At 42.5% G+C, this 61,387-nt stretch overlaps 1 protein-coding gene across 1 annotated transcript; it reads left to right on the top strand.

Moving 5' to 3' along the window:
* Positions 1 to 1,224: 1,224 nt before the first annotated feature.
* On the top strand, positions 1,225 to 37,290 carry TPCN2 (two pore segment channel 2). The gene is made up of 25 exons (XM_035117140.2): positions 1,225 to 1,422; positions 6,506 to 6,567; positions 6,994 to 7,070; positions 10,596 to 10,773; positions 11,110 to 11,226; positions 14,660 to 14,766; positions 17,087 to 17,159; positions 18,649 to 18,748; positions 19,476 to 19,541; positions 20,264 to 20,328; positions 21,008 to 21,105; positions 21,201 to 21,282; positions 21,377 to 21,463; positions 23,523 to 23,642; positions 24,347 to 24,406; positions 24,495 to 24,623; positions 25,228 to 25,277; positions 25,977 to 26,076; positions 26,193 to 26,264; positions 27,816 to 27,889; positions 28,407 to 28,491; positions 28,632 to 28,714; positions 30,339 to 30,420; positions 31,645 to 31,730; positions 32,464 to 37,290. The coding sequence occupies exons 1-25, from the start codon at positions 1,239 to 1,241 to the stop codon at positions 32,540 to 32,542; spliced, it is 2,316 nt and encodes a 771-aa protein (XP_034973031.2). The 5' UTR covers positions 1,225 to 1,238; the 3' UTR covers positions 32,543 to 37,290.
* The last annotated feature ends 24,097 nt before the right edge of the window (positions 37,291 to 61,387 follow it).

The following is a 61,387-nucleotide window of genomic DNA, read 5'->3' as shown; positions in this document are numbered from 1 at the left end:
GAAGAACCCTCCCAGAGCTACCATCTCCAGCACCCCTAAACCAACAAGTTCTCAGGGGTCTTCGGGGAAGGCATGTGCTTGAAATGCCTGCTCAGAGACACAACTATATTTAATGAGCACATAATAACTCATCTCTATTCACTCCCATTTAGTATACAGTTGCTCCTAGCAGCGCAATCCTATGCATGCTTGCTCAGAGTAGTAGATCTATTCTAGAGTGTTCAATGGGGCTTACTTACTCCCAAGAAAGCGCTTCTAGAACTGCAATCCCAGACACATGCACAAAGGGGTAAGTCCCATTGAACACAGTGGGATTTAATACTGCAGACACGTTTGGGATGGCGCTACTGTTAACGCGTGGCTGGGGCAGTACATCGCTGCGGCAATGATAGCTACCCTATTGAATTAAGTCGGGCGACGGATGAGTGGGTGGGGACCTGCATAGAATGGAGCAGATGCTTATCTGGAGGTTAACACACCCCGTTGAATTAAAAGCGAATCTGCTTTCTGCCCTGAGTCACACGACGACAGTTCCTCTGAGCATGAACAGAAAGCACCTCCCAGCACAGCCCGCCTGGAAGCATGATCTGGGAAATAGCACCCGCGTTTTAACGCAGCCCTGGGCTCCGGAGCTCCTCTGTTTGAATCACAGAATAGAACGGTAGAGTTGGAAGGTACAGCGAGGGTCATCCAGTCCATCCCCCTGCAACGCGGGGATCTTTTTTTGCCCAACGTGGGGCTTGAACCCGCAACCCTGAGATTAAGAGCCATATGCTCTATCGACCGAAGACCCTATTCTTCTGCGGATCAGGGAAGCTCCCGCGGGTCTGGCCCTTTAGTCCCCCTCTCAGCAAAACCAGAATCGCACGGGAGTTCGACGGCCGCGCAGAAGAAGAGCGCCCGCGGCTGAGCAGCGCCGCGAAAGGGGCGAACCGCGCGAACTCCATAGCTGCCAAGTTTTCGCTTTTCTCGCGAGGAAGCCTATTCAGCATAAGGGAAAATCCCTGTAAAAAAGGGATAACTTGGCAGCTATGGCGAACTCCCCCCCCCCCGCGGAGGAAGCTCCGCCCTGCCTCTGACTATTAGGCGTCATAGCTGGAGCCGTGTGGGGCAAGCGGCTCCTCCCACCGCGCGGCGCGGACGGAGCGCCCCGGGCTCAGCGCGAGAGTCCCGCCCCCTCGGCTTGCCCTGCAGCCTCCGCCTCCTCCAGCTTCGTTCGGGAGCCGCTTCCGCTCGCCATGGAGGACTCGGAGGAGGCAGGCAACCCCGAAAGAGAGCCTCTGCTGGCGACGCCGCCGACGGCGGCTCCCAGCGGCTCCCGAGGGCTACGTCGCCTCTACTCGGGCGGGGACGGTGCTGCCCCGGGCGACAGAGGAAACGGCGGCGGCTCCGAGGCCTCCTGGTCTTCCCCGGGCGGGAACGGTGAGCCCACGGGGGCGTCGGTGGGGAATCGGGGCTACCAGTCGACTGCTGGATCCTGAAGCCAGGGACACGGGCCGGGCCGGGCTGGTGGGGCAAGAGCGAGTCCACTGCAGGGCTCAAGTTCTGACCCTGGAGGTGCCAGGGCTTGAGCCAAGCCTCGGAGTTGCATCCTGGGGTGCCCAAGAGCTGTCCCTTCATCCTCACCTGCACCGGGCTGGTTGGAAGGGGTTAGCGGGTGGTCAGGCGCCTGCAGCACTAGCCTATGCATGCTTGGGCTCTCTCTCTCTCTCTCTCTCTCTCTCTCTCTCTCTCTCTCTCTCTCTCTCTCTCTCTCTCTCTCTCTCTCTCTCTCTCTCTCTCTCTCCCTCCCTCCCTCTCCCTCTCTCTCTCTCTCTCTCTCTCTCTCTCTCTCTCCCTCTCTCATTTTTATTAAATTTTCTGTTTTACCATTAAAATACTCATTTAAACATCCTTCAAATATCAATGACTTTCCTTCTTCTCTTTCCATGGCTCATTTTGCATATCACAAATGCCTGCATATTTTACAAAAACTAAAGCATTCCATATTCCATTATCACATCCATCTCTGCATGCTTTCTCTCAATAGGGTTTCCTCTCCCAGGTAAGTACCGGTAGGTGTGGGATTGCGTAGCTTTCACAACGGAGTAGTTTGTTCCTGCTCACAGAGCCCTTGCACTGAAAAGGGGCACCCTTGGTCAGTAAGGCCTGCATGGGTTGAGGGAAGCAGTTCTAAAGTGCCCCTGAACATGTGCAGACAGGAGGACTCAAGGTCCACTACCAGCACTTCAGAGATCTCTTGAGGCATCTCTTTTCAGAGCAGCAAATGCAACTTTCTCAGGATTATAAATTAATCGCTGTTACAGGCTTTTGCCCCACCGTTTGGTGTGACATAACCTTAGCCTCCTGTTTATGACAGTCCCTGCTGGGTAGGTGTGGCAGTGTTCCTTCTGTTTTACTTGTTTTACTGTTTTACTCTGTTTTTCTTAAATATTGTTGGGTAGACTGCAGTTGCGAGAAAGAGCAGAGAGAGAGAAAATTACATTTACAGCATGTAGGACAGGCATCCCCAAACTGCAGCCCTCCAGATGTTTTGGCCTACAACGCCCATGATCCCTAGCTAAGAGGACCAGTGGTCAGGGATGATGGTAATTGTAGTCCAAAACACCTGGAGGGCTGAAGTTTGGGGATGCCTGATGTAGGACAATGCCTATAAAGACTGTACTTTAGATAGTACAATGAAACATCAACATTGGTTGCATACTTCTTGTGCCTTGTGTCAACTTCTGTGATGGAAGTGGTACAGCAGATCTGCTAATCGATTGTCTGCACTTCTAGATTACAGAGCCAATTACTAATCCATCCATATTAAATCATACAAACGATTCCATGGCCTAGAATGTTGCAGGTCCAGTGCCACATCCCCAGGGATGCTGGGCTGTGAAGTGATACTCTCCCAATAAATACAGAACAGTAACTCCACAGTTCACATAACAGTAGGAAAGCAATCATTTTTCATAGCACATGTTTACATATTGTTTCAGCAAGGATTCCATGCACTCCCATCAGTCATTTGCATTTGCAATAGCGAAGTCTAGCTCAGATGTTTGTGCCTTTCCCCTGAATTATTTGAACTCTATAAAGAACTATAGATGCACAGTGCTATGATAAATGTCAGCGTAGTGACTGGCACCATTTACATCCAAGCTTTTAACTGAGACGATTCATCTGTGTTGGTGATTAGTCATTCAGTTCCACATCTTGAGAAGTCACTCTCCCTACAATCTCCAGGGCACACCCAAGTTCCACCCACAATAACATTTGGAAATCATTTGTTCATACTTTCCTGGACAATGTGAATACTTGGCTTAAAAGAAGGGCACAGCATTTTTAGAACAGGGCAGTTGCATTTGAAGCATCTAAGAACATATAGAGAGCCCTTGCTGGATCATGCCAAAGGTCCATTTAGTCTAGCATCAGTGGCCAACCAAATGCCTATGGGAAATCCGCTAGAAGGGCATGAGTGCAGCAGCACTCTTCCTATACGCCAGGGGTGCCCAGCTTCCAAGAGACTACGATCTACTCACAGTTAAAAACTGGCAGTGATCTACCTCCTTTTGGGGGGTTCAGGTCAAAGTTGTTGAGTTTTTTTTAGGAAGGAAAGCCCTGTTTGGGGGGGTTCATGTAAAAGTTGTTGAACTTCTTTAGGGGAGAGGAAAGCGACATTGAGCTCTTTTTTTTTTTAGCAAGGAAAGCCCTGTTTTGGGTGGTTCAGGTCATTTTAGGGGTGCAGGGCAAAGATGTTGAGCTTTTTTTAGGGAAGCCAAAGTTTTTTAGCTTCTTTGGGGAGAGCCACTGATCTACCGGTGATCTACCACAGACGTCCAGTGATCTACCGGTAGATCATGATCTACCTGTTGGACATGCCTGCCCAGTGACTGGTATTCAGAGGCATACAGGGTTCGAAATTAGCAGGGTGCCAGGCGCGTTTTGCACCTAAAGATTCTCCATTTGGAGCACCTCAAAAAGCCTGGGTGCCATTTTTTGCACCTGGCTGACACCCAAGGATTACTGAAATATACATACTTTGAAGTTTCAAAGTTATGTTAAGGATAGACAATATGTTAAGGAGTTTAACAATAAAGAGTAGAGTGTTTTGAAAACTGAAGTATAGTACCAATATTTTTTATTGTGAACATCAAATTAAACATCTATTAACAATTTCTGTTAAAAATGTAGTATTAACAATGTGTCACTTATGTGAATGGCATGTTATCAAAGTAATAAATTAAAAGTGTTGCCAACCCTCCCCCTCCCCCAATGATGAATAGACATTCTGTTTTGGCGCCCACAACCCAGGTCCCAGGAGCCATTTGGCTCCTAGCTTTTCTATCCCAGTTTCTAACACTGGAGACATACCACCTTTGACACTGAAGGTACATCATCACTGTGTTCAGTCCAGATGCACCATTTCTTCTAATGTGGAGCTTTGGGTGGTGGTGGGAGTAGTTCTGCAAGTTTGCAGCAGAAGATTGCATGAAACTGATTGACTGATGGCCATAGTCTAGCCCCTAATTTCCCCTTCTCCATCTTCAGAGCAATTTTGCACTTAAAAACATTTTCTTTAAAAAAATATTAATTGGGCAATGAATGAATAAATTAACATGCAAATTGTGCTTTTAAAAATGTTGGGCAGCCTGTGCAAAGCAGCATAGGGACAAGACCCATCATGGCAGCATTAGCATTTGTTTCCTGGTATATACAGCTGTCACTTCAGTTGCAAAACTGGAAGGAAGGGAAGCTCGCTGGGTATGTGAGCTGGGCAGCCTGCTGTGAGCTTTGCAGTATGTTCCAAAAGTTTATCTCCTGCAGACAAGGAGCTAGAACATGGGAAGTCAGTGCGCCCTGCAGATCTGGATCACAACTTCCATTATCCCTAACCATTGACCATTGGTGATGCAAGTTGCAGTCCAGAACATCTGAAGGGTACCATCTTGGCTATGGGATGGAGGTTCCTTCTCCGGAGCTATTCCAGCTTTAGAAGGGCAATGCATAAATATACACTTGTCTCTTGAGTGCTTCTGTTGCATTCCCTGGTGTCCACTTTTAGGATTTGGACCCCAGTCCACCAAGAACTTCTTCACAAGCCTCATTACAATGGATGGGAGTGATGCAAGAGCATAGCTGTTCTCTTAACATGCATGTCTGCTTCTAGAGCTTCTTATCCCATACAGCCCAAGTATGTGATCTTGCTTGTTGGCTCACTGCCTATTTTGAGTGTAACTTTGTATTCAAAAGGTGGACAGTCTCAGACTTGCTTGTTACAGGAATGGCTTGTTGCTGCTTTCCTGTAATTGCTTTCACCATGCTAATTTGCCAGTACTCCCTCTGCTAATTTACTTGCCTGTATGCCCTTGCTGGAGAAGAGTGAACTAAGGACAGGACTGATTGAGGGGTAATCTGCTACAATCCTCTATTTACAATTGCTGCTGCTGTTTCCTTGAGTTAAACCCTTTCATCCACAAGAGGGAAGCGGTAAACAATGTGAAAATTACCTCATGTGTGAGGCAGTTTTGAAGTAAATCAAGAGTGTCTTAGGTTGCAAGTCTAAGAAGACATATTAGGGAGGAAGCTCTGAGGAGCACAGTGAGAATTACTTTGGAGCAAATATGCAGAGCATTGCGCTGCACGTGAAATTTCTCATTGGGCATGCTTTAGCATGTAGATGTGTTCGCAGCTGGAAATCAAAAAGGAAATAGGTGGGAGCCAGAACATTCTTGTTGCATCCTGTTAACCAGGAAACTGCCCAAAATGACTGAAATCATGATCAAAGGGGTATTTGTGAATGGCCCCTCATATTCCTTCCGGACCACTCAATTAACATTAATTTTTGAAGGTTCAACCATACAAAAATAGCTGAAGATTAGCCAGTAATTCAAAAATACTTTTTTTCTTGATGCCAAAGTTCCTGAAATATGACTCTGCGCCATTTCTAAAGGAAACTAACCAAGCAGGACGATGTTACCAAATTGTCAGGTGGCCATGGTTTAAGAAAAATGGTCTCTTGTGCCGTATTGGAACTCCTGCCAGACCATGATTTGCCCAAAGGCTGAAGGTTCTCCACCTCTGCTTTAAGGGGAACATTACAGATTTCTCCTCAATTGATTTTTGTTTGTTTTTTAGCGCAAACTTGGCACTGGTGGCATCTTCAGTCTTCCTTCCTAAATATACGCAAATTCAGCACAGCAGAGATAAGTACAAGGCTAACACATGAATGTTCATGGCATTACTGCTCTTATATTGGTTTAGAGATAACCTAAAATCCACTGCTTGGACTAATTCACAGGTCCCTTTCTTAATCCTGATGGTAGGCCAGTAGACGGGCTCTCGACTCCCTTTCCTCCTTCCTTCTCCTATTGCATTCACTGAAAAGATGCTTGAGATGTGATGACATCCCAAAAGGCTAAATTAAGCAATACCAACACTTTGTGTGGTATCTTCATGATTTATAAAACTAGCTATTAGCTTTGTTGGGATCACAGAAATGACTGTTGTATCTTTGCAGTTGCCGATGACCAAAATCCCTACTTGAACCAAGCCGTAGTGTTCATTGAAGATGCAATACAGGTAAATGTCTCATCTGCCAGGCTACGGCCAAAGTGGAGATAACTGATTAGTGCCCAGTGAAATAAACTATTGCATAGGACTTGAGTATTCTGTTTTTTATTGGTGAGCTGCCAGTTTATGGCACACAGTTAAATTAATGTTAGGCTCTGTAGTCCGGTCTTACCAGCTGTGCAGTAAGAGACTGCCCTAAATAATTTTAGGGAAGCTTGATTTCTGCGTATTTGTGTTTTCATCTCTTTGGACAACTGGGATTGCATAATTGTTGCTCACGGCACTTGTAAGAGCCATTCCGTGTTGGGAAATCAGCTTGTTTAAAGGTTAGTGGATGTTGCCTTGAATAGTGCTTGCCTGTATAGATTGGCTTGACTTTGAATAACAGAGCAATTGTGATGCCTGAGTGATCTATCTTGCCTTTCATCTCTCTAGTATCGTTCCATAAATCACCGTGTGGATTCTTACTCCTTGTGGCTTTATCGGCGGTATTACTCAGAAGTTTGCCAATGGTGAGAACCGGGCTCTTTTCTCTTGCTCATCTCTGATGCTTAGAGCCTCTGTCACTCTCTGACTCCACAAATCCTTGGTTCCTCTGTCAATGCAAGGCATTTTTATATTTTCCTAACTATCCCTCTTGGGATTTCCTTTCTGGCATCTGCAAGTCAGCAGCTACGTTGGGCACTTTCGTTTTGTAGCCATAACCATGATACCTCTCTCCAGCACTCCCAAGTTGGTAGGCTGGAGAAAGAGACCTTTTGCTAAACAATGTGACATTGCTACAAATATTGCTGGTCATCACAGATATAAAATCGCCCCTGTCCAACCAGGTCCCTGTGGAAAACTCACAAACAGAATGTGAGTGCAGCAGCACTCCACAGCTGCTGCTCCCCACCAACCTTTAGTCGGAGGCCTTATTAGAGTGTTTCAGCCACATTTAAAAATATTTATTTAAAATTATGTTTATAAGTTGAAATGGAATTTGCACTTTTGTCTGCTCTTGTGATAGCATAACACCCCACTGGACGAAAGCAATAGGGTTGCCAGACTCAATAGTGGACAGGACTTCTGTGCCTTTAATTGCCCTGCTCTCTTTTGAGTCTGGAAACCTTAAAGAGAAACCAGCAGACCCTTTGTTTAATTTCCAAGCAAAGGGTCTGCTGGTTTCTCTTTAAGGTTTCCAGAATCAAAAGAGAGCAGGGCAATTAAAGGCACAGAAGTCCTGTCCACTATTGAGTCTGGCAACCCTAGAAAGCAGAGGTATGGGAACCCAGAAATGGTTGAATAGTTAAGAACCCAACTGCACAATCCTATGCATGTCTACTCAGAAATACAACCCACTGAGTTCAAGAGGACTTACTCCTGGGAAAGTATATATAGGATTGCAACCCACTTGTTGAATTCAACATAATGTTAAGCAGAATGTTTTGTTGGCACAATAACCCCCCTCTCCTTCCCTGTTCCCCCAACCCTCCAGAGTAGATTTGGGGATAGTGTGGGGAGGAGGGGGCAATCCCATTATGCTGGTGTTAATCCTGTTTAAGTGAATACCACCTACATTTCTTATTTCTTTCTTTTTCTTTTTTTGGTTATTTATATTTTTTGAAGTTATTTCAATTAAAAGAAATAAAGTGATACAGAAAAAAGAAGGGAAAGTAAGGGGGGGGGAAAGAACAACAGACACATATGAAAATAATAGATAGATATGCAAAAATGCAGTATATTTCCATACATTCTTATATAAATTGGTACTGTATAGTGTTATTATCCTTAATGCTTATGTAAATGTTAATAGCCTACTACATTTTGTATAAAGCCCTTCCAAATATTATCATATTTATCCAAGCAAAGTCCACATCTGTAAGCATTCCGTTCACAGGTTGCGAGTGTTGTCATATCGCCAATTTATTTTTAAAAATAAATCCTTAAGAAAAATTCCCAGGATTACAAAAATATATATGCGGATTTACCCTCTACCCTGTTTTAAGTTGTGATACATTCCATGTTATTAATCATCCTTTATTTCTGCCCTTTCCCCCAAAGTACCCCAGAGTGGCAAACAACAAAACAATTTACATGCTTAGAAACAAGCCAAATATCCTCACAACTAATCATTTGAAAGCTTCCAGAAATGTATTTTTCAGCCACCAAATGTGTGAGTGAACAGGAATGTTTTAAAACCCTACCTAAACATTAATAACGTAGGCCAATGACCCCCCCCCCCCGGCGTTCCATAGGTAATGGGTTGCTGCTGAAAAGAACCTGTCATAGTTCCCAGTTCCCGACTTTGCCAACCTTCATCTCCTAAGCTAGGGAAATGTTACATTTCCAGATTCTTACTATCACAAGCATAGTTGCAAATGGCAGGAATGCCAAAATGTGTCGGTGATAATTTAAATCCTTATGTCTTGAAAATGAGGAATATCATTGAAATATGTGCAGTAACTATAGCAGGTGTGGGAAATCTTTGGCCCTCCAGATGTTGCTACAACTTCCACCAACCGTTGCCATTGGCAGCGCTTGCTGGTGTTGATGGGAATTGTGGTTCAGAAACATTTGGAGGGCCAGAGATTCCCCATGTCTGATCTGTAGTGTTTGCTATTGCAAAAAAGGGCTTGGTTTTATCAACTACATTTTTAATCATCCAATTTTTAATCATCCTGTGACCATTGCAGCAGTGACAATGGTACTACCATTAGGTCATTGTCTTGTTGCGTTGTATATTTGATAAAGGGGAGCCACACTGGGGTGAAGGTGTCCTCCTTTGATTGTCCCTGTGCTAGTTTTAGTTTGTTGGTTAACTTTTCTAGTAGGGTGGTTGCCTATCCCCTCCAACCCCCCCCCCCAGCATACAAATCAATATGGCTAATAAGACCCAACACTCTCCCCTCTAACACATGTAAACAATCCATGCTGCAACCAACCAAACACAACCAACCAAGCTCTGGATCACCCCCTTCCCAATCTCTCGCAATGCCAATAAAAATGAAACCATATATAAATAAAGCACCTACTCAGTTGATGCTGACACAAAAACCCTCCACAAACACTACGCAATAGAATAAAAGTTCATTGTCCCACCCTCTCTCCCTCCCTCCCTCCCTCTCTTCCCTCTTTACCCCAACCGCACAGTGTCTCTGACAATCGTGTCTCATACTGAATGTAAATGAACTGTGAAAAAGATTCTAAAGTAGAGACGCTATACTGTATGTACTTTCTTATGTTCGTTTGTTTTGTAACAGAAAAAAACCTCAAATAAAAACTAATTAAAAAATAGTCATCGTATCAGCTATTCACTCTGTTGTAGATACAGTGCCTTCATCATGTATCAGTCCACACAAAACTTTCACCCTCTTCCAAGGGCAAGCTATCCTTACCAACCTCAGTGTATCTGAAGAAGTGTGCATGCACACGAAAGCTCATACCAAAATATAAACTTAGTTGGTCTTTAAGGTGCTACTGAAGGATTTTTTTTATTTTGCTTACCAACCTAAGATATGCGTTCGCCTAATAGTGTAACGTGAACCAAGCAATTGCAGGTATAACTGGCAGCAATAGCTGGAAAAGAAATAGTGCTGCAGCTGGCTGAATTTTTTGCTCTCCTCGTTGGTATGCCCCTCTAGTCCTCATGTGCACATGTTTAGAGAACAGTTAGCACTACTTTGGATGTGGAGCAAAAGCCTGTCTGAGCTGATCCTGAGAGTTGAAACTATTTTTATTTGTTTTTGGATTTCTGAACTAAAAGCGTGATGCCTGAATGGCTTGGCCGGCTTTAGGTCCAAGGAGACTGGAATGAAGAGCTTGATCTCTTTATGCTGTACTATCACTTTGCAGGGAGGTAACTATTGCACATCATCGTGCTATAAAAGGCTTTCAGTTGTCCATTTAGGCTCAATCCCAGATACCATGCATTTTGACTGCTCCTGATATTAAGCGATTTTATGGCTTTATATTGCACAGTTCCTTTTGGCCAAGTAGCTTTTAGGAGGGTATGTTTTTCATTCAGTAATCACATTGATCTTCCTTTGCTCTTAAAGGATTTTGATTGCCACCATTACACTAATCCTGGCTCTTGCTTTCATCGAAACGCCTTCTTCACTTACTGTCACGTCGGACGTACGATACCGCTTGGAACCCTGGGAGCCTCCATGTGGCTTGACGGAGAGCATTGAACTACTTTGCTTCCTTGTCTTTATAGCGGATGTCTCTGTAAAGGTGAGCGATGACACATTTAATGCCACTTAGAAAATTTCCAGATTCATGAGATGCATTTGAATTGCCCACACTTCCCTATGTGGAATATATGGAATAACCAATGGATTCCAACATGATTCTGGGCTCTATGCTTCAGAAATGGGAAAATTAGGAAATGGTTCTTTTGGAAAAACCTCCCCATCGGTGAAGGCTTCATTTTCATTATGACTGGCCCAGCCATTTTTAGAAAGACTACATCAAGATTAGTCACACTTTAGATTTGTAAAATAAAATCTTTCTGCAAAAGAAAATGTTACAATGACCTAACGACTGTTTAAACATGTATTGCTTCATCAGAGTTACCTAATAGGATGGGAAGAGTTTCGGAAAACCAAGTGGTTGATGGCATATATCCTGGTGCTAATCATCTCCCTTGCAGACTGGACTGCTTCACTGAGTTCTTCCTGTGGTGAGGTAAGGATTATATGTGTGTATGCCACTGAGGCAGGGGCTACAGGGAAGGAGGGTCAGACTGAGCGAGTAGCACTTCGCAGTTGAGCAAGCAAAAAACCCATTTTCACTTTCGCAAAACTTTGAGTTTGTAATCTGAGAGCATCCTCTGCTTATATACTTACAACTTGGAGCAAGCACAGCTCAAAGTCCCACTCTGCTGTGAAGTTGTTGTCATCAGCCTTCTTATCCTGCCCTCCTCCTAACCTCCTCCTCCGCCATGCTATCCTCATGACAACCCTGTGAGGTAGGTTAGGCCCAGAGTCACCCAGTGAACTTCCTCCCTAAGTGGGAGCTTGAATCTGGGCCTCCCTGGTTTCATTTTAACACCCTAGCCTTCATAACATATGGGCATCTCAACTGAAAGTTCAAATCTCCATTCAGTCTTGAAGCACACTGGGTAACTTTGTAATGTTTAACTTTTTAATTTTGTTATATTTAAAATATCTCTATACTGCTTTTCATTGACACGATGCTGGCGCAGTTCACAATATATAAACACAGTACAACAAAATGCACATAATAGCAACACAATGTCATTCAAACCACTGTAAACAATAATACATTATAACCAAGCTGTGAATTACTAGCCAGTAAACCCCACAAGGAGAGGCCATAGCTCAGTGACAGAGTTTCTTCTTTGCATGCAGAAGGTTCCAGGTTGGAACAAGGCATCACTAATAGGCGGTTGACACCCAGTTCAATATATCTATAACAACTGAGCCAGGTATGAGTGTTTGAAGTTTTTGGAGAGTATGTTCGTTTCAGTGGTGTTTCTGCTTGTTGTGTTTTTTAAAATGATTTTGGAAACATCCCTTCTTGTACCAGTACTTTCTTTCTGGAACAGAAATGCTGACTAGAAATAACTCCCACACTGGAAATGAAGATAACCAAATGTTAACGTTATGTAAAGGTATGAGGAACTAAAGAGGAAGAGTTTTGTGCTTTGCTCCATCCGCAGAATTTTGTGCCAAGGTTATTATTTAAACGATTGCAAAAGAGATAAACTTTGCATCTAATGAACTGATCGCTTGGGGAAGGGCTGAGATCCTTCTCTCCATGGCTAGCTGTGTGAGGGTTCAGTATGCCACTGTCAATATCAGTGAAAACAGGTGCAGCTGAAGCAAACCGTCTTTTCCTTCCTCTGTGGGACTTCAAAACATTCTGAAGGATTCTCAGGTTAACCTGTTCTAGCAACAACAGCAACAAAGAGTTTTCTAGTGATTGAGCTAATGTATGAAGTCTTAAGTTGGAAAGTATTTATTTATTGAAAACATTTTTTATGCCACAATTCAGCAGAACTTCCAGGGCAGTTTACAAAAAAAAAAACACAAAAAAACAAAAAAAACCCAAAACCAAGATGCCCCCAAACCAACCCCCCTCTCTGCAGCAATCTGTTAAAAAAGAAAAATACATTAAAACACCTGAAAGAACACAGATGTTTTTTCCATGGCCCTTTCCATGGCACAGTGGTACCTCGGGTTACAAACGCTTCAGGTTACAAACTCCGCTAACCCAGAAATAGTACCTCAAGTTAAGAACTTTGCTTCAGGAAGAGAACAGAAATTATGCTCTGGTGGTGCGGCAGCAGGAGGCCTCATTAGGTTAAGAACATACCTCCGGAACGAATTAAGTTCTTAACCGGAGGTACCACTGTATCTGATGGGGGAATTTCACAAGGAACACCATCACTGAGATTGCCCCAAAATGAGCATTCACCTTGGTTAATAGTTAATGCTTCCCCCCCAGTTAATTTGTTCTTTTTAAAACATGATCTTTATTGGTTTTACAGATTTTACAAATTTCACCATCATAATACATAATACATACCTTATTCCTCTTAACCTTAATACTTTAACTCTAAACAAGTTTGTACTACCCTCCCTCCTGGTTTCTCTATATTTTCTTTATATTTACACATTTGCCATGTTTACATCCTATGTGTACTTAATACTATGGAATAATATTATTCAAAATTTCATTAAATATACATTCTTCAATTGTTGTAATATATTTGTTCAATTTTCTTAAATCCAAAATGAATGATTTTTAATCCATTATGAGGTCTATTTCAGTCCCGCGAGTGTCTTTATTTTTGTATAGTTCTTTTCTATGTATGTTGTAAATTTCATCCAGTCTCTTTGGAATACTTCGTTGCCCTGTTATCTGATTTTTCCAGTCAATTTTGCTATTTCTGCGTACTCGATGAGTTTCCGCTGCCATTCTTCAACTGTGGGTATTTCATATTGCTTCCATTTCTATGCGAGTAGTATTCTCGCCGCGGTAGTAGCATAAAGGAACAGTTTCTAGTCATTCTTTGTTATACCATCTCCAACCAGACCTAGCAAGAATGCTTCTGGTTTTTTGGGGAAAGTGTATCTAACAATCTTTTTTAACTCATTATATATATTTTCCCAGAAGGCTTTAACTTTTTCACATAACCACCACATGTAGAAAAAGTTTCCTTCCTTTGATTCACATTTCCAACAGTTCTTATTTCTCATTCTATACATCTTTGCTAGCCTGGCTGGGGTAAGATACCATCTGTACATCATTTTTTATATATTTTCCTTCAGGGTCACACAAGCGGTAAATTTTAACCCTGTGTTCCATAGCTTTAACCATTTATCATATTCAATACTATAACCTATGTCAATTGCCCACTTTGTCATGACCTCTTTAATTCCTTCATCCTTTGTATGCCACTCCAGCAGAAACTCATAAATTCTAGACAATGTTTTTGTACCTCCTTGTATTACATCAATTTCTATCCTTGATCAACATGTTCGAAGCCATTGGTTTTTTTTTGTCCTTTAAAAGGATATCATTGACTTGGTGGTATTCTAACCATCCTGTTAATTTTGTTTTGAGATCCTCATAAGGCCTAATTTTAATAATATTATTTTCTTCTATCAACAGGTCTCTGTAAGTTAACCAGTCTCCTTTCATATTTTATTTTTTAACTGAAAAGGCTTCTAAGGGTGACAACCATATGGTGTCTTTATCTCAAACCACTCTTTATATCATCCAAGCTTCATACATGTCTTTTTATAACATGGTTCAAAAAGTCCCGATCCACTTTTACTTTCTCATACCCCAGTAAATTTGTTCAAACCTTGTTTTTCTTTCTTTCTTTGTCATCCATTTATACACTGGTAGTCATTACATCATGTGGGTGATCAAATGTTGCCTGTTTGTCTCATTACCAGACTTCCAGTTAAAAAAAGAAAGAAATTATTCCCTTTTGTGCTTGCATTATAATTTGCAGAACTAAACTTTACTGTTCAGCTTGAGCAGCCCATGTGGACATTGCATTAAAAAGCAAACTCATTCTCTGGTTTGGATGCTAGCTTGTTTTGTCATTAACAAGTGCAAAATTTATCCCCTTCAATCTTAGAGTCTGAGAATAAGGCGAATCCTCCGTCCTTTCTTCCTCCTTCAGAACTCTTCAATGATGAAAAAGACACTAAAAAGCATCAAGAGGACATTGCCAGAAATTACAAGGTAATAAGGAGTAATAGAGCAACTATCTTCCAGCCTGCATATAAGAAATCAAGAAATACTGTAGATTTTACTTCCCTATAGTGGCCCAGTTTGTGCACCACAGTTGTTTACCATGACATGTCAATCTGGGATGTTTTACTCCTGCCCGTAGCGGGTGGATAAAACAACCCACGTTTTATGTCTAATTTGTTTTTGGAATGATGATTGTGTTTTGTATGAGCAAAACAAACCATGGTTCCCAATTCAGACATAACACTAAGCCAGGGACCATGTTCATGTCTTCTATTAACTAGTGGGAAGTGAGAAAACAACCCAGATCATTGTGTTCATGGTAAACCTGGGGTGGGGAGCCTGTGGCCCTCCAGATGTTGTTTGACTACACCTCTCATCATCCTTGGCCATAGGCCATGCAACATCTGGAAGGCAGTAAACTGTTAATTATGATAAAAGAATTCCTTCCAGTAGCACCTTAGAGACCAACTAAGTTTGTTATTAGTATGAGCTTTTGTGTGCAATCATGCACACTTCTTCAGATACACTGAAAGAGAAGTCACCAGATGCTTATATATAGTGAGAGGGTGGGGAGGGGTATTACTCAGAAGGGTGGTGGGAATGGGTGATTGGCTGATAGGTGTGGTAAACCTGTTGACGACTGTTAATGACTGCAATTGGTAAGGGGCTGAGATTGCTAAATATAGCTTTATCATGTATAGGTAAAGGTAAAGGGACCCCTGACCATTAGGTCCAGTCGTGACCGACTCTGGGGTTGCGCGCTCATCTCGCATTATTGGCCGAGGGAGCCAGCGTATAGCTTCCAGGTCATGTGGCCAGCATGACAAAGCCGCTTCTGGCAAACCAGAGCAGCACATGGAAACGCCGTTTACCTTCCCGCTGTAGCGGTTCCTATTTATCTACTTGCATTTTGACGTGCTTTCGAACTGCTAGGTTGGCAGGAGCTGGGACCAAGCAATGGGAGCTCACCCCATCACAGGGATTCGAACCGCCGACCTTCTGATCAGCAAGCCCTAGGCTCAGTGGTTTAACCACAGCGCCACCTGGGTCCTTCTTATCATGTAAAATGAGATAAAAATCCAATGTCTATTCAGACCAGGCCTCTCCATGTTTTTAAATTTGGTAATACAGTCATATCTCGGTTTAAGTACGCCTCGGTTTGAGTATCTTCAGTTTAAGTACTCCGCAGACCTGTCTGGAACAGATTAATCCACTTTCCATTACTTTCAATGGGAAAGTTCGCTTCAGGTCAAGTACGCTTCAGGTTAAAGTACGGACTTCCAGAACCAATTACACTCATACCTCGGGTTAAGTACGCTTCAGGTTGAGTACTCCACAGACCCGTCTGGAACAGATTAATCCACTTTCCGTTACTTTCAATGGGAAAGTTCGCTTCAGGTTCAGTACGCTTCAGTTTAAGTACTCCACGGAACGTCTGGAATGGATTAATCCACTTTCCATTACTTTCAATGGGAAAGTACGCTTCAGGTTAAGTACGCTTCAGGTTAAGTACAGACTTCCGGAACCAATTGTGTTTGTAAACCGAGGTATCACTGTAAGTTGCAATTCAGCAACTTCTCTTTCCAGTCTATTTCTGAAATTCTTTTGTAATAAGACAGCTACTTTGAGATCTTGTATAGAATGTCCGGGGAGATTGAAGTCTTCTCCTACTGGTTTCTCTGTCTTGTGATTCCTGATATCGGATTTATGTCCATTTATCCTTTGGCGTAGGGTTTGGCCTGTTTGTCCAATATAGAGAGCTGAAGGGCACTGTTTGGCATTTGATGGCATACACAGTGTTAGAAGATGATCAATTAAATAGTCCTGAAATGGTATGTTCGATGTTGTTGGAGACAGTTAACTATGATTTACCATGAAGTATGACTTGGGTCACCACACTACCATAACTAAGGGTAGAAATTAGGAAATGCCTGAAGGAATGACTGGTTGGGAATCAGTTGGAAGTGGAGAGGAGCCAGGAAAACCATTTTGATGGTAATTTTCTGGCACAACATTTGCAAGTTGAGGGTGAATTTTGGGGTCTTTGGAGTATAGTGGAAACTTGTTGAGAGGGATCTGTCAAGGAAAAGTTCTACATTACCATAGGAAGATGTATGTCAGTGCTATTCTTCCCAGGTTTTGACTAAATTTACAAGAACTTAAATGTCTCAGCCAAAGAAATTATTTCCTGAATAGAGGGCAACTTCTTCTTCTATTTGAATGTTGTGGTCTGACATCTCTCCATTTGCATCCCCCTTACATTTTAATGAAAGAACTAATTTTGGCATTTGTGCTTTCTCCCTAATAGTGTTATGCTGCTTTTAGCTGTTCACCTGTTTCTCTTTACCATGTTTGGCATGCTGCTGTTTGCTCGAACGAAGGTAACTAACTAACGTGAATGATTCATGTAGGGGTTGGTTGTCTTGAGAGCATTGCCAGAAATGTTGGCAAATGTAATAAGTTTTTTTTGGGGGGGGGAATTGCCCCTTTCTGAAAAGTCTTATCTTTTCTGTGTTTCAAACATAGTGTTATGATAGGTCTGGATTATCCACCCCCCCCTTTATCAGAAGGAAATAAAGCTTCTCTGTACACACTTTGCTTTCCCAGAGGATCTTTGTAAAAGTTGGATCCAGCAGAATTAGCCTGAAAAGCAGATAGAGCTGAAAAAAGTGGAAAAGAGCATCATTCCTCTAGCTTCCTCTTTTCAGTTCCCTCCCTCAGCTCTTTGCACTTTCCAAGGGAGAAAGTGATAACCCCCTTGCCATATCATGACCAATCATATAAGAGAAATTATACATATGAAACGCTCCAGCATTATAGCTTTCCCCACAAACTGTTCCCTCTAAGAAAAACTGAGGTGATAAGTTACCACATGCAAACCACCACAAACTCCAAAATAAATGCCTCAGTGTAGAAGACGGATGTCTTCATTTCACTGTGTCTTTCTTGAATCTTTGCACTCTGAACTTTGCTGTGCTCCCCCCCTCCTGTGTATTTAAATACAGAGGTCTTATTCCAGTGGGTATATGTGTGTGTATGTGCGAACACACACAAGCCCATGTATATAGTACCAATATATATTTAGTACCAATTCTCTTCCAGCATATTCACTTAGAAACTGACTACATGTAAGGAACAAATCTCTGTAACACAGCTCCAGTTCTCAAGCAGAAGCGTATACTTAACCCTTTTGCTGCTTGAATATTTTCTATTCTAGGTGCCCCCCCCCAGCTGCTTCCCTTCCCTCAGGTTTTAAAAAATGTGTTTGCTTTCTAAATACAAAATTGGAAAAAATAAAAGTCTGTTGGTTATCTTGGGTTATAGTTTGCAAATCTGTCAGTTTATGATAGCAATACAAAAATGATGAAATGTTAAAGAATTATATAGATATTAAAATGCAAAATTATATCAAGTATATTCTTTTTTTAAAGAGATTCTAGCTTAATTCTAGTTATCTTAGTATTCATACACCAGCGCAGAGAAGACCACTTTGGGAAGATGTTCAAGAATGATGTTGTTATGTGCAAGTAGAGTAGAAAAAGTGCCACCTGAGACTAGTTGTATGTCTTTTGGAAATTTAATGAATATCATGCTTTACATTGTATTTTTCTGAAGTACTCGCCTGTCTTTCTGAAGCCAGAAGTAACTTGATTGATTGTAACATAGTGTTGTGTGGCCCCGATCTTCCACAGTCCTGTTCTGCCTGAATAGCTAGTTTTGTGTGTGTGTGTGTGTGTGTGTGTGTGTGTGTGTTTGTGTCATCATGCACTTGGGTCAGACAGTGTGATCCCAGGGCTTGTGCATGTTTATTAAATGGCTGTGGCAGACTCTTGGCATTGCTTTGCTAATGGCTTGGCTCTCTGTGACTAGGATGCTCAGCAGGACAAGGAATGGCAAGGATATTTTCACAACTTGCCAGATTCATTAACTTCCCTGCTGGTACTGCTGACAACTGCAAACAATCCAGATGGTAAGCATAACTTTCTAAATGTATTCTCTCTCTCCCTCTCTTACTTTCTACTGTTAAAGAGAATTAAGATTTGAGCAAATTCATGTATTTCATGGTGGTACAAACTTTGAGACATATGGCTGGGAATGTGAGCGCAAATTACTTCAGTTTCACTGTGTCTCAGGCCTGATTTGACTACTATAGAAATACAGAAGACACCTCTCCCCTCACTCCTGTTTATCTTTAAACTTATTTACTTACGGATTGGAGTGCACATAGTGGGTTTTGACCTGTAGAGTAAGCTCTTATCTACCCCAGTATGAATTGAATTCTTTGCCTTTTTCAGTTTGCCTCTCTACCCCATGTTTCATGCCGACTAACTGCTTCTTTTGTCTCTTCAAACACCTAGCATGTTTCTCTGATTTGTCAGGTGTTACTTGGTCTTTGCCTTGATTTTTTTAAACACTGTTTGGAGTGAAGAAGAAGTTGGCTTTGGGACTGGCATAAGGGCTGGCCATTTAGTATTGTGCAAATCTGGCTTCTAGCAAAAAAAAAAAACCAACCCACAAAAAACCACCCCTCAGAAGTAGAGGTTCACCCTGAGCTTTATCTGAAAAATAATTATATACATATGTTTTCATGAGTGCACTTCTTCATTGGCCCAACAGAAGCAGTGTGTGTGCTTTTCTTTTTCAGCACTTTATATATTCATTATTACTTTCTAACCTTCTTAAAAATTGTTGTACAGTGATGATTCCTGCCTACTCTAAGAATCGAGCATATTCCATCTTCTTCATAATCTTCACTGTAATTGGTAAGCTGCCACTTCATTTGAATAAGATCCCTATGCAAGTCATTCAGTGTGACCTTTGTTTTATTTGTCGCTATATAAGGAAGGATGTTTCCAGACTTCTGTGGGATTGGTACTCCTCATTCATGCATTTCCCCCCTCAGCATCCATAGGACATCATTGGCATTAAAATATCCCTCTCCCCATTTTAACTCAGATTTACATTTTTTGACCAGTGGGGGAGGAATCTGATACACACACACACACACACCAGTTTGCAAATTAAGCCTCTGTTTGGAAGCACCCGAACTATATTCCCCATCCTCCCCTGTATTCCACCGAAGTTGTGGCTTTCTCTGGGAAAATAAAACAACATTTAGGGACAGAAGAAATTACCTCGCATACACTATTGACACTTAAAATACACCTGATTAAAATTCATTGTACTTTCATGCTTCATAAAGTTATCTAAGCCAGTATTTAAAAAACAAGGTACCTTCTTCCTTCCTTTCTTTGGAAAGAGTGTACTAGAACAGACAGGTTTTAAAATGTGGTGTTCATACTTGTGGTAGAATAATTCTAGCAAATTCCCATTTTACCAGCTAACCTTGGGAATTCTGCTTATTGTTGCAGTTTTGATGCAAATTCCTAGGGCATTCAGATGGGTCTCTGTTCAGTTTACAGTAGAACAAACACAGCACAGCTTCTTCTTTTTTTAAAGTAATTTTTCTTCTTCTTTTCTTAAGGGAACTTATTTCTGATGAACTTGCTGACAGCAATAATATACAATCAGTTTCGTGGCTATCTTCTGGTGAGTAAAGCCTAAATGACATGTTGTTGAAATGATGAAACCTAGCACGGGCTACTGCGCAGGAAGTTCCTGCCGTTGGGGTATTTCAACAGCCTTCAGGAATCTGGGTTTTAGGGAGTCTTTGGTAGAAGATTTTGGCTATGGCATGGATGAATACAGCTGTGACATACTGTAGTTGGATCTCATGTGCTTGTGTTCTATGTGTGGCTGCTGCTCCAACCACATGAGTGGGTGGTTAGGGTCCTTGCCATCTGATTGCCACCTTAGGAGGGAGATGGCAGAGTGAGGAATATCCACATGATTCACTCCCTTCCACATATACATGGTTGTGGTTTTTATGTACACATTGCAGCTGTCTTGTGTGATGGAGATAGAACTGTAATCTTTAACATTTCAGAAACCAAAATTGTGAGCAAACATTTCCCAAGGGGATGCTTATCTGGCCACCTCACCTGCAAGAGTGAGAAAATCAGTTCAGCCAATGAAGATGTTCTGAAGGCCAGGAGCTCATGATGGGTTTTCGCCCAGTGACTTTTTGTCTTGGACTTATGCCTTTAATTTGTGTTCTGCTCCATGTGACACTTTCAAAACAGAGCAAATTTTCTCTAGTTCTTTGTGTTCTTCATGCCTGTAACTTTCTCCCATGTGTTGGTGGATATATTTTTTCTTTCCGTTTCAGAAATCTGTTCAATCCTCACTTTTCCGAAGGCGCTTAGGAATCCGGGCTGCGTTTGAAGTTCTTTGTTCTCTGAAGGAGACTTCTCTCAATAAGAACATGTGAGTGAAAGGCGTCAAGCACACATAGGGTGGGTAGAGACAAGGAACAGAAGGTTAATGATTCCTTCTCACACATTGTAACTTTTTTTATGTAGCTTGCGTGTCCAGTCGGAGACTCTAGCTCAAGTTCTTCATAGAGTAAAAATGGATCCTGACTGCAAGGAAACAATCATTAGGGTAGGAATCACCTTTTTTATTTAATGAGAAGTTGGATTTCATTCAAAAAATGTTTGTTGGTGTGTTAACTTCCAGTATTATCTTGTATATGCAGAACCTTGAGTTGTGTCCCCCAGGAGGTCTGACCGCTGCTCAGTTTCAGTTACTGTTTGATGAACTGGACAAACACAAAGTTAAAGAGGTATGGACCTGGCTTTCATTTATTCCAGCTTTCCAGGTACCCTCCAGGAGTGGTGGCTGAGGCAGATAGGAGCTGTGGTCCAAAACATCTGCAGGGTAGCAGCCTGGCAAATGCTGATTTATGCAGTCATTATACATTTGGGGATGGTGTACAAGTTCACTGAGAGCCGTGCTATGTGTTACATCATTTCGTGACACTGTACCATAATTCAAAAGCATCAATTCTTCAGCAATCAGCCTTCTTTATGGTCCAGCTCTCACTTCCATACATCACTACTGGGAAAAAGCAGGTGTCTTTTAATTTCGTGACTGCTGTCACCATCTGCAGTGATCAAGGAGCCCAAGAAAGTAAAATCTCTCACTGCCTCCATTTCTTCCCCTTCTATTTGCCAGGAGGTGATGGGACCAGTGGCCATGATCTTGGTTTTTTTGATGTTGAGCTTCAGACCATATTTTGCGCTCTCCTCTTTCACCCTCATTAAAATGTTCTTTTATTCCTCCTCACTTTCTGCCATCAAGGTTGTGTCATCTGCATATCTGAGGTTGTTGATATTTCTTCCAGCAATCTTAATTCCGGCTGGGATTCATCTAGTCCAGCCTTTCCTCCCCTTACCTGGCATAAAATGTAGAATTTAAATATTCACATTTTCTAGCTTTGTTGAGTCTGAGAACTCTTGAAGGAGCTGCAGTTATTGCTGAGTTGTTCTAATAAAGAATTGCTTGGATAAAGTTTATGTGAATCGTTGCGAATAGGGGTTTGTTTGTTTTTTTGGTGCATTTGCTTCTCTGCAGAACAGTAGGCCTAACCTTTCAATTGCTGTTTCCTCTTAGCTCTAATGATGTGTCTGCTTGAGTGTAGGTCACGCCCATACCTCAGTAGGAGTGGGGCTGCACTTCAAGCCTCGCCTGTGATGGGGCTTCACTGTGTCTGCCTCAATGGGCCCTTCAGGCAAGCTGCTGCTCACACATCTAAGCTCCATGCAACTGGGCTGCTCTTCTGAAGAGGGTTGCCTTTCCAGACCTCTGTGCTCGATAGGTGAAGGTTGGGGGCAGTTTAACGGCAAGGGCATAACATCAGTGATGGGAGTAGATGTGTGGCCCCACTCCTGCTGCTAACCAGAAGTGTTCTACATATGGCTCACAAATGCATAGGGCTCCTGTGTTTCCTAAATCTCAAAGCATATTTGGAAAATCGCTGCTCCTCCACCCATAAAAGAAAGCAAAGCTGAACAGAATATATTATACAGTAGCTGGTCAGTGAGATATGAATCCCTGCTTTCTGAATAGGGTCTGACTGCTCCAAAAAGTGTGCAAAAAATTAAAAATTAAGATATAAGAGAAAGATGCCCTAGGCCAGAGGTTCCCAAACTTGGGTCCCCCTGCTGTTTTTGGACTACAACTCCCATCATCCCTAACCAGCAGAATCAGTGGTCAGGGGTGATGGGATTTGTAGTCCGAAAACAGCTGGAGACCCAAGTTTGGGAAACACTGCCCTATGCATATAAAAACAGTTCAGAATACACCTTTCCACCAGTTATATAAGGTTCCCAGGGAAGGACTTCTAAAGATTCTGATTAGTAATAATTTTGAGCTGGCTTAATGTGGTAAGAATGGTTTTTCGTTGACTGATTGGCACAAATATGCCATAACTGATGCAAGAGATTTGTACAGTCTATCATTTGAGCGAGATCATCTTCTACTAACTGTACCCCTTTGATTGATGATCAGTGCTGATAACTGGACCTTTTGTTGCATTTTTGTTTTTTGGGGGGGTTTGAAGTTTTAAGCAAATAAATGATTAACTGGGCCAGCGGGTATTGTGTTGTGCCAGGGTATTAATCTTGTTGCACTCAGAGATTTCTGGGACGACAGCTTCCCTGTCATCCTTTTCTTCTTGGTCTCTAAAGAGGGGCTGCATGCAGGTGTGGAGCTGTCACAGTGCTGTCACATCAGGCCTCAGGGATACGTATCCTAAGTCAAAGAGACGCCTCCTCAAGGCCATGTATTATTGAAGAAACAGCAGTTCATGTTGACAAGACTCTCATATCCTTTCCTTTCAGCGTCCTCCCAGGCCAGATTATCAGTCGCCTTTCCTACAGAGAATCCAAATTGTCTTTGGTCACCATTACTTTGGCTATTTAGGGAATGCTGTTGCTGTAGCAAACGTTTTGTCTGTGTGCGTAAGTATAATATGTGTCAAATAGTAGTGATTTTACATTAAGGCAAGTTTTAGCAGGGCAGTTTAGTAGCCCACTTCTCTTGTCATTTTCTGCAAGGCAATTGTTCTCATAAGAAAAGCCCTGCTGGATCAGACCAAGACTCCAGGAAGCATCCTGATTCCACTTGCAGCCAGGCAGATATTCTTAGGAAGCACAGCGATAGCCCTTCCCTGTTTTTTCTCCCCAGTAACTGAAAATGTCATGGTGGGGAACCAGTGGCCCTCTAGATGTTGCCACACTGCAGCTTCCAGCAGCCTTGGCGATTGGCCATGCTGGCTGAGGTTGTGTGTAAATTACAACAAAAACAAAACAAACCAGATAGCTGCTATTCTTGCTGGCCCTTGAAACACAGTGGCTTTTACAGCTAGAGATTTCTTGCCTTCCTATTGTGGGATGCCTGAATCCATTGCAGGAAGGGAATGAGAGATGCATGAATATGTTGTTAAGTATGTCCTAACTGTTGAAGATTCTCAAAATATTTTACTGCTGCCATGGTCAGTGCGCGAGAATGTAGTCTTTATAACATAGTTACAGTCTGGTCCTTTTTCTATCTTGCTTTATGTGCTAGGCGTCAGTTCAGAACAACTTTGCTCTGGAAACTTCATAATGTTGTAGTTTAAAAGTTTGGTGCCAACTGACCAGTATCTGTTTCTCTTCCCCTTAAGGTGGTCATGGTACTAGATGCAGATAAGCAACCTGCTGCACGGGACGACTTTTTTTTAGGGGTAAGGCCACTTTCCCTGGCTTTCTGTGTAAGAGCTGCTCTTCCAAATGCTCAATTCTTAATGTGCATCTCAATTCTAAATTTTCAAGGTTATAAACTGTGTCTTCATTTTCTACTACCTCCTGGAAATGTCATTGAAAATTCTAGCACTGGGATTAAAAAGATACATATCTTACCCAAGCAACATATTTGATGGCCTTCTGACTGTAGTTCTGATGGTGAGTATTGCTACGCAAGTTCCATTCTGTTTTTTTTTTTTACTGTAAAGATGACCACTGACCACAAATTGTTGGCTGTAGGATAGAATAGGAAAAGAGAATGTACATGTGACTTCACCCAGGCCGTGTGTGCGTGTTTTGCACAGTCAAATCAGAAAATAACTTCCTGTTTGTAAGAGTTTAAAAGTATGACTGTGCTGGTTATATTTCCTTCATGGGTGAAAACTACTTTGTTGGATGCAGAAGAAAGAATTTTTTTTAAAGGACCTTGCTTGTTATAAAGATCTCTCCCCAGCATAATAAAAAAATTCCTTCAGTAGCACCTTAAAGACCAACTAAGTTTTTATTTTGGTATTTGGTATGAGCTTTCGTGTGCACACGAAAGCTCATACCAAAATAAAAACTTAGTTGGTCTTTAAGGTGCTACTGAAGGAATTTTTTTATTTTACTTCGATCCAGACCAACACGGCTACCTACCTGTAACCATCTCCCCAGCATGTTAATAGGACATTTGTTTCTAATAGATATTTTCTACTACTTAAATTTCAGTTATTGTATAGCGATTGAAATTGCTATAGCTTTGCTCTGCTCCTTCTTCTCAAAGGTTTTGGAGGTGTCGACATTTGCTGTCTATGGATTTCCTCATCGAGGCTGGTATGTGCTCTTTGTCAGCAATTTCAGCTTTCCAGAAACCGGCAACTTTTGATGTTTTAACCAACATCCACTTTGCTTCTTGCTAGAATTCTTGCTGGACAAAAGTGGGGCTAGAAACTCGTGACTGGGAGCTGCCTCACATCCAGCTCTAAAATCAACTGGTGTTTTTTTTTTTCTGATAGTGGTTGATTCTGGTATCTCTTTATTTGTAGGAATATGATGATGATGATGATGAGGCACTGTAAGGAGGGACATAGTGGTTTATAATCTGTATTACATGACGATCTGAAAGTATCTGCAATGGACAGTGGAAAATCCTTTTAGAGCAAAGAGCAGGCTTGCAGCTACGGGGCTTTGTATGACCATAACCAAAATGTATTTCTCTTCAGTCTCAAGCCCCTTTAAAATGGAGTTTGATAAGAGGGTTGCAGGCCAGTTGGAACATTGCAGCTTGGAAAGGATAGCACGTCAGTGTGATCTGAGGATGGGGAAATGACCATGGCATTATCAGCTTATAACTCTTAAGACAAAGGTGTTAATTTAAGACTCTGTGGCATTGTGTTCCTTTTTCCAATACTGGCATGAAAATCTTGCTTGAGTAAGATCACACTTTTAGTTAGCTTAGAAAAGCAGATGTAGTTTATAGTGTTGGTTCGTTCTCCCAGGTTTTTTGTTTTTTTGTTTGTATCTTAATTCTAGGAGACCTGAAATGTTGGGCTTGCTTTCTCTGTGGGACATGGTTCGCCTGGCAAACATGCTGATTGTGTTCAGATTTCTGCGTATCATCCCTAACATAAAGGTACTTCTGCTTCATTGTGTTGCTTTTATCTGAATTTGATTGTAGTCTCTGTTATAATAAGTATAAGAACCATTTTAAAAATTAAAAAATCCTAATGATTCTGTCTCTTTTTCCAGTTCATGTCCTTAGTTGCCAGTACACTGTTGGACCTTGTGAAAAACATTAGATCTTTCGCAGGGATCTTGGTGGTAAGTGAAAGATTTATAAAACAATATTTGGCAATAGAATATATGCAAGCAAACTTTGGTCACCCTGGTGGGATCAGTATGGTCACTGTTATCACAGCATTATCTATCTATAATAATGTATGGATCATTTATGGTTTTTAAAATACAATGGGTACCTCTGGTTATGAACATAATTTGTTCCGGAGGTCCATTCTTAACCTGAAACTTTTCTTAACCTGAGGTACCACTTTAGCTAATGGGGCCTCCCGCTACTGCCGTGCCACCGCACGATTTCTGTTCTCATCCTGAGGTAAAGTTCTTAACCCGAGGTACTACTTCCAGGTTAGCGGAGTCTGTAACCTGAAGTGTTTGTAACCCGAGCTGTTTGTAACCCGAGGTTCCACTGTATGTAAGATGCTTATATAAAAGCAAAGGGTAGTACTACGTCAGCTAAATTTTACTCATAGTAAATCCACTGAAATGATCAAACCCATTGGGTTAATCAGAGTAAAACTTAATTGACTAAAAATAAGAGTTGTCCTAAAGCAGAGCTTTCCAAACTTTTCACGTTGGTGGCACACTTTTTAGACATGCATCATTTCGTGACACTGCAATTCAGTTTTATTAACAAACCACTTACACACTGCAGTCAACACACTAATGTGTTGCGACACAGAGTTTGGAAAGCTCTGCTGTCCTAAAGGGTGAAGTGCCATCTGTTGACAGATTTAGGAATTGCAAGGTAAAGATAAATCTCTCAAATAGCTTGTCAGACAATTTGTGGGAGTTTTCTATCACGGAAGCGTAGGAACAGATAAATATCCCAGTAAGGCCAGAAGCAAAAGTTTGTTGTTTTTGTTTTAAATAGCCACTTTTCTCCAACTACCTGTGCCTCTGTTTCCTGCCTTCCTCTCTTGTTTCAATGTGCCTATTTTAGATGGAGCAAATCCCTTAGGAAAGGGGGATATCTGTCATATCTGATCTGAACACAGATAGCTGTTGGAAGTGTTTCTATGATTAATTAATTTATTTAAAATTGAGCAAAGCAATAGTGGGCGTCAGGACACTGAGAATCATAAGGTGGCAAATGATTGTTCTGCGAACCATAAGCTATGTGCTGCAGAGAAGCACGAGCTTCCTCTTTATGTGTCTGTATCTGCATGCGCCAGTGGGTGCAATTAGGGCTTTTAGAAAGTTTGACCACAATCCTCAAAGCCAGAAAAGCAAGGCAGGCATTCAGAAAAGGCACATGATACCATCCTCTGAATAAGCCCAGAAGGCACATGAAGGAGCATGTATCAAGATCCTGGCGCGAGCCATCCCTCTGCGTCTGAATATGCTCCCAGGGCTTGTATTTTGCTTCAATGAGATTACTATAGAGCAGGTACTTTGAGGTTTTGCTGTCTTCGCTTCTTTTCCAAACTGCTTATATTAAAATTCAAAAGCGAACAAAGATTAGTGTGCTTTGGAAAACGTTGAGCTTACCTATAAAATGACTCCCGTCTTGCCAATGACTTTGCACTGGTAGCTTAGCAATTGAAAGTAACTGATGCCCAACTTGTTCTCTCCCAGGTGGTTTTCTATGCATTTGCAATAGCAGGGATGGAGCTGTTTAGGGGTGCCATTACTCCCATGGGCAGCATCAGGTAAGTCTCACTTAAAATGTGGGTTTAAGGCAGAAGTCGGGGACCCAGGTGGCGCTGTGGGTTAAACCACAGAGTCTAGGGCTTGCTGATCAGAAGGTCGGCGGTTCGAATCCCTGCAACGGGGTGAGCTCCTGTTGCTCGGTCCCAGCTCCTGCCCACCTAGCAGTTCGAAAGCACATCAAAGTGCAAGTAGATAAATAGGTATCACTACAGCGGGAAGGTAAACGGTGTTTCCGTGCGCTGCTCTGGTTCGCCAGAAGCGGCTTTGTCATGCTGGCCACATGAACTGGAAGCTGTAGGCTGGCTCCCTCGGCCAATAACGCGAGATGAGCGCCGCAACCCCAGAGTCGGACACGACTGGACCTGATGGTCAGGGGCCCCTTTACCTTTAAGGCAGAAAGAAGTGCTGGTAATTTCCATATGCAAACATAGCCAGCTGCAGAGCAGCATCTCATCTGGTCCTGCAATGCATTGTACGCAATAATGAAACAACTTTACACTTATTTTTCATTTATAGCGGTGTCAATGCAACAAATGGCACTTTGCAGTGTGGCACCTTTGAACAGCTGCAGTATTGGCCAAACAACTTTGATGACTTTGCGGTGAGTGTTTTCATTAGGGATTGCTTGTCATTTTCAACATTTACCCGTTGGCTTGTTTGAGGCCTCTCTTTGCTGTTGCTGCTAAATCTCAAATCAGAATAATCTCCATTACGGCTCATTTTTTCATTCTTGTCCATCAGGCATCCCTGGTGACTTTGTGGGATGTGATGGTTGTGAACAACTGGCAGGTTTTCTTGGATGCATATTCCAGATACTCATCTCCGTAAGTAATGGCCAAAAGCTGTACATTTGGCAGATGTCTCCAAAGTAAAAAAAATATGTTTGCATTTTGGGGGGGAAGACGTTTGGTCTGCTTCTGTAGTCTTCTTCTTCTTTGGCGATCACTCGTAGCCGAGTAAGATTGTCTTCCATAAACACAATTTTAACAATGGGTCTGTATTCTGGGCTGCATCAATAGCTCAAGGGAAGTAATAGTACCACTGTATTCTGCTCTGGTCAGACCTCACCTGGAATACTGTGTCCAGTTCTGGGCTGGAACGTGTCCAGAAGAGGGCAACCAAAATGGTCAAAGGCCTGGAAACGATGCCTTATGAGGAATGGCTTAGAGAGCTGGGTATGTTTAGCCTGGAGAAGAGAAGGTTAAGGGGTGATATGATAGCCATGTTCAAATATATAAAAGGATGTCATATGGAAGAGGGTGAAAGGTTGTTTTCTGCTGCTCCAGAGAAGTGGACACGGAGCAATGGATTCAAGCTACAAGAAAGAAGATTCCACCTAAACTTTAGGAAGAACTTCCTGACAGTAAGAGCTGTTCGACAGTGGAATTTGCTGCCAAGGAGTGTGATGGAGTCTCCTTCTTTGGAGGTCTTTAAGCAGAGGCTTGACAGCCATCTGTCAGGAATGCTTTGATGGTGTTTCCTGCTTGGCGGGGGGTTGGACTGGATGGCCCTTGTGGTCTCTTCTAACTCTATGATTCTATGATTCTATTCTAAGTGACCGTGGAGGCCAATTCTGGATCCACACGTCTTGCTGCTTCAGAAACTCAGCACTGAGAGATGCATTTTGTAGGCCCTTTAGAAATAGCCCCAAAGCAACCAGCAGATAGTCCCTTTATCAGGACCAACCAAGCGAGTGAGATCTCTTAAAAGTTCTCTAGAACATTTTGTTCTTTAAAAAAATACTTTTATGGATGATAAATGAAACAAATAAGAACAGCAGAATGATACAAATTGTACTGTTTGGTGGGCGGGCGAGTGGGGTGGGAGAAAGAGGCACATTTCAGGGCATGATAGGAAAGCTCTAAAATATGCAGTCTTAAGAAACAGTGTAGGATAACCCCCTAATGGAGATCAGGCTGCATCCAGGGTTATGGGGACCATGGTTAGACCTATCCCCAGTAGAACACATGGATCCCTTATGAAGTCCAGAGCATAAATAAAGAGAAATGGGATTGTCTTAAAGGTGACTTTTCTGCTAGACAAAAAAGAACCCAAATCTGCTTCATGTCACTTACCATGTTTTGAAGCTCATGTCTGTTCACACAGGCATACCTATTGGAAGAAAGAATTCTTGGAATGCTGTGTTTCATCTTTCATGACTGGGGAGAGCAGGGATTGGAATATGTCCTGATTGTGGAACTTGCAATGCAGTGTTTTTTGAATGACCTCTGAAGGTGTGCCAGTACAGTATATGTGGGCCGCCTGTCCACCTGCATGAGCAGTGCACATTGGGTTGAATCTAGAGTTGATCATGCCTGACTAACTTAAATCCCATTAATTTCAATGGGCTTAACCTAAGCATGATTAAGTCTGGATCCAACCCATTCATTTGGAATAATAGGTGTTATTTGATTACCTTTAAATATATGTATCTGTTTCCCTCTGTAGATGGTCAAAATTATACTTTGTCTCCTGGTGGCTGATTTCCTCTGTCATCTGGGTCAATCTGTTCATTGCTTTGCTTCTGGAGGTAATGCCGATGGGCTTAACTATCACAAGAGAATTCACTTTTTGTTCTTCTTGAAGTAGCAAACCCTCTGATGGATAAATGGAATAGGCAAGCTATGCTATCGTACAGGCAGTATTTGGAACACAATGTTGTCAGTATGCGGATGATGCCCAGCTCTTTCTCTCCATTCCATCTGAATCAGAAAGGGCTGTTCAGTTGCTGAACCGGTGTCCCGAAGGCAGGATTGGGCTGGGTGAGGGTCAGAGGGTCAGTAAACTGAAACTGGAGCCTGACAAAAAGGAGGCCCTGTTGGTCCTTAGGGCTCAGGTCCAGGCACAGGGCTGTCAGCTTGTTCTGGAAATCACCTGAGAAAGCAGATATGTAGCTTCAGGCTACTCCTCAATTCTAAGCAGTTGTTGGAGGCAAGGAATGTCACATATACCCAGATACAGCTGGTTCACTGTCTGTGGTTATTCCTAGACCATGTTCCTGGATGGATTACTGCCATTCCCTCTACATGGGGCTACTATTGAAGATGGCCCGGAAGCTGCAGTTGGTGCAGAACACTCTGCCCACTTGTTGTACGATATGGCAAGAGATATACCACCCCTTTCCTCAGGGAACTACATTGCCTGCCCTACTAGGCCTGAAGTGTTAGAACCACTGTACAAAGCCTTAAATGACTTGACACCCAAGTACAATGAAAACGTCTTTATTTATTTATTTTGGCACATCTGTCTAGCCCAGGCATCCCCAAACTGCGGCCCTCCAGATGTTTTGGCCTACAACTCTCATGTTCCCTAGCTAACAGGATCAGTGGTCGGGAAAGATGGGAATTATAGTCCAAAACATCTGGAGGGCTGAAGTTTGGGTCTAGCCCTACAGTACCTCTCCCAAACAATATTTAGACTGATTTCAAAAGCCTTGTCCTTGCCTGGGCTACCTTATATCCTGGGACTTAGAGCAGGTTCAAATTGTCTGTCTTTTACTCAGCACAGAAAGGCTGCTGTGGTGATTAGGGGCAGGTAAGTCATGGAAGTTTCACCACCAACTTCCATGAAATCCGGGAGAGCAGATTTCCACTGCTCCTGGTACACCTCACTTTTATGGGGCCTGCAGCTGAGACTTCCATGAATGGTTGCTTCCATGAGTAGACTCATGCTTGGCTGGTGGGTGTGGAAGTGAGCAACTCTCAGAAAGACCACCTGAAATAGCCCTCTTCCCATTCTTTCTCTTGACTGGCAGAATTTTATCCATAAATGGGACCGTCTCTGCCATCGACCATCTCTCTCCGAAGTTGAATACCAGATGACAATGGAACTCATGTTCCGGTGAGTATGGAGTGCTTAATCTTATTTCCTGATTTAAAACAACATGTTTTAAGGATTAGTTCATCGGTAGGCAAACTAAAGCACAACCGCCTTCTCAATCCGGCCCGCGGATGGTCCGGGAATCAAATCAGCGTGTTTTTACATGAGTAGAATGTGTCCTTTGATTTAAAATGCATTTCTGGGTTATTTGTGGGGCATAGGAATTAGTTCATCCCTCCTTCCCCCCAATATAGTCCTGCCCCCCACAAGGTCTGAGGGACAGTGGACCAGCCCCCTGCTGAAAAAGTTTGCTAACCCCTGCTAGTGGAATGGCTGTTGACACTAGATTTGCCCCAAGGGCTGCGAAATTTATGTTGCACAAGTGATTGTTTCTTTAACTCTGTTAGAAGATCGGAATTTTCAATAGGGACCAGCCTTATAGACAAATTTTGGCAAGACACAGTGTGGTACTAGATTTTAGAAAGATGTATTATTTTCCCTGATTGAAAGAGAGTGAATCCCCTTTTGATGTTGGATTCTTTTATATTCTCTGCAAGGGCATATGGGATAACTGTAAAACATTTTGTGGGTGAATTGTACCTTGAAGACCAACTTAGATAGTGTGTGCCACCACCGAGGTTATTAATGTTCAAGTGACGGTAGAAGTTGCATCTAGAGTACATAAAGGTGTGCAAAATCTGAGCTGAGACATTGGCTCCGTTGACTTCTGATGGCTCCTGTTTTGTCCTTCTAGAGATGTTTTGGAAGAACCTACAGAGGAAGAGCTGATTGAAAAACTTCACCAGCACCCACATATGCATCTATGTAGATGACACAGGTGGAAGCAGAAGTTTCTCCTAGTCATGCCTGCATGCAGGTTTTATAGCAGAAGGAAAGATATCGGAAATCTTTCTGAAAGAAGTACAGTACTCTGTATCTTTGATTTTATTTTTGAATGGTGCCTGTAGTACATGGTCTTTAAAGGTTTGTTTTAAATGGTTCATTTAAAACATTTTTTTAAAAAATCCTCATTTGACTTTATTTTAAGTTGACTTTTATAAGCTTATGGCACTGTCACATTAAAAATACGGGACTTTAAAAATCTGGGAAATAATGTGACAGAGCAATTAAGTATTTTAAAGAAGGGAACTGCATTAATGACACGGCACTTTAGAATGGAAACTGTGGAAGATGTAGAACTACTACGCTGGCTTGTTGCTGGAATTTGAAAACATAAACTTGGACTTAGTTGGACTTAGCTTTTTCTGTTATTTTTGTGCATGTGATGTGCCACGGACAATGCCTTGATAACGGGGAAAGTTCTTGGAAAAATAGCATCTTTTTAAAAAGTAAACAATGCAAAAGCTGAGGATTGAAACAAGATGCCATTATCCTGGGAATTCTTTTCCAATATCATCTGCTCCAAAGTGGTAAATCTATGACTGTGTATACGCACATCAAAAACACATTCTTCTCCAAAATTCTAGGTGCTGTAGTTTACCCCTTACAGAGCTGCATTTCCTATCATCGATGAATGAACTATAGTGCCCAGAATTCTTTGAGAGGAAAATAGGCTTTGAATGTGCTTTAATGGTAAAGTGTATATGCAGCCTAGGTTAGAATGAAGAATATTGCAGTGCCAGTACAGCATCTTCATAGCAATTGCACTCAGTTGTGCCTGTTGCTGGGTTTACACTGAAGGGGTTTGAGAACCGCAGACCTGCTCTCCCTATTTTAAATTCCCACACATGCCTTATTAAATGGATTGGCAGTTTCACAATAGTTGAGCTTGATGGATTGTGCCTCCTTGTTGTTGATGATGATATACAGATATATATGTTTATATGCCTTGTTGCAATAAGGGAGACATGTGCATTGAAGCAGGCTTCTGTGCACATATGCCACGTCTTGGTTTGGGAAACCTGTGGGCAAATTTGATGCTCGTCAGATGAGCCACCTCTTTCTTGCAGGAGAATGCACTGCCTCATTCGCTATCTCAGGCCGCTATCTGATCATGAGAAATGCCTTGTGGAACATGACTGCCTCTGGATTAGGACCACTATGGGTTTTATATGGCAAGTAGAAGATGAGAGGAAGCGCCCCTTTGCTCTTAGGGGTTTTGCTTCTACACATTCATAAAATTGTTAGACTGCCGAGCGCATGTTTCATTCCTAATTGTACTACCCTTTCTGGCTATTAGCATTATCATCCTTTTGTTTCTCAGGGGTTTGGTTTTTTGCTAGAAAGTTACATATGGGATCTTGAGGTTGCATGGAGCTTTAACTTCCATACATTGCCATGCTTACGAAGACCGGTGCTTAAAGCCGTGTTTCAAGTTTAGACTCTGAAGTTATTGGCAGTGTGAAATAAAACTTCTAGACAGCCTTTGGTATTTGGACTATTGCGTTGCTGTTGAATCCCATTAGACAAAGGAGAAACCAACATCCATTTTACATTAGTAAAATGAGAATTCGAGGCTGTTGTGCCATCAAATTTTAAAACACAAAAAATAGAATTACAGCAGGAAAATCTCAGTGCTTTTAATTGTAGTAGTCGTAGTCTAAATATTTGTCTTGGGCATTTAGATAAAATTCTCTTGTGCAGGAATGAGCTGTGGTTCCATCACAGCATGTGTGCAATACCTTGGGATGTGATTCCTTGAAAGAGTCCTAAAAATACAGTTTTAGATGTAAAAGTAGTTCATTACACCACGATACAGACAGCAGATGTTATGGAGACTATCCCTGCCTTAGGAGATCTGTGTTGTGACACATCGCTTCTGATAGCCATTCCTGTGATTCATTTAGTCAGCAAGAGCTATTAAATAGCCCCTTTCTGTTATTTTCATCATAAGGCATTCTTTGCCACCCCCCTTTCCCCCATTCTCCTTGTGGACTTCATCTACAGTCTTAGATTCTAGGTCTGTAAGCAGTTTTAGACCAAGTAACCTCTTGGACATTGCAATCCTGAATTTTAAATTTCTTTAAACTGTCTGCTGGGATCCTTTTCCTCTTTAGACATGCTGTGCATAGCTTTGAGGGTTTAGTAACTTGGAGGTCCCATGCCAGACCCCTGAGAGGTGCCACTTGTCCCCCAAACGGCAACCTGGAGGGGGGGGGGAAGTGTACAGAAAATCGAAGAGGGACATCAGAATGTGTTGAGTAACCTGTCGCACAAATTACAGAAACTGGCACACCACGTTTATTCCTCAGGAAAACAGTTCCAATCTTTGCAGTTGACGAGCAAAGATAAATTGAATTGTAAAAAGAAGCAATTTGTAGCAATTTCACATGTATGCTCCATTATACCAGCCCTGGGATCATTCCTATCTTAGCATCAGTAGAGCTCTTTCAAGGCAACATACATTTTCAGTTCAGTCACATGGTAGAATACTGTACTTCCAGCCAAGGCCAGATTTAGGTTTGATGAGGCCCTAAGCTACTGAAGGTGATGGGGTCCTTTATATGTCCAGCTTTCCTTTGCCAACAACAAATTGTTGCTGTTTTTCTTGTGTTGAATATATACTATATGGTAATTTATGGACCTAATAGGTAACTAAAGCCATTTGCACATAAAAAAATGTATTTTATCAAAGTTTTTGATCCAGTACACCCAGTTTATTTTCCCTTTACATTTTTTTTGGGGGGGGGGCAAGAGAGTGTGGCCCTAAGCTATAGCTTGTTTAGCTTATACATAAATCCGGCACTGCTTCCAGCACTGCACCACTTCAGACTGCACATAAAGGATTGCAGTTCTGAATGCTCTCCTCATACAAAAATAAAATAAAAATATGCCTGTGTGTACAAGGCTAGCGCATTGGGAATAATGAACATACAGTACCATAGCTTTCTCTGGGACATGCCAGCTTTATTTACCTGGTTCTTCATTTATAATAAACTCATGGGAACTTTGGGACTGTTTTTTTATGTTCCTCCATCTAATAATGGCTAGGGCATGTCTTAGCTTAGTTTCACTTTTAGTTGTGAACAGTATGTCTCTGTAATTTTTCGCCTTTTCAAACGACAAGTAAAATGAGAATTTTTCTATACTCTTAACACCAGTTGGGGCTCCTAAAAAGTTCCTCTTATGCAACTTTCTTTTTTTAAAAAATAAAAAAAATAGTGCCATTTGACCACATTGTGCCCAATATATCAATGCAACATACCTTTTACTCATGCTCTGGGATCTTTTATTGAAAAACCACTAGAATTGTGTCTTTTGTGATTTTTAAAAATGCATTAAAAATTAAGTGTATCAATGCAAGTCCATTACTGAGAGCACAAGAATTTGAATGTAATTACTTGTTAATATACAATATTTTTGAAATAACTGGAATCCTCCCATTTATTGTGTGTCTGCTTGTTTGAAATTGGGCTGTCTGAAATCTTAAGCTGTCATCTGGTTTTCTGACTTAATTTGGGGGGCAGTTTTGTCTGAGGTGGGTTACTGTCAACCTCTTATTTGTGCATTGTTTAGCTCAATTGATGTTGCCATATTTTTGCTTAAATTCCTGCCTTATGAGTCAGATTACACAAGTGAGCAACTGACAGTAATATTTGCTCAATCATTTTTATCCCATGTTTCCTCCATGGCTATCAGGGTGCCATCTCTCCCCCTGCTTGCCAAATCAACTATATCCTTAAAACATCCTTTGAGGTAAGTTAGGCTGAGAGAGAGTCACTCAGTGAGTTTTATTGCTGATCAAGGAATGGGAGCAAGGCTATCCCAGTTTGGTGAAGGGCATAGCTCACTGGCTGAGCTCCTGCGTTGCATCTGAAAGGTCCCAGGTTCAATGCCTCTAGTCAGAGTTGAAAATGCGCGCTACCTGAAACCCTGGAAAGCCATAGCCAATCAGTACAGATAGTACTGAGCTAGATGCTGACTTGGTATAAGGCAGCTTCCTGTGTCCTAGTCTGAGACTCTATTCACTACATCACATGGGCTCTCATTGAGGATTGACTTTGATAATGTCAGACCAGTGCAATTATTTACTGTATATCTCATGCACAGAAAACTACTCAACACAACAGAGTCCGACAAGGATGAGTGTTGTGTTACTTTTACCAGGAGGGAACTGATGAACCGTACAAGAAATGACAGTTCAAGGCCTTGAAAAGTTTCATGTTAATGTTAGATTTGCACGTTGTATTCAAAGAGAACCCCCTGCCTTTGTCAGCCATGTATACTTGAAAGTATGTCTCCTTCGTTGAAATGGGTACAATATTGCTGCCGAAGGAAACAAGATGGTTTTATAGTTTTGTATGCAATCTGCATGCAGGTGTTATAAGTCGTAGTCACAAAGTTTAAATGAGTGAAGAAAAGCAGCAAGCCGGGGAGAGGGAGAGAGAGAGAGAGAGAGATGTTTGATTTCTGTTTGAATCCAAGGCTGTGGCTATGGGAGAAACAAGTCCTTCTGAGGTGTTAATGTTGTGAGCCCCTCCAGCATAGACACTTCTCACCTTGTTTATTCAACATGATCCATCCTCATGCCCTGTAGAAAAAGCTTGAAAATCATTCTCTGTTTTTACCATAATCTCCCCATCTACTTATGCTGGTCTATGACCGTAATAAAGATTTTATTTATTTTTTTTATTTGACTCCTCATCTCAGAAACAAGGGTCATTAAGCTCAGTTATGCTGACTCCAAAGTAAATGTGCATAGGTATCATCTTGTACCAACATTGCTCTTTTCACTGTCTAACCCAGTGGTTCCCAACAGGTGGTCCGGGGACCCCCAGGGGTCCGCGAGCTATGCCAGAGGGGTCCGCAAGATGCTATTAGAATAAAAAATATAATATATTAAATATATTTCGTATGATAACAGATTTTTTGTTTTGGCCGCTTCCTGCATGAGCAGAGTCTAGCGCAGAGTCTGTTTTGCAAAGAGGCAGTGCGCGCATTCTACTAACGCTCACCTCCCCAAGATGCTTTGCGCGCGTCGGCTTCATTTGTGCGCTACTGCGCAGGTACCCTGTCTTCTCCATTCCCCTCCCTCCTCCCTGGCGCGCGCTGCCTCTTTGCAAAACAGTAGTGTTTGTAAACAAAGCAAGCATTTTCTTCCATGTGTTTCATGAAAAACAAATATAGGAATCGGCTCGACATGCGGTCGGATTTCAGAGTGAAAGTTTCAAGTTTGGAACCTAATATTTCAGAAATAATGGACTCAAAGGACAGATTTAACTCATCTCATTAAGAACTGAAAATTAAAACTAACTGTATACTGATGGAGTACTCTGTTGTAACTGTAAAAAACATATAAAATATAAAAAGACTCTTAATTTGGCTCTCACTTTTTAATTTTAGGATTAGGAATTAATGGGGGTCCTTGTCACAATAGCGGCTCGATGAGGGGTCCTCGAGAAAATTTTGTTGGGAACCCCTGGTCTAACCCATTGTCATCTGGTAGAACAGAACAAGTTCAACCATGGGGATAGAATCTAGCAAAAGATGACATCTCCAACCTGTGTGTATGTCAGGCAGACATGCCAATGGTGTGTAGTGTTTCTGCATTTTCTCTTTTTCTTATTATACCAAAGGTCCCAATTCATAGCAGTCATACAGGCATCCATGCACTTCCCAAGATGACGCCACATCTGAAATTGACTGCAAGACAGATATCTATAATTCTGCAAAAGTAGACTTGTTAATCACAATTTCCATTTTCTCTTTCATCATCTTGGACTCCCAACTACTAGAAAATAGGAAACTAGTGAACCAGCAATCAGGTATGGCCAAAGAAAGGAACCTAGGAATGTTATTTATTTATTTAAATATTCATTTATATCCTACCTTTTCCCCTGACGGGGGACTCATGGCAGCTTACAGCTAAAACAGAAATGGCTAGAAAACATATGGGAGACGACGACAATCTTATTCATGAAATCTTAAGAGGCTAGCATCAGCCGAAAGTTGGAATAAGAAAGAAAGGAAATATGTTAAATTGTTACAGTCTAGAAGACAGACAAGTTGACTTACTAAAAGAGGCATATTTTGTCTAGTGAAAGAATGAACAAGTGGAAACCCCCCCCCCTCTTTTTTCCTTTGTCAGCGTGGAAGCTTGGCTAGATGGCTATTCTCTTTCTGGTCCTGAAATGTACATGAGAACTGTAGTGCAGGATTGGGTCCTGGCAGCTTGGGTTGCACTTCTATCCAGCAGAGGAGTGTGGTATTGTTCCACGGAGATTTGTGATGCAAATCTGTAACACTATAGTGTTGAACTGCCACGGCCTTGGGTCATGTCAATATGGTGGTAGCTCTTTACAATAAAGATCTCATTGAGGTGAGCAGGAGAGCCTGTCTAACCTGTATTATTTTACTCAGCTACATCTCCTTTCTGCATTTTGGGTTGAACTGGTTCCAGCCCTAATGTGCTGCTGAGCTGTTGCCAGTGCGCTTTTTATTAAGCAATGGTCTTAGAAAGTAAAACCCGAGTCTTTAATGTGGCCTCTCCTACCTGTTTTAATACTGGTGAGAATAATCTTATATTTCACCAAACCTATGTGTATTTAGTTTCTGGCTTCCTGGATAATTGAGGGTTCCTATTAAAAAGGCCTGAACAATCCTTGCTATAGAAAAACGGCTCTAAAGACCTCCTCTGTTTGGAATTAAAGGTGAAGGTGTTAAACCCAGACAATAAAACTCAGATCAAAGTAGCCAACAGAAGGAGGCCACAAGAAGAGCAGATTGTCCTTTCGACTCCATCACATCACAGAAGGTGCCACCTCTCTTTTTCCATAATTGAATTTCATGAAAGAGGCAAAGCCATTCTTTCGAAACGTAATTCAATCGGGCCGCTGGCTGGATCGACAAGGAGAGCACCTGCTTTGTTTGCTTTAGATTTTGGGCTACAGACCCTCCTGGCCTGATGGGGGTTGGCTAATCCACTACCCCAGCTTGCGGGGGCAGCAACAACACCTGTTGCCCAAGTGTGCTGTTAACCCAGTTCATATCAGGCAGGTTTTGGATTCTGTAACTTTGCTGTGAAGGACGTTCATCCTTCCAGCTGTGTCGGTTACAGCAGAGTTGAATAGCACAAGACCATAAATGTTGATAATGGCTTTTTTTTATGGCCAAAAACTTGCTCACATGGGGGGGGGACAGAAAGCTGAAATGTTTGTTCACAAACTGGAATTATTCTGGGCATGATGTATCATATGGATGGAGGATATTCTCCAATACAAGTCTCATTTTATTTTGGGCCTGGTTCCCAGATTCTGCCTCCTCCTACAATCAGGGCCTGAGGGAACAGCCTGTAACCATGCTCACACAATATCACTGGGTGACAGTCAGCTTAATTTTACTCCTAGTAGACCCATTGAAATTAATGGACCTAACTCATAGAATCATAGAACTGTTGGAAGGGACCACAAGGGTCATCTAATCCAACCCCCTGCAATGCAGGAATCTTTTGCCCAAAGTGGGGCTCGAACCCATGACCTTGCGATTAAGAGTCTCATGCTCTCCCGACTGAGCTATCCCAGCTGACAATTGAATACTACCCTTATTAGTTCAGATCCTGTTATGCATTTGACCAGGGTCAGCAAAATGATATTTGAGGACTGCCTGCAAGAAAACAGAACAGAGATTTTAAAATGCACACACAATGCCCCGCCCCCACATTATTATTACTTCATTGATAGGCTCATCTCTAATACAAAGACTACTGGTGGAAATCCTTCTAGCTTCCATAAATGCTTCCGTTTGTCTGTCATTTATGCAATTGTCACTGTCCCTATTCAGTGTATTTCAAGCATGATGGCTGCTCTGTAGGGCACAGCTTTATCTACGAGACTTTCTCGACTACAGCTACTGAGGTTTGGGCGATTCGATGCCAGGTAAATGTTCTTAGCTTGGCTGAAGAAAGCCTGAATACTTTATCAGACTCATTTCTTTATCAATAGTTATTGGATACAATTCCTACCTCATTGCTAAATATGGAAGGTGGAATCCCCCATTCAGAGCAAACCAACTAATTCAAACATCCTGATCTATTATGTGGACTGGAATGCAGTTGTTCTTCATATTGTGTCATGTAGTTCTCAGCTCAAAGAAACGTATAGGTTTAGGAGGAAATTATACAAGAATGCATAATATTGGTCAAGTTTAGGGGAAGTGACTACAATAATAATGCAATTTTTCTGCAATTTTTTAAAAAGGGATAACAATAGCAACAATAATAATAATTTATTATTTATACCCCGCCCATCTGGCTGGGTTTCCCCAGCCACTCTGGGCGGCTTCCAACAGAAAAATGAAATAAAATAATCCATTAAACATTAAAAGCCTCCCTAAACAGGGCTGCCTTCAGATGTCTTCTAAAAATCTAGTAGCTGTTTTTCTCTTTGACATCTGATGGGAGGGCGTTCCACAGGGCGGGCGCCACTACCGAGAAGGCCCTCTGCCTGGTTCCCTGCAACTTGGCTTCTCGCAACGAGGGAACTGCTAGAAGGCCCTCGGTACTGGACCTCAGTGTCCGGGCAGAACAATGGAGGTGGAGACGCTCCTTCAGGTATACTGGACCGAGGCCATTTAGGGCTTTAAAGGTCAGCACCAACACTTTGAATTGTGCTCGGAAATGTACTGGGAGCCAATGTAGGTCTTTCAAGACAGGTGTTATGTGGTCTCGGCGGCCGCTCCCAGTCACCAGTCTAGCTGCCGCATTCTGGATTAGTTGTAGTTTCCGGGTCACCTTCAAAGGTAGGCCCACGTAGAGCGCATTGCAGTAGTCCAAGCGGGAGATAACTAGAGCATGCACCACTCTGGCGAGACAGTCTGCAGGCAGGTAGGGTCTCAGCCTGCGTACCAGATGGAGCTGATAGACAGCTGCCCTGGACACAGAATTGACCTGATGGAACAGATAATGACTGAACACATCCAAAGCTAACACGAACTGGAAAGAGACTTATTCATTTATTCCCGCCTAACCCAACATAGGTTCCACCAAGAAGGAAGTGCCTCTATTGGCCATATGCATATGCTGCCATGCTGGGGAAGAACAGAAATACCTCAGAATGTGGTAATGGATAAAGAATTCAGCTTCACAAGAGACAAAGTTTTCATTTTAAATAAGAAGCAGGTATCTATACCTGAAAGGCATGTTTAAAGATATGGCTGATGCTTTCTGAAATCTCAGAAACCGTGCACCCATCTTTTCTAACTATTCTCCAGTCTCCTGAAGACACAGGTAGACTGCCTTCCTTTGCAGACCAGCATATTTATTTATTTTATATAAAATGTCAATTCCACCCTTCTGGTACTTGCACACTGCTGTGTAAGTCTGCTGAAGCAAAAACAACAAAACATATTGTGGCCAAAAAAATTTATTGCAGCAGATTTGAGTCCATTTTGTTAGAAGCATAAAGTGTTGTGTCAGTTGGCAGATAGATATATTCACATACTTATTCCCCCCCCCCCCAATTTATTGTCATTCAGTAAAAAACCCCAACACAGCCTCTCTCACACACTGCTGTATCCATGATGTGTATATATAGCCAAGCAAAGATAATACTTTTTGCATCTGATGAAGTGGAGTTCAGTCCATGGAAGCTTATGTGACAATAAATCTGCAGAGGCTTTTAATCTGCTGAAACTCGGCACAAAAATAAATCTTTATGCTTATATCCTGCAGAGTCATCCTGTTTGAGCAGGGACTTCTGCTTGTGCAGTTGAACTTCCTCTCCTCTCCTCTCCCCATGCACTCCCCCAATCTATTCTGGGGGAGGAGAAGGAGGAGAAATTTGATTGTGCAAGCACAAGTCTTTCCATGAATGGGACAACTTGATGGCTCATGCTCACGGTAGCTGCCGTTTGCTCCTTGTTCTGTTTTGATGCTGGGGCAGTTTGTTGATCTTGCCTGCCATAAGGATTACACGAAGAAGGCTCCTGAATGCTGGCATGCAAGGCTTCAGGGTTACATTGGTGTTGGAGGAAGGAAGGCCCTAGGCCTGTGTTTTTCAAACATTTTGAAGTGGGACTCACCACGAAACTCGCTCACCTCTCCACACATTGGATGCAATTTATTTTATCTTTCCTTGAGATCACATCCTGGAATCTTGGCATGCATAAAGGGCACTGCTTATGCGACACCCCACTTATCAGGCAACAGGAAAAAAGAAGCCATTTGTTTCACCCCACTGCCTGATAAGGGGGATGGACACAAAGGGTTCCCCTTTTCAAAAAGATAGAAAAGGGGCTCCTTTCCTCTCCCGTCTCTTGCATACCAGGCAGGAAGGGAAGGATCCGGTCCCCCTTCTCAAATATTTTTACAGAGGATGTCCAGTGAGTGTGCTGACTCTAGTGTGCCTGACATCCTCTGTAAAAAGTTTTGAAGAAAGAGAAAGGGACCCTCTTGCCACCTTCCTGCGCCTTGGCCCATCCCTTCTCACCCCACCAGGGCAGTGGCAGAAATCTGCAGAACATCTTCTTCTCTTTCTTCTACTTCTTACAGAAGTGGATGAGCTGGCCCATAGACAGTTGCGCCTGTGCCTCTGGCGAAATGACGATGGCAGCCACAACTATCTAGACCCCCAGCCTGGAGCAAGGTGCTTGCTCTGTAAAAAGCAAAACAAAGAAAATAAAGGAAAGTTCTGCTGCCATTGGGGTCCTGTAGTTTGGGGTCCTCTGGACTGCAGGGCCCCAGACCAGGGTCTCGCAGTCTGGCCCTTGAGGTGCCACTGCAGGGAACAGGGTAAGGTGGAAATACTGCGGTTTATTTAACTCCACCCATTGGTTCAACTCAATTGAACCAGGGAATATCTTGGCTCAGACCTCACTCTCTTAACTACCACCTTTATTCTGGTTTTAAGGTCAGGTACTTCATATCCAGGGAAGAACATCATATGTCTCGATTTGTAGGCCTGAGGCTCTGCTGAGTTAGGTTTCTGGAAGCCAGAGTTTTCCCTGCCACTTGCTTTGTACTTTGCCGCATGGGGTTATTATTTTTCCCTCTGTTTTGAATGGTTGCCATAATGTTACTGTGCAAATACAATTATCAGAAAGCGCTCTGTGTTATAGAAGATACCCTGCATATTTCCTTAGGGCAACCTAGTTCGTATTATTTATCACCAATCATATGACACAGCAGGTGCTGCCTTCCTGTAGTCCAAAAGTGCCACTGCAGTGAAAGGGTCACATGCAGTTTGGGAGATGTCACCTTAGGATACCAAGTAAAGTTGGTTCTGTGTTTAGCCAAGATTCTGCGGAATGCCAGTATGTTGTTGGCACAGACAGATCCCTAATTACTATCTCTTTTAAATACATTTAAAGTGCTGTGCAAATCAAAAAGTAATTGCGGTGCTTCCATGCAACAAAATAAAAACGCCTTTGCAACTCAAGTATTTCTGCCCACGGGGCATTTACCGGAAAGAGTATTGAGAAATGTGGGTTTGATTCAGGTAATTGGCTTTCTGCATTGCCGCCATGAAGGGCTTGTGCTGTTCTTTACATCAAAGCATTTTCACTTATCCTGAGTGCTCACTGAGTAGTAAAGAGGGTGGAGTTGTATTTGGTGCCAAACCAATTTTGGGGGTTGGCTGGCCACATAACCAAAGATCTGTAGATATGGAATTGCCTGTGTCTGTTGGGTCCCCCAACCTGAGCAGCAGTCTGGGCTTTGACTTAGAACTCATCACCATGAGATCCAGATCTGAAGCTGATCAGCAGATAGGGGAGGGGAGACCTGGATGCAGAAAACCCGGAATAGGAACCTCCAGAGTCCATACCTTCCAAGCCTGCACTCCCTGAGAAAATGTACCCCAGTAGAGCAGCAAAAATGACCCCCCCCCGGCAGAATCCTGGGAATCATAGTTTACAATTCCCAGTATCCTTAACAAACTACAGTTCCCAGGGTTCGTTGAAGATGCCATGGACTTTAAATGTGTTTTGAATGGATACGGCCTTAGAAATTGTTGACACAAATTGTTTTCTTGGAGTTTTCCATGGAGCTTTCCTTTGGGCCTCTTATCTAGGACATTTTCACGGAGTTGGCACATCCATTTTGGAAGCATGACAGTTTAAATTCTATCATGCAATTGTGCACTCACTTGATTGATCCTGTGCATGTTCTACTTATTTCTGAAAGCAAAATCAGTTGGGTTACTTACCTGTGCTTCTGGTTGGAAACTACAGCATGCAGCTACAGACATGAGAACTGCCCCTGGAAAAGCTAATTGCCTGGGCATTCTTTTGGACTTATGGATTGTACTGATATGCCACAGTTGTTCCCAGATATATAAATGTCAGAAAAGGCTTCATTTCTGATCAGTGGACATCCCAAAATTTCTTGCTGAAACCCAGTTAGGTTCTGCTTTATTTTAGTTCGTTGCACTATAGACTCCCTGGACAGCAGTAATCTGGTAGCATTGGGCAAGCCTCACAGAACAGCAGGGGAATGCTGTGGATGTAGTGTATCTTGATTTCAGTAAGGCTTTTCACAAAGTCCCCTATGACATTCTTGTGAATAAGCTGGTGAAATGTGGGCTGGATGAGGTAACTGTTAGGTGGATTTGTAGCTGGTTGACTGACTGAACCCAAAGAGTGATCACTAATGGTTCCTCATCAGCCTGGAAAAAAGTGACAAGTGGGTTCTGTCACAGGGTTCTGTCCTGGGCCCACTGTTGTTCGACATCTTTATATATGACTTGGACAAAGGAATCGAGGGGATGCTCATCAAATTTGCAGATTACACCAAACTGGGAGGGGTAGCTAATGCTGCAGAAGACAGAATTGGGATTCAGGGTGGCCTTAACTGATTGGAGAAGTGGGCCCAAATAAACAGAATGGATTTCAGTAGGAACAAATGCCAGGTTCTACGGTTAGGCAGGAATAACCAGCTGCATAAATATAAGATGGCTTGCCAGTAATACATATGAAAAGGATCTAGGAGTCTCAGTGGACCACAAGCTTAACAGGAGTCAACAGTTCTGGGCACCACAATTTAAGAAGGATATTGACAAGCTCAAAGGTGTGTTGAGGAGGGAGACCAAGATGATCAAAGGTCTGGAAACCAAGCCTTATGAGGAACAGTTGAGGGAGGTGGGCATGTTTAGCCTGGATGAGAGGAGACTGCAAGGAGATCTGATAGACATCTTCAAATATCTAAAGGCTGTCACATGGAAAATGGAGCAGGCTTGTTTTCTCCTGCTCTGGAGTGTAGGACTCAAACCAATGGATTCAAGAAAGGAGGTTCCAACTAAAAATCAGGAATAACTTTCTGACGGAAAGAGCTGCTTGACAGTGGAATGGCCTCCTTCAGGAAGTTGTGGACTCTCCATCCTTGGAGGCTTTTAAGCAGAACCGTCTGTCATGGATGCTGTAGCTGAGATTTCTGCATTGAAGGGGTTTGGACTAGATGATCCTCGGGATCCCTTCCAACTCTACAATTCTATGATTCTATGCAATACACCACTGATGCACTATTATTATGTCAAGAATGTGTTGCAGAACACCCCTGTGATAAAACACCAGTCCAGGTGGTGGTGGTAGAAATACAGCTTCCCATTGGTGGAAGATTGCTGCAGTAGTAGAGGACACAATTTATATACATAAGGTCACAAGTTCAATCTCCAGCATTTCCAAGTAGGGTTAAGAAAGTCTCCTGTCTGAAACTCTGGACAGCTGATGCTAACCAGTGTGGATAATACTTAGCAATTTGGACCTGGGCTTTAGGTGTAGGGCCACTCCCCATCTTTCAAATTCTTTAACCTTCCTTCCAATTTGAGGGTGTGGCATAATGGAAGGTTGACCCTTTCTCCCCATGCTGCATCTTTGACCCATGTCACCCATCCTATGGAGTTGACATTATTCTGCCTGTATGTTTCCAAACTTTGCCTGACAGTTTGGCGAAGCGGTGGGGAAGGGATAGCTCACTCCTTTTCATGTGCCACAGCATGATGCAAATTGTGTGCATGTGTGTAAACACACACACACACACACACCAGCTACCAAGGGTGTGTGTGGAATGCATCCCCACATCTCTGAAGTCATGTGTAATTTTGACCCCGAAGCTCAAGACACCAGATCGAGCAGCAACATCTCGTCCACTTTATTGTTGTGGTTGGTGGGTTCAGAGCTGGAATTGTTTCCACTGTTGTCACTTTCTTTTCGGAATGCCCTTTTGTCATTTCAGCCTACAAGATGTTGCTTGTACTTAAATATACCATTGCCAGCTTCACTGAGGTACCGCAAACAGGTTGGCCTTTGTGAGAAAACAGAACCATTCTTAAATGAAAGCAATGAGGGAATATCTGTGTCTGGCATAGACACAACCTGCAAAAAAGAAAAGGGGCTAAAAAAAATAAAAATCAATGCTTTGATCAGCTATAAAGAATAACAGCTGTGTTGAGAAGGTTTGCGGTGGTTACCTGGCATTATCTCTTTTTGCAAAGGAAAGTACATTGTAAACCGGTAAAAATTAACTGCCAGAGCACAATGCTGTTTTTGTGACTTAGGAATTCAGATAAAGCTCTGCTTCTCTTGGCAAGCAGATGAAAAGAACAGAGTATTTGCATACAGGTGAGGCAAGGCTGTAGTCCAAGCCACTGCCAGGTATGCAAAGTCCTTCCAGCTGTGAGTGCTATCTTTTAATTAAACTGGATAGATTTCCACCTGACCAGTGTGTGGGAGGCTTCAGAGTTGGGGCAATACCAAGAAACGTCATTGGATGGCAGCAAAGCATTTTACACTTAAACACCTGGCACATCCAAGTACCACATGGTGACGTTTCAGCGACTGTCAGTCAGCGAGCTGGAGACTGTGGACCCAAAATCCTAAGCTGGCTCAAAACTCTGACATACAACAGAAAGAGTTTTGAATGAGCCGTTCTCAAACATTGTCATAACAAGCCTCTGTTGGCCAACTGTTTAGGGTCCTCTATCTCTGAAAGTCGCCGCCTCCGTCACCAAAGAAGGTTACTGTATCTCCAGTAGCTGTCAGGGCTGCCCAGCCTGTTGGATTTCTGTGTGTCACATACAAGACTCCCGCCAGATAAATTGGCCGCAGGATCTATGGAGTAGATTAGTAAGGAACAATGTGGTTGGTAATGCCCACTCTTATTCTCCCAGTCAGGCATGCCAGGCAACAGTTAAAAAGGAATAGCCAGAGAAACCCAAAACCACGCCTGCAATTCTGTGTACAAATGAGGCATCACTTGTATACCTGTAAATGTCAAGCATTGATTGAGCTTTTCAAGAGGCTTTAAAACTATTCAAATGATTGAAATCTACAAGGTGTTCCCAATTGCAAATGCTGCAAAAGGGCAATTTTAATTTACCGGAATTTTCCATGGGCCTGTAGCATTTAAATTCTAAGGTCTCTGCTGTTTGGCTTTAGTACACTCAGGACTTCTGTGATATTTAAAGCATCTAATCCAACAGGAGTCAGAGGCAGGAAGTGATTCCTTTGTTCGCCTTGGCTTGCTGTGACATCAGAGCAGGTTAGCCAATGGCATAAAAAGAGATGGGACAAGAAGAGTTCTCAGAGGAAAAAGATTTTACGGGTGACTAAAAACATAGCACAGCATATTAACAGGCCCATTTCTCAACATTATATAATACTGTGCATTTACTTGCAAGCAGAGACACAGGCAAACCCTGCCCTGAGGAGCTTACAAATGAAAAAGAGCAAGATTAAACATGGAACAGTTTAGATAAGGAAGGATATGAGCATTATTTCATTTCTGTATATGTTTAAGCTGTAATCCCAAACAAGTATGTGCCTATTCCCTGACAACTATTGTAATTAAAATAGGTATTCAAAATGCTATGAACAATAAGAGCTTGATTCTGCCCCATAGGAGGGTGTCAACCCATCTAGCAACATAAAATCTTACCTGCTTGCTCAGAGAAAGCTATGAAAAACAAATTGGTTATTGCAATTTGGCACTGAATGCCCCTGGTTTGGGCTTTGGCAAAGGGAAGCTGGCGGAAATTTCCACAGCTTCATCTGTGAAAGTTCTTCTTTCCAGGCAGCTTTTTGATTGAAGGGGTTGTATTAACTCAGGCACAGCCTGGCAGTGTGTGCGGGGAAAGATTATTCCATGCATAAAATGGCATAAAATTGTGATCTTTCTCTCCCCATATTCCAATTGGCCAGACTCCCAAGGAGCAAAATATCATACGCTCAGACTATTTACTGATCAGTGGCCTTTTTAATGGATTTCTCTTTTTCAGCCACGAAATAACCCAAAGCTTCCAAGTACATTGGTATTTTCTGATGTTTGACATGATGATGATGATGATATTATTAATAATAATAATTTATTATACCCCACCCATCTGGCTTGGTTTCCCCAGCTACTCTGGGCAGCTCCCAACAGAATATTAAAAACACGATAAAACATCAAACATTAAAAACTTCCCTAAACAGGGTTGCCTTCAGATGTCTTCTAAGTTGTTTATTTCCTTGACATTGTGTTCCACAGGGCGGGCACCATTACTGAGAAGGCCCTCTGCCTGGTTCCCTGTAACTTCACTTCTTGCAATTAGGGAACCACCAGAAGGTCCTCGGAGCTGGACCTCGGTGTCCAGGCTGAATGATGTGGGTGGAGACACTCCTTCAGGTCATTATATAACTTCATCTGAATAATGGACCTCAAAAGGATAGGTAGCTCCTAGAATTTGGCCAACATGCTGTTTACTTGACTCAGCACTCACTTCTTGCCTGCAGTAATTGATGCTGAAAAGCCACCAGTAAATATGGACTGTGAAATGATACTCCACTGGTACTGAGCTACAGGGTGCCCTCCACCCAGGGGTGTATGGGTGCAATGTGAGGGAGCTGAGACGACAGGGCTCTTCTGTTTATAACTGCAAATTTTCTGGAGAAATTTCTATAAACAGGATCTGCTCAGCCAAAGTAAGGTTAGATTACTGGTGTTACATAGCCAGACCCTTTCACGGTTTAGCTAATCACTTCTTCATTCATTTGGAAACCTCAGGTAATTCAGGAACATGCTTGAATTTCAAGAGTCAAGGCACACAAGAGCTCATTCTCTAGGTAAATGTCTCCTGTCTAGCATTCAGATAAAACATGATGGTAGGAAACACTGGATTTATTTTGTAGGCTGAGGACAGGACATAGGCTTAGAATGACGTTCTTTTTTTTTTTTCATCTAGCCAGCAGAGTTGATTAACTTTAATAACGTTGCCTCTAATGTTTCATTATAATCTCATTTTAAGGAAATGTTTGAGCATTAAGTATTTTTTCCCACAGCACTAAAAACAATATGCCTTTCCTTGCCAAGCATTGCATTTGCACATATCCTCTTCATTTCTGCAGTGTGGAGGTAATGTTTGGAGGTTTTCCATCATCTGGCTGCCAACTTACCATCATAGATCATTATCAGGATTCATTTGACTGAAGTATCTAATGCATACGAAGGCGTGTTCCTGACTCACTTGTGATTTTAGCTGTTGCCCAGATTTTACTGCCAAATGCTGCTTTGTCCAACACAATATAAGGTAATGCACACTGAGTTGCAGCCAACCCAGGTTTACTCAAGAGTAGACCAATTAAATTAATTGACCCAAACTGGCCATGTCCATTAATTTCAATGGGTCTACACTGAGTGTGACTAACATTGGATACAACTCGCTGTTACCTCTCTCGTTACACCAGTGTTGCTCTTAAGGGGCACTTGTGTATCTCTAAACATTTGGGAACAGACAGTAGACATACACCCAGGAATCAGCAAAGGTTTGGGATCCCTAGCATGCGCCTGTCACAGCTTTGGAGATGCTTGCCTCTGCTTTTCATTATGTACTCCCCACAGGAAACACCCCATGTGACAAAGGTACCTGCAGAGAAAAGCTAGTAAAAGTATTACATTAATTCAACTAGATTTGGGGCTATATGGATTCTGATACATTTCTTCAAAAACCACATGTAGGCCCAAAGCTCATACTTTGCTTCATCATTAGCCAAGGTAATCACATAGCCCCCCTTCCTGGTAAGCCTTCATTAGTTCGTATTTTCTCCAGATGCATGTGTTCATGTAAATGATGTTGTAAACCAGGCATCCCCAAACTTCGGCCCTCCAGATGTTTTGGACTACAGTTCCCACCATCCCTGACCACTGGTCCTGTTAGCTAGGGATCATGGGAGTTGTAGGCCAAAACATCTGGAGGGTCGCAGTTTGGGGATGCCTGTTGTAAACCTTCTTAAATTTCCCAAACTTAATTTTTTGGGCCCAGTTGAATATTGATAAATATCCCAGTGTATAGGGATGGATGGATGGATGATTTCTGGTCTGGGTCAGTTTTGCTTGAGTCCACAAGTCTGTTCCCACATCAATGTGTGATTTCTTTCTTTCTTTCTTTCTTTCTTTCTTTCTTTCTTTCTTTCTTTCTTTCTTTCTGCTACGTCATGAAAATTTCCATTATTTATGAATTTGCCTCCAGCCCAAAGAATGTGCATTTATATACATATTTTTGTATTTTTTTGTTTAGCTGCGAACTGTGGTACAAAATTCAGAGAAGTGTGAAAGCTGAAGACTGTGTATTAGTTTGGGAAATGCAAACTGCCTCGATCTCCCTGATTGTTGACTTCTGCTAGGAAAGAGATAGGAGGAATGCAACCCTGTTAATTCTCTTTGACCTCTCAGCAGCATTCGATAGCATTGACCACGATGTCCCCAGGAGTGCTTTTGAGGACTGGGTGTTGGAGACACTGCTCCACTGCAGGCTCTGTGGATAGCTCTAGAAAGTGGCAATGGCAAGTGCAATGGCAATTGCTTGGCCCCATTGAAAATGACCTGCAAACCTGAAACTTCAAAGGAAACACCCACCCATCTGCAACAGCTCAAATCCCCACTCCAAAGACCCTCTCCTTCCCATCCAGGAGCGCCTTAGGATTAAGCCTCCATTTGCTAGCCCACAACAAACCCATTGTGTTCTGCAGAAACCAATTCAAAACACCAAGCTTCCTTGGTATTAGATGGGAAAAGATAAATATATGCCATCCATACATTGGTGGCAAAGTGTGCCCAATCCACAGATGATCTCTCCAAGCAGTTCCACGGGGGACAACACTGAATGTGGTGGAGTGCCACAAACCAATGGTCAATGTTCTGAGCAGGAATCTTCCAACGCCACCTCCTGGAACCAACCCTCAACCCAGACATTGATGGGAATGAACATTGCTGAGAGGTTCAGCAGAAACAACTGGGACATACCCCCATGTCTAGTTCCTTGTGGAGAACATTTCCCAAGGAAGCCAAAGCTGTCACAGTCCTGAAAATCGGGTTGAAGATGGCTTGAAATAGTCCTGGATAGATAATCTGTTTCATCCAAGAATGTATATGTACTGGAACAGACCAACCTCAGATTAACCCAAGGCAATGTGAACATTCTGATGGTTCAAATCAAGGAATAGATGTGTCACAGACATCACATGGCCAAGTGTTTACATTCTTGAAAGCCCGAGATTTCAGTTTCTGGCACATGCAGTGTGAAAAAATGTGTGGAGGCCATACACCAAGTCACGCCCAGTGCACTGAGGGTTATTCAAGCTAATGCAGCTCGACCCCTTCACCAAATGGGAAATTTCAAGGGAGACTTAACATATATTATGGCCTTTGCTGTTTCTTCTTCCAAATTAGCCAGAATTGCCTGCCTTGGAAATGTCTCAGTGATAGATTCCCTAAGTATATAATTTAATTTTACTAAAATATGAAAGAATGTCAGGAGCACGTCTCATAACCCAGAACCATCTACATATTCTCAAGTGAGCTAGAAAACACAGAAGTAAAATCAATTTATTGTGGTGCAGGGAGTAAAGGTCACATGGTGTTAAAACCAGTAGCTAGTACTAATGCAGATCTAACCAATCTGTTAATAATGAGTTGGATCCAGACCTTTGGAACATTCCTCAGCTCCTTACCTGATGTAGGAAGAAGCAGTTCAAAAATCAGCATATAAATGGGCGAGAGTTGTTGTGAAACATGTCTCTGGGGTGAGCCTAGGCATATTAACCGTCATCTGGAGGTAAATTGGAAGGTGATCACTGTTGATATATGGGAGTACCCTGAAATTTTCCAACTCTGCCAGTAAGGCCCCCGAGAGGTAGCTGCCTTCCAAAACATCATTTTAGTTCTGCATTATGGCACAATTGCTGTTTTTTATTTATTTATTATTTCTAATTAATGGGGGGGGGGTGTTTATTAGCTTTGCCAACCTCTTATCTTGTCATTGCTGTGTGTGAATATTGAAATAGGCAATGTAAAATGCTGGGGACACTCTCTTAACGTCTTAAGCTCAGTACAAAACACAAACAGTGTTTTAAGCAGTGTGATGTCACAGGATTAAAAAAGTCAGTTTCTGGCTTTTAAATCTGTTGAAGAGTACGCCTATTCAAAAGCATAAATAGTTGCTTAAAATATTCATGTTCTTGAATGCATTTTCTCTCATTTTTAAATTAAGCTCTGGTAGTATAACTCTCTTTTTATATTTTGGCACAGATGTAAAATGGGAATCTGTCTTATGCTGAGTGAGACCATTGGTCCATCTAGCTCAGTATCACTCACATTAGGGCTCTGTGCAAATGGCTTCTCCAAAATTTCCACTCTATTTGCAGACAGAGGAATTGGAAGGACCATTTCACTGAATTTCTCTTAGAGATGCCGTAACATCAAAAAGGCACAAATGCTTATCAGTTTTGCCCACTCGAAAAATCTCATGGAAATATAATTTTTAGCAAGTTTCCCCAAAACATCTGAATGAAAGAATGCTCTTTGTGCAAGCAAAAGACAGGACTGCTTGCCTTCTTTAATAACATGCTGGCTTTAGTTTGGGGAGGCACATTGCTTGAGATGTTCTTTAAGAATACAAGGATGTCTTAGACTAGAGCTAATAATCCACCTAATTATTGCTCTCCTTGGTTTCTCCCTAGATCAGGATGAGTCGATTAAATTTATGGATGAATTCAGTGGTGGCTTCTTTCTTTCTTTCTTTCTTTCTTTCTTTCTTTCTTTCTTTCTTTCTTTCTTTCTTTCTTTCTTTCGGTATGGAGCTTGCTCTCCAAAGCCATTTCCTAATGCAATGTTAATGAATGGAACACATATTTTGACTTTTTAAACATATGTGGGGCACTTTGCTCTTGCAACAATCACCTTCTTCCTTGCCTCCTTTCTTCTTTGGAAGATAATTCCAGTGAAAACAGTGTCCCAAGGACACAGCACTCGATAGGCTATCAGGGGAATCTGACTGCCTGACAGATCCACAGCCTGTCAGCACGACTGCTGAGCTGGTTGCCAAGAAGGTGAGATGCCAAATACCAGGTGAACCTCTCTGCCAGCTTAGCACCTCGAAGCCATGTGATTGCTGCCTGGCAGAGGGCTGCTTTTACACGCTAGCAGGAATGGAAAAACAAGCATGCTGCCTTAATGCGTCTCCTCAAGCAAGATGATGATTTACATGGGGAATTTAAAACACCAAGTTAGGCATTTTGCAAGTTGGCATTTGCAATGGATTTGCAGTGGCTGTGCTGTGGGCTGGGGAGACACCCCACTGCAGTAAACTGCTCATGTGCCTCTGGCCTAGGCCTCACAAACAGCAGATGAGGCGCTAAGCCTATGACTGCATTGTGAAACTTGAGGGCCAATCTGCATTTTCCAGAGGCGATCAGTGACTGGGTCTCCTGGTGTCTTTCATTCTTCTCCTGACTGTAAGGAGCACTGAATGTGATCAGAGTAGCACGGCTGAAGGAGCGGGCTTTAACTGCACCCGCTTGTTGTTTTTCTAGAGGAGGGGTTGTAGCTCAGAAGATCCTGGGTTCAATTCCTGGCACCAGCAGGTTAGGGCTGAGAGAGACCACTTCCTGAAAACCAGGACAGCTGCTTCCAGTCAGTGTAGACAATTCTGAGCTAGATGGACAAAGGCAGCTTCTGATGTTCCCCATAGCTGCCAAGTTATCCCTTTTTTAAAGGGATTTTCCCTTATGCTGAATAGGCTTCCTCGCGAGAAAAGGGAAAACTTGGCAGCTATGATGTTCCCTAATCTATGCCACTATACCAAAGGGAACAGTACAGACGAGTCTCTCCCGTTCACAGCTTACAGCCAGCATTGGAACTACATGGAACTGGGGAGGGGACTAGACCCCTATGTTTTGTGCTGCCCACCCCCCTTCTAGTTTTAGAAGCATAGCTGCCAAGTTATCCCTTTTTTACAGGGATTTTCCCTTATGCTGAATAGGCTTCCTCGCGAGAAAAAGGAAAACTTGGCAGCTATGTTTAGAAGACCGTAAAAAGACCATGGTTTGGGAGAGTGAAGAGTTGGCGGCTGGGGATTTTATTAAAGTCCCCTAACATTCCCTTCATAATTTGAGCCCTGTTAGCTGCCGCTATTTGGGGGAAGGCATAGAGTCCACATGCACACCATACCCTTAAAGCATGATACCACTTTAAACAGTAGTGGCTTCCTCCAAAGAATTCTGGGAGCTGTAGTTTTTTAAGAGTGCTGAGAGTTATTAGGAGACTCCTATTTCCTTCCCAGAGCTTCGATTGCAAGAATGGTTTAATGGTAAATCTCTCTTCTCAGGGAACTCCGGGAATTCTATTATTATTATTATTATTATTATTATTATTATTATTATTATTCAAATTCATGGAGAATAAGGCTATCAATGACTACAATGATGGCTGTGTTCTACCTCTACAGCAGTATATCTCTGAATACCAGTTGCTAGTAATCAGAGGCAGCTGGTTGGTCACTGTGAAAAGAAGAATGCTGGATTAGATGGGCCCTTTGTGAGACCCAGGAAGGCTGTTCTTATGTTCTTAAAGCTACATAATGAAGTTGCCAGACACACCTCTGTGGGACGGGAATTCCGCGGTTTATAGCCTGCCACAGAAACTACCCTCTTTTGGGCCACTGCCCCAAACTTCTGAGGGTGGTTGAACTAACAAGAGGACCCATTTTGCCATCTTAACACCTGAGGTGGCCTTTCAGATGCAACCTTTAATGAATCCACCTATTGTGGGGCACTCAGAAGAGATTCCAAAGCTGCCCTCTCTGGTTCAAATTAAGCCACTGCTAGGATAGTTGTATCTGTATGGCTGGGAGGTTCCAAGTGATTCGTGATGTTACAAGATCACTAGACCTAGTTTAATCTGTGCGTAGTCGAGAGTTTTCTGTTCTGTTCTTTTTGGAGAGAAACAATAAAGTTCTTATCTCACTTCCTGAGTGCTGTGGCCTCTAAATCTTCCATGACAACTGGATTGCAACTCATGGGTTTTTGGCATTGCCATATTTGTTTGTGAGCTAGAAACTGAGCAGACAAGAACCAGCCTGCCTGCCTCCTGCTTCCTCAGCTCTTCCCTAGCCTCTACTGTACTGTATTCTGTTCTGCAGAGACCTGTAGCAGAGGCTGTGATGAAAACCAGGATGATGACCAGACAAATCAGGACCCTGGGCAGCTCCCTGTGGGTCCTACTATCTACCTTTTGGAAGATGTTGTCTCAGCAAATGCAGAGAATCACAGAAAGCCTTTAAAAAACAACAACAACCTTCCGGTGGCTTCTCCCCTCTAGGAAAGCTGTTTGCAATATTGAAAGGCCCTGTAGTTTATTCTGCATTCATGTGCTGATGTGTGATGGGAGAGCAGGAGAAGCTGCAGTGGAATGAGCCTCTGATTGCAAAGATGATTGAAGAGCAAATTGAACCAACTTCCGGTGTCGCTTTGCCCATCTAGAGGTTCAGCACACCTGTTCTAAAAAAATTATTTCACCATTTGACCACCAACAATGAAAAAGGTAATTTAGAATAATCCATTTCATAGTCAGTGAAATGGCTTTGTAATGATCGTTACCATTTTGAGTCAATTCTAATTCAGTTACTTGTGTAATCCAGTACTCTTCTGTTTGTCACAAGATTGGAAAAGACTACCAAGAACTTCCAAAGCATTTCTACAAGGCTCTCATGTTTGTTACTTGTTACCTGTTAGCAACAATTCAATTATACCTGTTAGCAGCAATTCAATCCCAAAAGAGAAAAGAAGTTTTTGATTAAATTGTTTCTGACAGATATCATTAAGCATGAACATGTAAACCCAGAGAAAACATGTGACGTTACCAAGCCCAAGAAGATGTAATGATAAAGACGAAGGTTGCTGCCAGATTTTTTATTAAACTTTATATAGTCAATTGATTGAGTTGCTTTGAAAATTAAGGATTTGAATAACCTAAGAGGCAAAATATTGCATGTATCAGCTAATTAGAGGACAATATATAATAAAAAATAAAAGTTACCTTACATAAAAAAGGAATCCATGTCATCATTGCTTAAAAAGGTCAGCCATCTTTTGGCTCAGTATATCATGCACTTCAGTCTTAATTCTTTATCCAAAATTTCATGTGCATCAAGTTAATTTGGTTGAGTGGACAATGAGCATAGCCATTTAGCCTAAAACAGGACACAAATTGCTGATGAAATTCATTGAAATAGATACCACCTACCAAACTAACTCAGTTTGCATTACCTAAACAGAACAATTATAGTCACCAACTGAAACAACAATACCACCAGATAACTTCAAATCTCAAATTTGGATGATAATTAAAGAGATGCTTAATGGACATTACAGAGATGTTTAAAAGAAAACATTTAAAGCTCAGTTAAAATAATTGAGGGGCAGAGCAATCCAAACCCTTGTTATCCTGGGCTGGGGTCAGGGTTGGATTAAAAGGAGGTGTCCTATTCAGCTTTCCTGGCTCAGCAGCAGTCCTCCTGCCAGCCAAATGGGTGGGTGTGGATGAGGAAAGCTGGAAGAAGAGGAAGAGGAAGAGGAAGAGGAAGAAGAAGAAGAAGAAGAAGAAGAAGAGGAAGAGAAGGAGGAGGAGGAGGAGGAGGAGGAAGAAGAAGAAGAAGAGGAGGAGGAAGAGGAAGAAGGAGAGGAGGAGGAGGAGGAGGAGAAGAAGAGGAGGAGTTTGGACTTGATATCCCGCCTTTCACTCCCCTTAAAGAGTCTCAAAGGTCCGTATAGTTAAAGCTATGGTTTTCCCAGTAGTGATGTATGGAAGTGAGAGCTGGACCACAAAGAAGGCTGATCGCCAAAGAATTGATGCTTTTGAATTATGGTGCTGGAGGAGACTCTTGAGAGTCCCATGGACTGCAAGAAGATCAAACCTATGCATTCTTAAGGAAATCAGCCCAGAGTGCTAACTGGAAGGGCAGATCCTGAAGCTGAGGCTCCAATACTTTGGCCACCTCATGAGAAGAGAAGACTCCCTGAAAAAGACCCTGATGTTGGGAAAGATTGAGGGCACAAGGAGAAGGGGACGATAGAAGATGAGATGGTTGGACAGTGTTCTCGAAGCTACCAACGCAAGTCTGACCAAACTGTGGGAGGCAATGGAAGACAGGATTGCCTGGCGTGCTCTGGTCCATCGGGTCACGAACAGTTGGACATGACTAAATGACTAAACAACAACAAAGGAGTCTCAAAGCGGCTAACAATCTCCTTTCCCTTCCTCCCCCACAACAAACACTCTGTGAAGTGAGTGAGGCTGAGAGACTTCAGAGAAGTGTGACTAGCCCTAGGTCACCCTGCAGCTGCAGGTGGAGGAGCGGGGAAGTGAACCCGGTTCACCAGTGAACCCGGTTCTCACCAGTGGAAGCTCCCCCAAATGAGGTTTAGATATCGGAAGGTCTGTCACCTGGATGATGATGGAGGAAGCTTGTTTTCCAATGCTCCAGACTGAAGATAGGACCCAAAACAATAGATTCAAATCACAAGCAAGGAGATTCTGACTAAACATGAGGCAGAGCTTTCTGATGGTAAGAGATGTTCAGCAGTGGAATGGACGACCTCAGAAGGTGGTGGACTGTCCTTCAATGGAGGTTTTAAACAGGGGTTGGATGGCCATCTGTCAGGGATTCTTAAACTGTGATTCCTTAAGCTGTGATTCCTGCTTGACAGGGGGTTAGACTAGATGGCCCTTGGAATCCCTTTCAACAGTTCTGTGAGAGAGTGGAGGAAAAGCAGGCTGAGACAGCCCAGGATCCACTGGATCCTGGGCCAGTCTCACAACCATTGCATGACAGCACCATGCCCGATCTGGCCTTGATTTCTGCGCCACCCTGGAGGTAATGCAGTGATCGGGTCCAGATTGGGCCCGGTGATTCTTCCACCAGGGCTGCTGTGAGCAGTAGGGCTGAGAATGCAGTGATGGCCTCATTACTCTTAGCTGGATAGAAGTTAGAATGCACCTTAAGTAAGAAAAGGAAAAGGAAAAGGAAAACCACCAATGAAGAGGATTGTATCCAACTAAGCAATACAGTAGATCCACCCACTATTCAAAATACTTTGATATCAGTCATGTCTGCTTTAAGTTCATTGATTTCAACAGGTTCTATTGCACCCTATCTAAAAAATTCTAAAAATTCTGAAAGGAAGGACTGTGAACTGTTCATTTAAATGAGGTTGCGCTTCTAGATTCCTGATTTTAAAATTGAATTTTAACATTGTATTTAATCTGCATTTTAATGGAATTGTTTCTTTTATGCTTCCTTTGATATTATTGTTGTTAGCTGCCCTTGACTGGGAAGGGCGGGGTATAAATAAAATTATTATTATTATTTATTATTATTTTAAAAAAGAAAAGATAGCTGGCAAAAGGAGGAATTGAGGCTGATTCAGACGATGTTGTGGTGGGGAGGGATGCTTTAACCCTTTACTGCTGGATTGGCTCCAATCAGAATTTTTCTCACCCCCACCTGTTTGTGAGCTACCTCCTTATCGGTCAACAGCTTTATGCAAAATTCCGCTGGTAACAGCTGGATTTGCAGGTAAAGTCCAAGCAAGTGACTTGTGCATTAATATCCTAGCATGTGCAGTTCAGAGTCCAGTCAGATGTTTTCAAGATTGACGTCCACAACTGAGAGCAGCCAGTCAGATGACTAGGATTCTCTTCAGTGGCTTCTAGGTATGCCAGGAGCGTGTTTCTGAAAAAGGTCTGACCCAGTCCACCCCTCTTTTTTTTTTATAGGCCAGGCTCAAAAGACATCTCTAAGCCAAAAATGAGAGTGACTTAAAAATTAACATTACATCTTATATATTTTGATGTCATAGAGTGCATATCTGTGTAAACATGTCTGTTAGGCTATTTTTTAAAGGAGCTACCAAGTCCTGCTTTGTGAAATGTGAGTGGATCATTTCCATCCAAGGTGGTTATCTAAAAACAACAACAACTTCATAGTGTTAAGCATTTGGTGCCTGATTTTGCTTGTTTTCCTCTTCCGCCATCCCCTTATCCTTTGGTATCATGTCTTTTTAGAATGTAAGCCCAGAAGCAGAGAGAGTGATATTTTTATTGATTTGCAAGTCACTCTGGGAATTTTTCTGGCTAAAGAAAATGGCGTGTAAATGCTTTAAATGAATAAATCAATGAATGAAGAAGCAAATTAAGTCAGCTGTGTGATCCTTGTTATGTGCATGATGGTCCGGACAGTTTTATTCTTGGAAAGTCCCTCCCCCCCTTCTTGACAATCCTAAAATCCCATTTCCTTGCTTTCTTCTCCTGTGCTGCAATGGGAGCTGTATGCCTAAGGCCAGTACTTGGCACAGCTTGAGCAGCTTCAAGCATGCAATGCTCTATGTGCAGGCAACTCAAAGAAATGCAGGTAATTCCACTCTAACACATTCCTTACTGAAGGGCAGCTGTCACCTCAGTTCTACTGTACCCTTCAGGAACCAACAATGTACCTCCAAGTGTGTGGAGAGCGACTGATGCAAAGGCTGGAGGCAGGTAATCAGTTTCTCAGAGAGCTGACAGCCATTTGAATGAATGCCGGCTGCTTTTGGTGAGCACACTTAGCCCAATTTCACCACGGGTTAATTAGGTTTTGCAGGGTTTTATAGTGTTTCAAAAGCCTACATAATCTGTTGGATCAGAGGCGACCACAGGACAAAAGAAACACGTGCAGACACTGTGGGCAGCACTCGGGTCTCTCAAAAATGATCGCCCAACTCTAGCCTCAAAGCACAGTGATGTGTTTGGTGGCATTGCTGTCACGCACCCTGAGCCCAGTAGTTGTTGTTGAAGGGTGTGTGTGTGTGTGTGTGTGTGTGCGTGTGTGACAACTTAAAACCCCTCTCATTTTTGGAAAGCAAATCCCCTGCTTCCGTACTGGCCCCGCTCAGGCATTTTATACTTTGGAGCCAGCAAAGAGGCTCGGGGGAGAGAGGGCCTTGACAAAAGGCTAGCCAGGAAGCCAGTCACAGTGCCTGATCCTGCTGCCACCGAATACAATCTGCCTCTTGGCACCCAGGACTTGCAGCTGCCAGGCACTCTCCTTATGTGGTCACTGGTGTTGGCTCCAAGGCAAGAGCAGACAGAGGAGGAGGGCGAAGGCGAGCTCATTCATCACTGCCAGGAGAGAGAGAGAGAAGAGAGAACGAAGCCAGTGCCAAGTCACTATGTAACTAGGCACCTGTGCCAATTTGCTCAGTAATTGGATTGCTATTTGAAAAATTAACACGGTCTCTGGAGCCTTTTGCGTTTTGTGTAAAAAAAAGTTTTTGCAGTTGAAATGGCAGAGTAGGCAGAAAATAAGCTGTGTGCGACGCCCGACTCCTCAGAGGAGGATGGAGAAGAGGGGCATTTTTAAAAGAAGTCATTTGGTCACCTTCCAGAATATTATAATGCCGCTTCTGAATCCACTTGACTATGCTGGCAGATGCGAGAGACA

This window comes from Zootoca vivipara, chromosome 1 (assembly GCF_963506605.1).
Source record: "Zootoca vivipara chromosome 1, rZooViv1.1, whole genome shotgun sequence".
NCBI classification, from domain to species: Eukaryota; Metazoa; Chordata; class Lepidosauria; order Squamata; family Lacertidae; genus Zootoca; species Zootoca vivipara.
This window is presented reverse-complemented; position numbering and strand designations above follow the sequence as displayed.

Excerpts from the sequence above, each read along its gene's own strand:
- TPCN2 (XM_035117140.2), top strand. The coding sequence starts at position 1,239 with ATGGAGGACTCGGAGGAGGCAGGCAACCCCGAAAGAGAGCCTCTGCTG. Across the intron at positions 21,464-23,522 it reads ACAAACACAAAGTTAAAGAG|CGTCCTCCCAGGCCAGATTA; the intron begins GTATGGACCTGG and ends CTTTCCTTTCAG. Across the intron at positions 26,077-26,192 it reads GTATCATCCCTAACATAAAG|TTCATGTCCTTAGTTGCCAG; the intron begins GTACTTCTGCTT and ends CTCTTTTTCCAG.